The 72089-nt window shown below is 38.0% G+C and overlaps 1 protein-coding gene and 1 long non-coding RNA gene across 2 annotated transcripts; one reads left to right on the plus strand and one right to left on the minus strand.

Annotated features, from left to right (window-relative positions):
* The first annotated feature begins 10127 nt into the window (after positions 1-10127).
* On the plus strand, positions 10128-12228 carry LOC140229840 (uncharacterized). The gene is made up of 3 exons (XR_011901316.1): positions 10128-10295; positions 11398-11519; positions 12051-12228. It is a non-coding gene; the product is annotated as an uncharacterized lncRNA (long non-coding RNA).
* A 17330-nt stretch (positions 12229-29558) lies between these two features.
* On the minus strand, positions 29559-50393 carry LOC140229717 (uncharacterized). The gene is made up of 13 exons (XM_072309956.1): positions 50072-50393; positions 49313-49615; positions 48024-48121; positions 46493-46615; positions 44601-44703; positions 43357-43523; positions 42640-42741; positions 37411-37491; positions 34939-35080; positions 32850-32959; positions 31669-31851; positions 30851-30935; positions 29559-30099 (listed from the first exon to the last, which is right to left on the minus strand). The coding sequence occupies exons 1-13, from the start codon at positions 50391-50393 to the stop codon at positions 29978-29980; spliced, it is 1941 nt and encodes a 646-aa protein (XP_072166057.1). The 3' UTR covers positions 29559-29977.
* Positions 50394-72089: the final 21696 nt, after the last annotated feature.

The raw sequence follows: 72089 nt of genomic DNA on the forward strand, positions 1-72089 counted from the left end.
AGAATTGGACACTGAATTCAAAATGGCTGTTACTGCACAGGACAGTATACGACTTATTTACGATAGAGATTTTCTTCTACACCTGAATCCTCATAGCAGAGAGGTTGACATACTCATGCAGGCACCTGTTAATCTTCTCTTGAAATCAAAACACAGTGCTGGTCATCAGAGAAGATGCAGGAAGCATCGTGGCAAGCGTGGTGGAAGGCGAAAACAGAGACAGATTCGTGTATACACGGCATCGAATCTCACCGATAGGATTTGGCGCTATGAGGTACGTAATGACAATGGCAGAAATCTGAGTAACATTGTGAATGTACCTCAGGAACATGATTGTAAACTGAATGTTCAATTATGGAACTGCAATTCGGTGAGGAACAAGACTAACCTCCTGCTTGAACATGTTATTGATAGCAATGTGGATATCATGTTCCTTACGGAAACCTGGTTGCATAGTGTTGATCCGGTTGTCATTGATGAGTGCACACCAGCGGGTTATACATTCTTAAATGTGGCCCGTGGTAGGAATGACCCTCATGGTGGGATAGCAGTCATCTACAAAACTGCATTGAACTTGTCCACTGCAAACATCAACATCCTGTCTTCCCACGACACCTTTGAACTAGCTGCTGTTACCAACCCCTCACGGTCAATATGTTATGTTGTCATCTACAGACCCCCACCCTCCATGAGGAATGGTTTTAAAACACAGGAGTTTCTTCAGGAGTTTGAGGAACTTGTTTGTGAGCTGACTACTTATTCCTGGAAGCTTCTTATCTTGGGTGATTTCAACATGCACGTAGATACCCCTCGTAAGCCGGATGTAGCATGTTTCTTGGAAATCATTGAGGAAGCAGGTCTGCAGCAGCATGTCACTACTGCAACACACAAATTAGGCCACACTCTTGATCTCGTAATCTCCAGGCTGGATGAGTCACCTGTGGTCGATTGTCGAGCTTGTGATAAACTGTACTCGGATCATTTCATCATTAGCTGTACTGTTGATGCAGCTAAACCTAAGCAACGTGATGCAACATCGCATTGCAGAAACTTTCGAAACTTAGACAAGGGTTCCTTCATCACGGACATCAATGAAGCGTTTCATGACTTTCCTTTCGACGGTGATGTTGATGATCAGATTGCATTCTACCACAGTACCATTCTGGATGTGCTCAACAAACATTGTCCGTCCACCAAGCGTGTTCATTGCTTTTGCCGTCATCCACCTTGGTATACGAATGAAATTCACCAAGCAAGACGCTCACGGCGAAAACTCGAAAGGCGCTGGAGAAAGTTACAAACACCAGAGAGCCGCCATCAGTACCTAACTCAGATTCATGCCGTCTGTCGTCTCATTCACAAGGAGAAATCAAAGTATTACAGAGAAAAGTTGAAAAGTGCAGATGTGAAGAACGTGTTTCGTGTCCTGAACACACTCTTGAATAGGTCACCAGCAATCCTACCTGCAGACATGCCATCTACATGTACATCATTGCCTGACAGATTTGCCACATTCTTTGTAAAGAAAGTGGAAAAGATCAGAGAAAATCTCCAACTTAGGAACGAGGAATCGCATACTGACGTCTGTTCAAGTGGATCGATTGTGGATACATCTGGAGCCGAGCTGGCAGATTTTGATGCCATCACGGCCCAGGAGGTGTACAAATTAATTCACTCTGCGCCTAATAAGTCATGTTTGCTAGACCCACTGCCTACGTGGCTGCTGAAGGAGACCATCAACACTTTTCTCCCCTACATTGCGTCAATTGTTGACACATCACTCAGTAGTGGTGTCTTCCCATCGTCGTTGAAGGAAGCTGTGGTGACTCCTCTGATCAAGAAACCAAACCTAAATCGTGATAACTTGAAAAACTACAGACCAGTCTCCAATCTCTCATTTCTTTCAAAGATAATTGAGAAAGCTGCTTTGTCTCAAGTCTCCAACTATCTGGATACGAATGATCTCTGTGTTGAGAACCAGTCAGCTTACCGACGTTGGCATAGTACTGAGACTGCTCTCTTGAAGGTACAAGACGACATCCTCAGAGCACTGGACAACAAGCTCGTTACCTTCATCGTCTTCTTAGACCTGTCTGCCGCATTTGACTGTGTTGACCATGATATTATGCTGGCTCGCTTAACGAGCCACTTTGGCATCTCCGGGAGTGTGAAAGCTTGGTTCACCTCTTACCTCTCCGACCGCAGCTTCAGGTTGAAGGTTAGAGGTGAGCTTTCGGAACCAATGTCTCTTGCTTTCGGAGTTCCTCAAGGTTCCGTACTAGGCCCGCAACTTTTCAGTCTATATACTCAACCCATGGCTGACATCATCAAACACCATGAGGGCATACAGCATCATAGCTATGCTGACGACGTGCAACTCTACACCTCTGTAGACCCGAAGGACAGTCAGGCAGTTGAACTTGCTCTCACCACATTATCTGCATGTGTCAGGGACCTACAGCTGTGGATGGAGGGTAATCTGTTGAAACTGAACTGTGACAAAACTGAATTCCTTGCTGTTGCTAATCCGCGGTTCCATCCCTTGATATCTGATGTCACCCTGACTGTTGGTAATGTCGTCATTCATCCATCAAGTTCAGTTAGAAGCCTGGGTGTCGAAATTGACTCCTCCATGAAGCTGAATCACCACGTTTCTTCTCTAAGCAGTTCGCTTCATTTTCATCTCTCAAATATTGCACGTATCAGGCCTTTCCTCGATCAGAAAGCTTGTGAGCATGCTGTGAGAGCTCTCGTTACCTCAAGAATAGACTATGCAAACTCCATGCTGTCAGGTACTTCTTCAAGTAATGTCCAGCGCCTTCAACGTGCTCAAAACCGTGCTGCAAAGCTGGTTTTTCTAGCCAAGAAGCGTGACCATGCCTCTCCTCTTCTTCAGCAATTACACTGGCTCCCTGTGCAAAAGCGAATCATCTACAAAATCCTGTCAATCACGTACAAATGTCTTCAGAATTGTGCTCCATCTTACCTTATGAGTCTACTTTCACGTCACCAATCTAAAAGACAAGGAATGCGGTCAGGCCAAGACCCAACCCGGCTGTCTGTCCCTAGGACTCTCACTCGGACAGGAGACAGATCCTTCTCAGCAGCTGCCCCACGCCTATGGAATCAGCTCCCTCAAAGTATCAGGGAATCACCATCTCTGTCAGTTTTCCAGAAGTCGTTGAAGACTTTCCTTTTCAATAACTGATTGATTCATTATGTACTTTTTTTTCTTTCTCTCCTTGTTTGTTGTATTTTTTTTCCTATCTTTCTTTTCTCCTACCTCCCGAGTGAAAGATGGATTTGTGAAGCGCTGTGATACATATGTACTATTTGAAGAGTTTGTTTGCAAAAACCGATAAGTCCATATTTGCCAAACGGAGATATTTGCGATTAAAGGTCAAGAAAAATAAAAAGAATAATAAGAAAATTTTTGCTTCTTTTGACCATAGCTTCAAAAATGTACCTTTATTTGTAGTGACCAATATATCATTTAAAAGGTATTATTTTGTACTTTATGACAGAAACCGTACTTCAAAATCTTCAAAAATGGACTTATCGGTTTTTGCAAACAAACTCTTCATTTGTAAGAGCGCTATAGAAATACTAATATTGTATTGTATTGTATTTATGATTCATATCCAACAGCTCACGTTAATTGGAAACAAATCACATGTCGGGAAGCGTAAGTGTAGATGTCGACTTTCCTGTCGGCGTCGCTAAAAATAATCTGCTCTACGACTAACACGAGTGATTGCGGCCAGGCCCTACCTACCTGCTGCGCACGCACAGACTGAAGTTAGCCATTTAATATCATGAGACAAATTTTTCAAGTGATCTGGGGCAATAAATAAATTTACAAATTATTTGTGGTAAGTTACCTGAAAAATGTAGTTCCTATATCACACAAGTCGCAAAAATCATTACACTTTTGAGTTTAGTTCTCGCGTAAATTCCTCGTTCGCACAGTACTAGTCGGCTATCTTCAGTTCTAGATTGTGCATCTTGCGTTCGCCAAGTCAATTTAAGATCTCTCGCGAAGAGTGAGTTTTTTTTTTTTTGAGTGACGACTTGAAAGTCGACGTCAATATTGATACTTCTCGATTACTGATTTCGTTCAAATATAAGAGAATACTTTGAAATATGCTATGAAGTATATCCTGTAATTTTGGTGCAATTTGGTTTAGTGAAATTTGAGATATCTACATGGATAGAACAGTACACAAGCGCCGCCTGCTAGCTAAATTGGGCCTAAGCGTCGTCTGCTACTCGATACGAATTAACGCATGCGTATGCGAGCACTTGTAATCAGTAATAGTGAGAGCACCTGTGACATCATAACATCCGGGCTCGTCAGCTCATTAGCATAATTTTCACCTAAAAAGTTCCAGTTTTAACATTAAATTACGGACTTAATCGTTATAAAATTTTGATTCTGTTTGCACCGCTGGGTCTTTTAGAATTGAAAGAACAACATATAAAGAAAATAAAAAACCGGTAAAATGCCCTGTTAAGTGTCCGGAAACCCAACCCCCCATTATACTGTATGTGCGGGACTTCCGCAAGTGCGACGTGCGTAAATGTTTGGGACGAACATCTTCGGACGTCTTGACCCACAAAGGTACATGAAAAACGCTGAAAAATGATGTTAGTTTTCGAATTTTCGACCCATTTTATAAAACAAATGATGCACAGGATTATTTCGTGGCGTTAGTGGAGGCGTAGCTCACTCTCGGGTATTTACAATGTAGTGCAACATGCACTCGGCTTCGCCTCGTGCATGTTTCACAATTGTAAATACCCTCGAGTGCACCACGCCTACACTAACACACTCTATCCTGTGTATCATTTGTATAATATTACTGGTGATGCATAAGTGTCTACCAGCCGTCTGCTGCTGCGTGCATGGTATTTCATTGGCACTCTCCTGCCGCCGCTGTGGTGGTGGGTTTGCATAGGCGCAGGCAGGCAGCACAGGGCTACATATAGCCGCGGCGCGTGCCGCGGTTCAATAGTGCAGTGCTAGTATGTGTATACGTTTACGCGCGCGTACGCATATCTGATCGAGCGCTAAAATTGGATTGTGGCAGCTGTCAGTTGGCACGCAGCCAAGAGAAGTCGTTAGTCTACGATAAAATCAATAAGTACTTTTTTATTATCACAGCAGTAGAAACACGTACAATATTTTTGTACCAATACCACAGTTTTGGTGATTCTTACATCTGGCATTTGAATATACAGCAAGGGGAAAAATATATATGTATATGGAGATTGGGGTAGAAGGTATGCTACAGTATAGTGATCAACCAGGCTAGCGCACGCAGACATGAGTGAAAACTCAATGAGATAAAGTTGGCAGGCTATACCTGGAGGACCATCAGGGAGAATCGGTATAAAGACATGTTGTCTCCTCATGCTATTGGTGGCTTGGATGCCCAATAAGGTAGAGGAAGCTACTGCAATTGCAAGTGCCATTTAATCACACTGATCTAAATGATGGGTATCTCATCTTCCCATGGCACCATGAGGTAGCTCCTTTGCTCATTTAGTTTTCTGCTCGGCTTGTGTTGCCACTTTACAGTTGTTCCATGTCTGGCAGGTGGGCATTTTACGCATCTCCACGAACCTGAAGTTACTTCATTATAATGCTGCTGGTCATCTTGATCAAGTGAAGGTTATGGCAAGTTTGAAGTTAGGTTCTAAAGATTTCCTGAAATATGTATCTTATTGTGTAATTCTCGGTGCATGTCGTGTTAAGAGTTTACTGAACGCCTATGGCTTAAAGTATTGTGAACAAGAAAAAAATGTCGGTATTCATAAACAAAGTGATTTATATATTTCTGCAAAGCTTAAGTCTCTAGGAATATGAATAGTTAACTTTCAGAAGGTGAAAATGTCTTTAGAACGATTGAGAGATGGTGTTTTGAGGCCCTTTTTAGACCACCTGAACCCGATCTGATGGCGAAATTTTGGTGACCAAAATTATGACGTCATGACATGGACGAATCAGCCCTGCGCTCGCTGATGTGATACGCTACCGCTAGCTAACTTTGCACCCAAGCTACGCTCTGTATCACGCCACCGCGGGCGATGGCCTGAGTGCACCGAGGTATCTGTACGTGTCTTGTTTACTCTATAAAGCAAAAGTGAGTTATAATTTCACTTATTGAATCCATCTTCCTTCGAATTACCATGAAGTATACCTTTTTAAATTTCTACTTGCGCTTTCGCGCCTCAGTCTCTACTCTTAAACGGCTTATAGTAACCGTTTAATAGGCCTAGTTAGTACAGTAGTAGAGCCTAACGTTACGGTAGAACAAGAACTCTGACCTAGCTAACGTAAGGATCTACGTTGTGGAGTAGCCTATGTAGGGTTGGACCTACTACTCATCGACCGCCTAATGTTTATTTGCTTGATAAGAATATCTAACACTGAAATTCACGTAAAAAACTCCAACTTGACCTACGTGATTGAGAAAATCCAGCTCTATCAAATGCCGTTGTTCCCTTTTCGATTCGAAGTTTCAGTGCAAAAATGTCGCCGACGAACTAGCGTGGGCTCGTTTCAGCTCCCCGCGGTAAATCGCGTTATCAGGATCGACCGCTGTTTTTTGCATTGACAATGCACGCAAACCGAGTTGTATTGAACACCGTGTTGTAGAAAACGTCAACGAAGCTTTTTAGGAACTTCCATAGACATTACATTGTGCTGTTATTACGATTCGGTGAAAGTATTCATTCGAAATTTTGTCCTTGATTAAAACCATCAATGAACAGTGAATTATCGCGTTTTCCCACACCATCCTCATCTACATTCAAAGCCAATCCATTTTTATGTGCTTTGCGCGCAGACGAAGTGCGTACTCATTTTAAATGTTCAGTGCGCGAATTATACGCGGTCGGATATGTAGTGGCAGGGGCTACCATACACACCAAACTAGCTCTCCGGCGGGGACTCGGCGGTTCGCTACTGACGTTGCTTCAGACTATATCATTAGTATTATTATGGCTATTATTTATTTATTTATTTATTTATTTATTTATTCATTCATCTCTTCTTCTTTTTTTAAATAATGGTACATTTTACCCTGCTGTTTCTGCCGATAAAGCAGATGCGACTAAAGACAGGCAAGGTACAGTATTGTATTGCATCCGCTCACAAAGAACTATAGGTACGTGCTTTATGAATGGCGGACTCGATGTAGAGCTAGCTAGCGCTGCACACTCGATCGTAAAGGGTACGTTCGTCCATGTCATGACGTCATATTTTAGGGCCCCGAAAAGACGGCCGTTCTGGAGCGAAAATCGGTGAAGTAAATCAGTCAGTTTTAACTCGCGATTTTTCAGTGGTACGAATATATTTAAAAAGTCACATAAAAAATCTGTTTTAACAGACATTTCCCTCTGCTTTGACACCTTCTTTTGTATGATTTTCTTGATTTTAATGTCTCGTTCACCATCCTTTAATTCACATGAAATTGATAAATGAAGAAACATCGTCGGCATGCAGTTTTTTTTTTTTTTTTGTCAGTTGTTCATATTGCCCCCTGGTCGCCGCTGGATCCGAGATTTGACCCACATACTTCTTAATTCTGATTCTTGCAACATCTTATTTTCTTCTCTTTTCCCATTTTTGCAAAACGTTCGTATTTATGCGAATGCTGTTTCTAGGACAGCTAAATGCTGGAGAACTGGAGATACCAGCAAAGGATTTCACCTCCCCACCATATCATGTTTGAACAGCAGGCAATTAGTGGAATAAGAAGCAGAAGGCTATGCTGAAGTAGCTCTGCAGTTTCATGAATTTGTGCATACGCCCGCGGTACGCATCTTCCCGCAACCGTAAGCAACTCTACGCGCGGCCTGTACGCCCGACCTACGTTTATATACGCAACTCTACGCCCGCTACACGCCGAATAAGCTAGATTGATACGCGCTTCCTACGCAACCATACGTAACCCTACGCCGGGACTACGCAAATCCTGCGCGGATCATCACAATTATTTTTCATGAGTACGCAGCCGATTTCGGCGTAGTCGCTACGCAACTCTACGCAACTCTACGCAAAGCTTGGTGTGAAACCCCCTTAAGGATAACATTATGTCCTGTAATACGATTTCGCAACGTTGAAACACGTCATTTTTCAACTTATCTAGCATAAGACGATGTGGTGTCAAAGTGGTAGCCCATACACGTGTTGATTTGGCGAAGCCTGGAATGATGGATGGGAAAGTTCACTTCAATAGGGCCTACAATGTACATACACTGTGTTATATTAAGCTGAAAAAGGCTTGAGTATTAAAATAAAACGTTTCTTTTGTAGAACGCTATTTTTGGTATTTGCTGCTATGCTGTATAGCGATCCTTACTGTTATTATCGTTATTATTTTCATAACGGCTAAAAAACTAATTGATATGAAGAGTTTTACCATAAAATGAGCTAATTCAATTCTTGTTGACATATTTCTGAATAAAATTGCAAAAAAATAATAATAATGAACAAAAAAGCAGTCATTAGATCCCCTACAAATTTCATCTTAACTTCTATACAATGTTCCTTCTTATGTATGTCGCAAGTGAGGTATTACTCGAAAGGTTTAATTTTGCTCTACCTTAACATGGGCTCACTTTGAAAGGTTTAAAAATGACGCTTAGCTCATTTCGGAATAAAACTCTTCACATTACGGATATTACCTGTGAAAATTGACCAACGATAAGAAACAGTTTACATTATAACGTGGGCTCCTGAAAACTTTCCTTTAAAGTCAGTTATTGCAACTACTAATCAAAATTTATTTTTGAAATACTCTGTGTAAAACTAACACGATAACAGCTACTGTATAGATATCAGTACAACTTCACTAGATAGTACTGACGAAGACGACAGCAAGAGCACAAGAAAGGCCTATACCCTGCTCTAGGCTACAAATACATTTTGTAGTTGTTGTTGTTGTTTTTTTTTTTCAGGCTGAGTACTAGGTTTATTTCTTCCTCTCATTCTCTCTCTCTCTCTCTCTCTCTCAATTTTTATAATCATATATGAGTAAGCATGCACTGATGAGCAGAAGACTTTGTTAGTCACTTTCTTTTTGTAAAAGCTGATTCTCCAGTCATTGATTATGTCAGAGTTAAATTTCATCACATTTTGAATAGTCACTCTAAATTTATTTGTGATTTCGTCAGTCCTGGGCCCCGTTTGATATCAAAAGATATACTAGTAATACAGTGCACATTATAAACTTCTTCCTTAACACACAGGATGCCGTAGACTTATGATAGAAATCAGCTATATTATAATGAATTATAAAGCTCCATAAAACAGGACCAAAAAGTAGTTTTATTAAGTAAATTGGGGAGATACATATTAGGACCTTAAAGGATACCTAAAACTTCATAGTTCATGATGTCTTTATATTTGCATTTGCGCGATACTCTGTAAATGTAAGCGAGCTAAATTTTCACTCTTTTTCTCGACCTAAATGTGATTAGCTCGAAAAAGACTGTAAAATCAGTCTTTTTAGACGGTATGTATACCTTCTCGCCCCCACCACCGAGGGAAACTTTTCTTCCGATTTCGAGCGAAACGTGTACGAGTGATATTCCACACTTTTTGGAGCTAATAACGGGTCCCTGGGGTCTTCCACGAGCTGATTTGTACCATGAAATTCTTTTCGCTCTTTGTAAAGGAGCTGTTTGTTGTGACGCTTGTCTGATGAGAATTCTCATTTCACTCGGTCTGGAGAGTGAATCTGTGTATTTATTTTGTATTACATTTTATGACTTGTATTTTCAAATTTTTTAACAGTATGAATTGAATCATTTGTGCATTTATTTCGTATTATGTTTTATGACTTTACTTATATTTTCAATTTGTTCAACAGTATGAATTGACAAAATACTCTGTATGATGTGTTACTTTTTGTTTGATGAAAATAAAGTATAATTGGAATTGAAAATGAAGGAGGAATAATGCAAACTCCTAGACAAAACACCCATTTTCCCTAAAATTGTCTCACTGACTGAATCCGTATTGCTGATTGAAACCATTTGACAGCCCACTTCATTTAGGGTAGTGATGTACACTAAAGATTACATTCTCATGTTTCACCTCAGCTTTGATTTCATACAGGTCTACTGATGTGCCGCTACACAGATCAGTATGGAGTTTGAATTGATCAATCCCGGAAACGACTCAAATTTCCTTTCAAGCTGGGGATCTGACATTGCTGAAGAATCCTTCCCAGCAGGTAGCCCAGTCTAAGGGCCTCATCTCGCTGATTATGCCATGGATCTAGGTGAGTGTAGCCTCATAGCAAATTAAAATGATATGATTTAGTCACTAACATCACAACAAAAACAACTAAGATATTGAACCACTTTCACTTAAAGGGAACATAAACCCCAAGAGCAATGTGGATTGAGTGAAAGCAGCAACATTAGTAGAACACATCAGTGAAAGTTTGAAGAAAATCGGACAATCGATGCAAAAGTTATGAATTTTTAAAGTTTTGGTGATGAAACCGCTGGATGAGGAGACTACTAGAAGTTATGACGTATGAGTGGACAACAATACCAAGAAAACATAAAGAAAATTCTACAAAAATCCATTTTTCATGAAAATTACAATTTCCATCAACTTGATATTGACATATGTCAAGGGTAGCAATTATTCCCCCTGCTTTCTGAAAGAGGTTGGTCCATTGCTCTTTCATAACTCTAGAAAAGTGAATTTTTGTTGAATTTCCTTTATATTTTCCTTGTATTGTTGTCCACTCATACGTCATATCCTCTAGTAGTCTCCTCATCCAGCGGTTCCAACACCAAAACTTTAAAAATTCATAACTTTTGCATCGATTGTTCGATTTTCCTCAAACTTTCACTGATGTGTTCTACTAATGTTGCTGCTTTCACTCAATCCACATTGCTCTTTGGGTTTACCTTCCCTTTAATAAGAGAAAGAGGATTCTGAAAATCAGTTTCCCACCCTTACCCATATACAAGATTCTACTTGTTCTTCTCTTGCAGAATGTGACGTGAGTTGTTCAACTTCTATTTATTTTGTTGGATAAAACACATAATATGTATCTGGGTTCATGTACATGGAAAATGCACTTTAAAAAAAATTGCGCAAAAACAGAGAATAGCCCCACATGCGTTATGATTTAATTACAAGGAACACTGTACACTCACCCTGTTGCCTAACTGTCCTCTCTACTGTACTAATTATGTTCATGTGCAGATTAGTAATTTCCTCAATTGGCCATGTTAATGATCTTATGAATGCCTTTCTTTCTATCTCGCTCTCTCAAATTATTGTGCCTCCGAGATTGACTGTTGCCCATTACAATAGAATGTTTGACAGGTTTTGAAAGCATATGAATTTTATGCGAATTTTAGGAGACAAAGGAGCCTCGGTGCTGTTGACAAAACTTCTGCCAACATCCTGCATCAAGACAGGAAGGAAAGAGTAAGGAGCCAACAACTGACAGTGCTCTCTGCATCTCTTTGAAGAAAGATCTGTGAGTTCATTTTATACTATCTTCCATGTGACAGTAATACCTGTTGAATTTAACCTGTTGATTTAAGTTACAAGAAACGTATGGTTCTTAAACAATATCCAATTACTTTTACAGATGTTTTGAAGTATACTGTCTCCAAGGCACATTTATGACTTTACACCGTTAGCACATTCTATATTTTTACAATTATGTTCTAGTCACACCTTTCCATGCCTTGAAATCATGGCATCATACGTCAGAATGTAAATGCATCCTTATTTATACACATTTTTTTTTTTTTTGGTGGTGATAGAGACGATTATAATATTTAAAGTTTGTTTACAAGATATGGGAATATGTCCATTAAATTTCCCAGACTGTGTTTCAAATTTAGATTACACAAGTTAATATCATCCAACAATGTGCAATTTCTTGTGATAATCCACTGTCATACACTTAGACGAGAAAGAGAAAAAAAAATTCAGAACTCTGGAGTTGCATATTTACATGTTTCATTTGTATTGTTGTACTCTATTCTTTACTCTGGGACAGATAATGATGCAGCAGCACAAGAAGAAGACCAAGAGTTTAGGCAGCCCTTCTTGCTGTTTTTTTGCTGGTGGGCGGGAGCAACAACGGTATTTAATTTTTGTTGATGATACGACCCTTCTTGGAGAGGAAGACGTCTTTCAGGCTTTGGATCACCTGTTCACTTTCAATATGGAATTCCCAACAACATTTTTATTTCCTTCATCTATGGATCCCCGCTGATATCAAGCCACCGGTGAGAACGTGCCTCTGCTAGATCGTCCAGAAAATGGAGGTCAACAAAGGCACGTAATCATAATCATGTATGTCTTGTGACTTTGTTACTTGGATTTTCTCTTTTCCAGTTGTCTTGACAATTCACAAAATGTGTGATGACAAACATGTATTTGAATGTATCTGAATATGTATTCTGAAAGTGGTTTTCAATCTTGATCACTGAATGTTTGGGTAGATGATCTCATTGCTTTACAAAATGTACAGTTGTGATACACTTGTGCAGTATGCTGTTGTATTTTTGTACACATGAATTTTAGGATATTGCATTCTTTGAATAATGTTCACATAGATTTATATGTTATTAGCAATTTAAAATCTAACATTTCCTTCATATAACCTACGCAGACATTCAGATTTCCCTTGCAAATTCCAGCAAATTGGCAAAGTTCTTCAAGTAGGATGATATGATTGACTTATAAAGGCAAATGATTTTTGTATACAAGGGAGAAAAATAAGAGTATTCATGTACTTTTTGCCGTAGGATAATCATACAAAATAATGGTTCAATGAATTTTGACAGTTACTGGTAACTTCCTAGACAAGAACTAATGAAATTTTCTTCAATTCTGTATTTCCCACTAAGCTAAATAAAATAATGATAATAAAATGGATAAATAAAAATAAAATAAAACTGTTTAAAAAGTTAAAAAACCTGTACAATGTGTACATGAATTATTCTAATTGCTATGGTCAAAGATGACATAGCCCTATGCTTCAGTGGAGGAATGGTGGCAATTTGACGCGTCACTGTTGCTGTAAAATTAATTGTCTTGTTTGTGAATGTGCATATTATGTAATTCAGTCTTGTCTATCAGAGAGATAGTATGATCCCAAACATACACATATTTCAGCTCTTTCAAATCAGGGGTTGCATAAGGCTTTTGAAACACCCGCCAAATTTTAGTGTCTGTACACCACCACCCATGATAATTAGAGTTTTTGCTATTAAAGTATTGTATCATTGTCAGGAACAAATTTACCCATGTCTCTTCTACAGTTGTCTTTATTACTCAGCGACTCATTCATTTGTACATGCACTTGCATTCCAAGTTGGGTTTTCAATACTGCACATGTAAAGACAAATGATCTGCTTCTAAGTGTGTTCATAGATATACCCGCATCCTATTTGCATTTCAGGTTTTAATGTCATCAGATCTGATTTGTTATTCTCTTAGTTTGGAATTGCCCTCAAAGACAGAATGTTATTAAATTTGTTAAATATTGTACAATATTTCACATGTTCAATTGTCTAATATTTGGCGAAATTAGATGAAATACATGTAGTTACATATTTGTTCAAAAGGCCACTTTTGGAAATATTTTCACATTGTTTATGGATGTTTTATTTCCAGGAACTTATAGGAACTTTAAATGCTTGAAGCCACTCTGCATAATACATAATTAGCATTTGTTGTGAACAATATCCCTGACATACCTGACATACCTTACCTTCAGCCGTAAAAAAATTGTTCTTCATCAGACTCCTTTAAAAGCAGTCTAAAAACTCACTTGTTTAAAGCCTCAATTTGACTACTCATTACATGTACTTGATATTTGTATGTCCTTTATCTCCTTCACTTTCTCTTCCTTCCGCGCCTAGAGCATTCTGCAGAGTGGATTTGGCGCTATATAAATCATATCAATTATTATTATTATTATACCAACAAGTTGTCCTACAAGCATCAGACAAGCTTTAACTATATCAGTTTGTCAAGATCAAACTTTGTTAAAATGATATGCATAGAATCCTGAATATTAAAAGAACAACAACAACACTCGAAATAATGCAAACGAAATAGTACATGCAGTGTATTATTCATGTAAATGTGTTAGTGACAGAGTGATTTGCATGTACCTGTACGTTGGAATATGTATATGCATATGTGTGTGTGTGTGAATGCGTGTATGTGTGTGTGTGTGTGCATGTGTGTGTGTGTGTGTGTGTGTGCACGCTTGGACGTGTGTAAATACCAGTGCAACAAATAAAAACAAAAATACCCTGGAACTAAGACTAGCATCCCTCTTTCAAAGAGCGAAAATTCACTCTGAAAAGTGTGAGGATTTCCCCTGTAAATCAAAATGATTTCCCTACCCCTGGAACCAAGACTAGCACCCGTCGCTTGAAGAGCTAAAATTCACTCTGAAAAGAGTGAAGATTTCCACTGTAAATCAGAATCATTTCACTCGAATGAGGAGCTAAAAGTCACTCTTAAAAGATGTAGATTTCGCTCTTAAAAGATGAAATATTTTCACTCTTTGGTAGAGTGAAAATTTTTCGCTCCAAATTTCACTCCAAATGGACAGGTCCCTAATCACGCTCCATAAGGAGCGGGAAAAAGAGCTAAAATTAGCTCCGTAGCATTTACAGAGTATGAAGATAGTTGCAGCAGCAATGCGCCAAAATAGTCGATTATGATTGTGTTTTGCAAGTAAAGGGAAGCGGGGGATCAACTCTACAGAGAATTAATATTTGCACTGTATTTAAGGGTATATGCGCAATGACTAACAAAAATGCATTGCCAATAGCAGGACACATTGCAACATGACTCGTCCACTCAGCACAGCACACTCCCTTTCATGATAACACGCTTGTCCACTTACCCAGACAAAATATGAAGGCTACTGCTGTGGCAGCTATAAGTAGGTGTTCCATTTTTGTAGACTCCATATCTTAGGGGGAGATAAGAATTCCAGAGTACACAGTCATCAGCAATGCGATTTTACCAGATGGATGGTGGGAACAAGATCAGTTTGTTTGCTAAACAGCGGCCTACAGTAGCGTCACAGCTTCGTAGTCGTAAAAGGCCATTATACTCGTAACGGTATGGAGAAGGTAACATAACAAGCTATAACAAAGGTCATGATGCATGCGCACAAACTGCCGGGATGGGGATTTCCCGCCAAGAGAACTCGGTCTGTTGTTGAGAAGTGTGTTGAGCAGTCCAAATGCAAATTGAAGTGTGTCAATACACTGATTGACATTTTTGCAGCAAATGAAGTTTATAGATATGTCCCATGTTCCTTTGTATGTATGCGAGTAACAATTTTCGCTAGTTTTTCTTCAAGGTATTATACCGTATCCTTAGAAACAGATATTAAAAAAAACAAGAAATTACTTATTTCATATTATGCATGCAGAGCTACCAAGTCTCACGCATTCTGCGTGAGACTCAAGCATTTAGGTGCCGTCTCACGATCTCACGCATGGCACCCATTTTTCTCACGCATCGGGCGAAGTGTGCAACTTGGACCTATAATAAGAGCATAGCTCAAAATATTAAAGTGATAGTTGCAATTGAAGGTATATCTTCCTTTTGTATTTCAAAATAAGTAAAGATAGTCACTTAAGTACGCACCTGATCGTATCATTAAGAGCTAAAAACTGAAAAAAGCTCCCTATCGTGGGAGGCCACAGGGGAGAAAACCCCTCCCACACCCTCGCTCGCGCGCACATTCGCCAACTGAGATGCCGAGTCATGAAAATCTCACTCATATTTTTTTTTTTTTTTTGAACTTGACATCCCTGTGCATGCATGTGTATGTCAATTGTATCAGAAAACATCCTTCCATGATAAAACATTGCAATAAAGCCAAAAATATAAGGAACAACACATGCTGTCGTTTTTTTTCTGCATAAACCCCAATTTTATACGTTTTGATCAAGATACACATTAACTATTTTCACATTTTGTTTAATATAGGCCTGCTGATGAACATTTTTAGATCGGTTGTTTATATCCATCAGTCATATTTTGAAATTACATGTATTTTGAAACAATTAAGCTGAATTTTTGTTTCATCTGCATATTTTAATGGTGAATTACGTATTTGAGATAGATAGGCGAACTCGGATCCACTAACACACACACACACACACACTAGATGCACTAAGCCTAAAAAGTAATATATATAATATTATATTATATTATATATATATATATATATATATATATATATATATATATACATACATATTCGTTCACTGCAATTGTATATCGATAAGATTAACAAAATACAGTAGACCGAATGCACCTTTTCCTAGGCTAAGAACAGCTACCAGATTTTCCAGCAGTGTCTTTTGTGACTGAGTTTGTTCAAAAGGAATTTGGAACGCACCATTCCCTGAACTGAGCATAACTTGCATATATATTGTGTTTTGGTAGGACTGCGGAATATTTACGTGAGTGCGTGTCATTTGTCGTGGAGAGGGTGGGGGGGGGGTGATCATAGGCCCCATGGGAGGGCAGTCAAGTTTAGTGCTCGTGGCTGGGTTGAGGGTCATCGCCCTACGCTTTGGGTGAACGAACCTTCGGAAAGTCATGGGTTTGAATCATATTGCATATCTTTTATAATATTTTTTTTTCCTTTTAAAGCCGATAGTATGAGGGCTCTAGCCCATATCATTAACATTATTTAACATAAATTACACGACACACACATGTAAATATTTTTGTAATAATTTGGTGATATTTTTCTTCAGATTTCTTTGATCCTTTATCCCCCCAAAAAAAGAATAATCATCATCTGAACAAACATATTGATTATGTTCGATAATACCAAACATTTGTAAATCAGTGCTATTCGTACTTTACATGAGTAAGAAAAGATATTGGAATGCTCCTTCCCCTAGACGGAGCACACCTACCATTCAGGGGCGGATCCACAGAAATTCCATAAAGGGTAGCGCCCTTAGAAAATTAAAGGGGGCACGAATCCCCCCCCCCATTTTTTTTTCTTTTGGTTTTAACAAAAATGATGAGGGGGCGTTTTAGGTGGTGATAAAAATTAATATTTTGTTGCAATATGTATGGTTTGCATACAAAGTGTATAAAACTATTACGTTTAGAAGAATCTGGATAACATTAATGTAAAATAGAAAAAAAGAAAGAAAAGTAAGAGACCCTGTCGTGGACCATTGCATTCAAAGGATCCAGAAGAGCGAAATGTTACAACACTGTAAAAACATCGGTGTTAGATTTAACACCATGGGTGTTAAATCTAACACCGCTCAATCTTCAATAGAGGACCACACCCACAGGTGTAGAAAATGTATTGCGACGGTGTTAAAAAGTGTTCACCTGGCACTTCGTGGTGTTAATTTGACACTGTAGCTGGTGATATTTTTGACACTGCGCTAGAGTTAATTCATTAATGACACCGCATGGTGTTGATTTGATATTGGTGGTGTTAATTTCAATGGTATAACACCCGTCCAGCTTCAATAGGAGACCACACCAACTGGTGCTACTGTGGTGTAAATGTGTTTACACATTTTTTCAAAAATCAAGTACTTTATCGGAAAATTCTTCATCGTCTTGTTGAAGTTCAAAATTAACAAGAAGTTCAGTAACTAAGAAACTGTCAAAAAAAAAACAACAATTTTATATTTTGAAATGACACCCGGAGGTGTTAATCTAACACCATGAATGAGCAACGGAAATTTAACACCAGCTCGGTGTTTCATATTTAACACCGGACTTTTTGCAGTGAACTATTTTCTGGCGCAGGGTCCTCCAGTAGAGCAGTGGTAACACTGAAGAGGCTACCCTGGATAAAGAAGGCCTGTTTAATATTATCATTGTTGTTAGTAGATAAACAATTACTCATCCTATTAACATAAAGGATGGTGCTATACACCACAGAAGATATAGTATCGCATTAGTCTATTTATGAAATTGACATAACGGATGGTGTCAAATGCCTTTGATAAATCCACTCACGCACACACAAACTCACACAAACACACACACACACACACACACACGCACACACACACATACAAACACAGACAAACACTCAACCAGCGATGTTAGTTTGTCGCCTCATTCAAGAAGTGGACAATCCAATCAGCAGCATGTTGCTGTTGATTTTTTTTTCTCTAAAATCACCTTTGTTATATAGGGACAAACAAAAATTTGATATTTAGTAAAGTATGTACCCTTTGTGTGAAGGTTAACGTCTGCTCCTTTTTTTACTTAAGTTATGAATCTCATCTTAAAAACATTTCAAATCCTCCATAACATTTCCATAAATTCGAAACCAAGTTACTCTGTGCCCAGTCTAAGGAATCTATTCATGTTCAAATACCAGAGTCTGCATACATTGTGAATGTCTCCTTTAAAAACATACTTCAAATGCATAATTATCTAGCTTTGATTTTAAGGGTTATAAATAGGGTTTTGTGTTGTTTCTTTGTTGTTGTTGTTGTTGTTTTTTTTTGGGGGGGGGGGGTGTCGCTCTCTCTCTCTCTCCCTCTCTCTTTCTCTCTCTCCCTCTCTCTTTCTCTCTCTCTCTCTCTCTCTCTCTCTATATATATATATATATTACATATCTATATCAATCCAATGTCTTTGACATCTGATATAATAATGTATAATAATTATAACAACAGGAAGAACGAAAATGTCATGCCTTCATCAGATAAGTGCAATTTACAAAAAACAAACACACGAAAGGGTCGCGTTATAATAACGGCATTTTTTGTTCATTAGTGTGTGGTTATCATGTAGGGCCTATGTATGTCTGTCTGTCTTTGTTTGTGTGTACTTAAATATAGTGATTAGCAATGTGCCATTATGTTTATGGAAGGTGCGATAAGTTGTATGCGTTACAGGAAAAAAAAAAAAATGTTTTTCTTAAAGATGTATTTTGTAGGCCCGACGTTAGTTTTTCTTTCAAGGCTTTTATGTATCACATTTCATAAATGCATTCTACTGCGTAACTACTGCGTATGTGGCTACCCGCAGTAGATATAGCCGGTCTAAACCTCCACAGCAGCTGCCAGCAGTCCCCTGGGCCCTGTGTACTTCAGTAGTCGCTCTATGTGCTATAGGGCTCACACGGGTAAATAATTTCCCATAGAGACGTGTGTTAAAATTCAAATTTCAAAAAATTCTGTAAAATAGCTGGGAGAAATGAGGTGTTTCAGCTTCACTAACCTGGATAAGTGAGATATACCCTTTCATCCATCAAATTTCCAAGGTGGGTTCTTCGGCTCAAATTCTGTCCAAGGGTCCGCAAAGCCAGACTAAGAGTTCTTGTCACTCAAAAAAAAATCACCTATTTGCTCTGTCTTTCTCAATTTTCCAGCACTCAGCGTAGTTGTAAGCTCTTCACTACCTCTTTCCTCTTCCTTCTGAGGTACCACAGTATTTGGGTGGGTAGGCCCAACCTCCACTTTTTTTTTTTTTTTCGCAGAACGTACAAATATGTTTGTATATGAAATGCCCCTTCCTGTAATGATCACAGACATGAACACATGTCAATCTTTGCCGTTAGGTGTATCATTCCATAAAATGCGTGTCAAAATTCTTTTAACGTACATTCTGTTGAAAGAACGTGAAGCTAAAGATTAAATTTAACTGAATTGAATTGAATTTGGTTAAGGAAATCAAATTTTACATTAGTCATTAGGTGCTGCACACATGAGCAATGCACTCACACACACACACACACACACACACACACGACACGTTTAGGTCAATTACGTAAATTTGTGATGAGAAATTCATTTCAATACAATTCAATTTCAATTGCAATAGCTTATTATTTCCATCATCAAAAAAGAAAGAAAGAACAACATGATTCAAAGGGGTACAAGTCGATTTGTCTTCCATTCGTCTAATAAGGGCATTCTTTTTTTTTCAAATACAATATAAAGTATATGCACGAATGATATCATAAAAAAAGAAACAATGCACTTTGTCATGGCAAAAAGAAAGTAAATAATCATAACAATGAAAAAACATCGTTCCACTAAAAAGCCAAGCTTGCAAGACGTGGAACATTCTAACAAAACAACGACAGCACAAATTTGTTATACCCATAAAATACATTCATATCAAATTCTTCTGTATATATTTGTACATTATACTCATTGATATATGATGCTGATACTATAAACAATACTTACTATGATTTTAGAATGCAAACATATAAACTATATAACATATCATATTTATGGCACAGACACTATTAGGCCAGGTACGCCAGGAAAATTGACCAAAAAGGAAGATATACACGCGGCCACACAAAACATAACGACAACGACAACAACAACAACAATACCAACACAAAACAAAGAAATAACAGAAATGGAGAAAATGCACACACACAGCTACTTGACAACTAAGAACGAGGAAAGAGGAGCAAGGAAGAATGGAGAAGGAAAAAGAAAAGGAAAGGAATGGAAAAGGTCTGTGGACACGCTACAAAATCTCAAGGACAAGTGAAACATAACGAATTTTTTTCATTAAACGGAATTAACTGGTATGTATGGAAAACAAATATATATTTTTTTAGGTTTATACTTAAATGTAATTAACTTAACAGATTATTTTAAATCATTATCTAAGCTATTCCAAAATCTGGGTCCGGTATAAGCAAATGTATTATGAGTGTGTACAATTCTCACTAAGGGAAGATGAAATTCTTTAGATTGTCTCGTGGGATAGTTACGTACGTGGCTGTTACGGTGAAATAAAGAGTGAAATATTTTGGGTAGGTGGTTGCAGTTGTAATTCAACATAAATTGACCAAGATGAAATAAATACAACTCTTTTATTTTCATAATTTTTTGTTCATGCAATTTCTGTATTGCATGATCGAGATACATTCGTTTCAGATATCGATTTGAAACCTACAATCCAGAACTTATCCTTGATGCAAACATGAGCTATATGCACATAAAACTTTGCGTGATATAGGCCGGGTCATGCATGTACATAGACATACAGTCATTGTATATTATGCACATAATATTGTAGTACGGTCTCACGACAAAAAGATTTTACACATCTGCACGCTTGGAATGGACTTTGTCCCCTTGATGAATAGAACCACAAAGACATCTCCTGACGGATATTAGCACCGGGGAGGTAGAAAAAGAATCTTCTTACTATAGTGTTTCTCATCTTTCAGTTTCTATTTCTATACACGAAGATGTAAAACCCTGCATGTCGGAGACTAACTTGTCAATATAACAATATTATTATCATATTTTTTTTTTTCTATGTCAAAACGTTTATGTTCTATGATGTGCTGTACCTTGTCTGTTTGTTGGGCGGTAGGCTGCATAACTATACGAACAAGCTAGCGTGCGCTCCACACACACACACACACACACAAATAAACAACGAAAGAATGCCAGTAAATAAAATAAGCAAATAGGCCTACATTGTAAACATGTTCGTGTATATAACCAATTAAAGCATTATAATCATCATCATTATTGTTATTATTATTATTATTGTTATTATTATTATTATTATTATTATTATTATTATTATTATTATTATTATTATCATCATCATCATCATCATCATCATCATGTGGCTTCACAGTTCCCTTTGCACTTCCGTAGTCGCTTTATGCGCGCCCATTGTCCTGCTATATGGTTAATCGTCTCTGCAGGCTTTGAGCTTTTTGATGTATGCATTCATACAGGCTTTTTTTCCCCTTGAACTGTCTCATCTCGATCCCCTTTTTTTCTGGTTTTTTTTTCTCACTTGTTCTTTTCTTTTTTTTTTTTTTTTTTTGGTGGGGGGGGGGGGGGTTGGTTGTTTGCTCTCTCTTTCTCCATTTTCCAGCACTCTGTGTAGTTGTTAGCTCTTCACCACCTCTTTCCCCTTCCTTCTGAGGTACCACAGTATTTTTGTAGGTAGGCCCCATATACCTCCATTTCTGTTTTCCGCAGAACATAAGGACATTATAATTTAATATGTTTGTGTATATTACGCCCTTTCATGTACTGATCATACATGAACACGTTGTTATTCTTTGCCGTATGTGTAACATTCCATAAAATACGTGTCAAAATTATTTTGGGTATATATGTAATTATGTGCATTCTGTATGAGAGAAAGTGAAAATAAAGATTTTTTTTTCTGAATTGAATTGGATATGGTTACGGAAATTAAATTCTACATTAGTAGACATTAGTGCTGCATACATGAGCAATATACTCACACACACACGCACACGCACACACACACACACACACGACACTGCGTGTAGGCCAATTACTTAAATCTGTGATGAGAAATTCATTTCTGTATATTTTCATGGTCCAGATTAATTTGTTTCAGATATCAATTTGAAACCAGGGGCCCGTTGCATAAAAGTTACAACTATGGTAACTTTGCCATCCAATGGTAACTTCCATGGATTTCTTGATTTTGATTGGCTGTTGAGTATTGTTGCCATGGTAGTTACCATTGGATGGCAAAGTTACCATAATTGTAACTTTTATGCAACGGGCCCCAGTAATCCAGAACTTGTCCTCTATGCAAACATGAGCTACTACGATACACATGAAACCTGGCAAGATGTAGGCCGGGTCATACATGGATAGACACATAGCAATGTGCACATACAGTCTCACAGCAAACGGATTATACACGTTTGCACGCTTGGGATGGACTTTGTCCCCTCGATATGAATAGAACCACGAAGACATCTCGTGACGTACACCACCGGGGAGGTAGAAGAAGAGTGTTCTTAAAGGGGATGGTTAGTAACTGATCAGTGGGAATCAGTGAGAATGCTGGGAGATGTTTGTTCCAGTCATTATGGGATTCATTTAAGAGTACATTATATAATTGTTGTGTGAAAATTATTTGCTTCAGAATGGTCTCATATTTAAGTACTGTGCAGTTTAATGTTTCCAGGTTAGCATGCCTGTACAGTGACGGGGCGATCGTTAACGGGCCGTTAAACAATCGCCCCGTCACTGTACAGGCATGTCTCCTCGTATCCTGTACTCGTATTCCAAGTAATAATTCGAAAGTTGATAATATTATTTTGTTATTATGTTTTTATGTGATCAGCCCTCCATATATCATTTGATTTGAAGCAGCTGCAGACTGATTTTGGTCTATTCTCTGATGAAGCGATGAATCATCTTAGAATTCATCTTAAATTTATGTCCATGGTTACTTAAAACACGCTTGCTCTATGAGTATAACTACACAATTTGCACACGGGTGCGCATACACGTGACACCACAACTATACGTAGCCTACACATGTACACAGGTATGTATCAATCACTCAAACACACACGTGCAACACACACACTTACCCACACATAACACACACACACACACGTACACCATAACACACACACACACACACACATCACCAGAGACTCCAACCCAAAGCACCTTCTGATCTGGAGATTCTCCCGCCTGAAACCCCTAGCAAACGGGAGATTCCAAGTTGATGTGTGCGAAGCGCGAAATTCCCAGGGTTCTAGATGCTCTCTGGTGCTATCTAAGGCTTATTTTTTCAACATACGATAGAAATAAGTGAGAAATCCTTTCCAACGGGAGACAAAGAGCCAGGGCGGGAGAAATTAAATCTCAAGCGGGAGAACGGGAGATTTTGCAAAAATGGATTTTCGGCGGGAGATCTCCCGTCGAAAACGGGAGAGTTGGAGTCTCTGTATCACACACACACGCATACACACAAACAAATAAATGAATACCATGAGTACATAGAATAAGCAAAAAGGACTATACATTGAAAACATGTTCGTGTATAATATAACGAAAGCATTATCATTTTATATAACTACTACTAGTCCTACTACTACTACTACTACTACTACTACTACTACTACTACTATCATTAATATCATCGTTATTATCATCATCATCATCATTATTATATTTGTGGTTGGTTTAATCATATCTTTATTGGTAAACAAAAACAGAAAACAAAGAACATGTTCACATAGTTCACCACTATCACCAGTTCCCTGGTCCTGTTATGGCAGGTATATGACACACCTTTAATAATATATGTATAGGTAATGGCCTTCATAGTTAACAAGTTATAATGATTATGTTACAGCAAGTAATACAGTAAGTACACATACAATGGTGATTGCCAAAACTATCAGACAACAATCTGATTTTAATCATTATACATTTCACCAGTAGGCCTATATATACGTTGTACATTTCTAAGTGTTTAAAGTGTAAATCCAACTATACTAAATTAGAAGAGAGGGAGAGAGAAGAAGAGAGAGAGGGAGGGAGAGAGGCTTCAGCCTAATTGTTTAACCCTTTTAGCCCCACACTGTTCTTCACATTGTCCAAAGTTATTGGCTCTTTATATTAATTGAAATCAAGAAGAGTGCAAGCACGATCGATTTAACATGAATCAGCTTGACCCTGGCGTGCCGCATGTTTTGTTTGCGACGAAATGTTTTCAATTTGCGTGCTGTGGATGTGACTTGCTGGTAATAATGCACTAACACCAGTAGCGGTCTCTGCAGCAACGTATGACAGTGCAAGGTTTATGCAATGATCTTATCTGTAATTCATGTATGTTAGCGGATACTACACAGTGTATAAATTATTATGTTTATGTCTTTTGGTTATCTTATTAGTAATTCAAAAATATAGGGACCTACGTTTCTTTTTTTCTTCCTGATTAATTATATTGACCTTCTCCATGGGGCCAACATCGACCGAAAAGCACTGTCTCTTCAGTCACGTCCTCAATTTTCTCACATATTGCATATTAAGTAATTTACCTTGCTTTTGTACTTATCCATCTTTCTTTTTTCTTTTTTACAATATCCATCACAATGTACCATGACCACTGTATAAAGTTCCACTATTGTATACTCATATCACATTGGGTGTCTTTCCTTATTCTCTGTTATGAAATAAAGTGATCCATGTATGTATAATGTTTTCGGTCAAAAACAGAGGAAATGTCCTTGTAAATTTGAATTGAATCGGATCTCGAAGTCAGCAGACCCTCATTCTTTTCTGCTGCTATCACTGCAGAGTAGATGCGATATTCTAGTCGGCCAATCAATTCATTTCAATTTAATTCAATTCAAAATTGAATTCAAATTGAATTGAAAAAAAAAAAAATCAATTCAAAATCCCTCACAGAGACAGCACGCACTCCAGATGTCGAGTATGAGTGTGTGTGACATTATTTTTCACTTCTCTCCCTCCCCCACTCTCCTCTCTCTCTCTTTTTTTTTTTTTTTTTTTTTTTTTTTTTTGTATTTATGTCAAAGATACCTACACAGCATACTATGGGCAACAAGCTATCATAACAGCAATATCAAAGGGCGCCCCCATATGGCACAGACACAGAAACATAATCATTAGGCAAGACAAGATATACCAGAGCACACTAGAAATGCAGAGAATTTATTGCCATACCATTGCAAGCCCGATGAATCTGTAAACCAAAGAAATTAAACGTAATAGAAATTGATGCATATGCAGCAGGCTGTTTCCTTCATACCAGAATAAACGTATTTGTTAAAAAATTTTAAGTGTTGATAAACTGAGTCTGAGTGTTGTAGATGCCTATTAAACTGTAATGAAAAAATACAATTGCTTTACACTACCAGGACTACACAGTGCATCCATGTGTATTCATGTCGTAACAATTCCATTGTTGTTACAATTACTACGACACGAACTACATAGAACAGAACTACAATCTACGTTGAATTGCCATTTCCACTATTAGAAAAAAAAAAAAAAAAAAAACCAAAACTAAACACAACTGTTGGGTACATACATGATGGTTATAATGCATAACAATGCAGCTCTTTATCTTTCATCCATTTACACAGAAGTAAATATAACATGCACCTTAAGAAACCTAAAAAAAAAAAAATAATAACACAAACACCATCAAAAAGGAATATATCTGGCAAGCTCTCCACACTTCTCTTCATTCATATATTCTCCACTCTAGGGTTTTTCCTTCACTGGCATAAAGCCCTGAGGAGAGCACTTTCCTTTAGCTTGATTGCTAACAACTAGAACAATCATTTTAATCTCATATTTAACTAGCTGCGATTACACATCCATAACATAGAGAGTAACAAATGATATTTATAACACATCCTGGAAAACATAATACATAATATTTTTGTGGCATGAAAGTTTTGTGAATTGGAGCCAACAGAGTAAACAGCATTTTACATAGACAATGGCTGAAAAAAGGAAGATATTTGGATAATGATAGAGAACTTTGCACAAGACTTAAAACATAATATGTGATGCTTCATCACAAAAGCCATATAACGTATTCATATTTTTTTTTCATCTTTTATTTCTTTATTTTTGAATTTATTATTAATTTTTTAGGGGGGGGGGGGTTGGCAGAAATAAACTGTCAGATGCTTAGCTAAAATTGATAATATGATTTGCTACACTGTACACAGAAAATATTTAAAAAATGAGTGAAAAGTTTGATAACTATAAAGGTCTTTTTTCCACAGTTGACGTAACATTATTCCTCCCCCCCCCCCTTTTTAAGATCTCCAACTTTTATACCGGTAATGTATTGACGCATCACATACATACATGAAGATCGCACATGCTGTACCAAACCAGTGCAGAATATCTGTACCTTGTGATTTGTTAAGTACAATCGCTTAATATTCAACAAAACATCATGCCTCACCCCTTATACAGTGTATCTGTAGTGGGATATTACATAATAATGTAAAAATAAGGATTTACCTATACTTTCTATTTACATTTTTTTTTACCAACAAGGATACACACCTATCATTGCATATTTCCCTTTAAAAAAAATCATTCAATAACAATGTGAAGAAATATAGTAAAACTGGAAAAGATGTTTTCTCATACATTAAAGCTTTAAAAGCAATCCACAGCAAACTTTTTGATGAAAGTTGTTAAAAAGAAGCACACTTGAGTGAGCAAAAGGATCAATATGAAAGCAGCATCTCAAATAACATACTATCTGAAAATAAATAAAAAAAAAACATAAAAATCCTCACATTTCTTTGAAAATTTATAACAGAATACATTTTTCATTTCCCATGCTGATTTTTTTCCCCCCCAACACACATACTTGTGCAACAGATAGAAATGATATAACATTCATTGTTGAATGAAGAGTGACTTGATAGACAATGTATTGAGACTAGGTACTACAGAGTGCATGGCTAATGATACACAGAATTTATGATACAGTCAACCTTAGCTGCCGGAGTCAACCTTACACAAGTCTGAAAATTGGCAAAGTTCAAAAAAGTGTACTATGTCAAAATTTACGCGAGTCAAAGGATTTTCTCCAGTTGATTTGGATTAGACGACTTCAGTGAGGCTGACCATACAGTACTTTGAAACTCTGCACAACTGAGACATCTCTGGCCTGCCAGCAGCTGCAATGCCACAACTACATATATAATGTAACTTTCAGTCAAACTGTCTCAGTGGCAAGCCATCTAAATGGGCCAACTGCAGGGCCCTGTTGCACAAAAAGATGTAGTCAAACATAAGTCATCAAATCAAGACTTCAGCCAGGCATCAGTCAATGAGAATTCATTACGTATTCAGAGACTTTAATACATGTACATGTATGTTTAAATTTTAGACTGAAGTTAGATCTGAACATTTATGTACCAGGGCCCTTGTCAACTTGACCTCGATAAATTATATTAAATGGGTTAGTCAAATACCGGTTAGTGATTGGCTAAACACAGTCACGTGATGGAGGTACATTCGTTATGTTTGCCCATGGGTGAACATTCTTGTTATGTTCTCCCATGTTCTCCGATCGAGTGCTTTGTGTGCGTGCTGGACCTTTACGCTAAGCGTACCATGGACGCCCGGGCCGGTGTACGGTTTGATGCGCCACTTTCAGAGCATGAAATCAATTGATGATGATGGTATTTGACTAACCCATATAATATAACAGATGATGACTTTTGTTGTCGGGAACATACCAAACATTCGACCCTCAGGGTTTGAAATGCTATTTCGGGAGGCTATAAGTCCCTCGACCTCGTCTCGGGACTTTTAACCTCCCTCAATAGCATTTCAAACCCTTCGGGTGGAACATTTGGTATGTTCCCTTCCCCGCCAGTCATCATCTATATAATGTATCAAAGACCTTGCATACAGTGGTCACCTGTGTAACCTGGCCAATGATAAACTAATTTGTCTCCTGTGGACAACATTTTACCCTACATACACCAGCCATTGATTGCTGACTGAGCCGTCTTTTGGCACACTAATTAATCATATTCTTTCTGCTAGACCTACAAGCGTTGTACTGCAAATCACATAATGGCCTTAATAATGAAAACAGAACTATTACCTCTAGTGTAAAATACATTCAAAACAGGCATTGCTAGTTGCACTCAATACTTTTTAGTTAAACAAATTTATTCCACATTTACTCCTTTCAAAAGCAAATTTCAATGCAAGAATTTAGAACATATGACATGTCTATTAGAGATATCCAGGTGATCAAATCAAATTGGTAGCCAATTTGTAAAGAGCGCTACCTGTCCAGAAAAGCAATCCTTTGCTTAACAGTAGTGCTCACTGTTGACAGCTTAAGTTGAAGTTGTTAAGTTTGGAGTCATTTATTTGTGTAAACAAAATAGTATGACTATATCAATATCATTACTTGGCGAGCTTTTTTTCTGTGAGATTCTACAAAGAGTAGTACTTGTCACTCTACATTTTGCAATGGCCTGAATTCAGTATACTTCATAGGTAGAAAGAAACTGGGTTCTGAAACTAGATACATGTACATGTATTCACACCAATATACGTGCATTCTTTTTCTCTCTGCACTCATTTGTACTTGATTCAGAACCCTTTTAACAACAGTGATCCACATCTACAAACTAAGAAACAATAAATTTTACTAGAGAAGAATGGAATTTTTGTCATCTATTACATGTATGTACAGTGTAGAAAGTTCATGTGGAGAAAAAAAAATACCCAACCCCCCCCCCCAAAAAAAAAAAAAAAAAAAAAAAAAAAAAACATATTGGTACAGTACAAGCAAGAAAATTTGAAATCTTGGAAGGAAAGGGAAAAAATAATTTTTCTGGGAATATAAGAAGCTACAATTCATGTACATGACAATCAAGCTACATTAGATTCAATGTGAAAGACAGTGAAAAAAAAATAGCAAAAACTCAACTATTGTTTAAACTGACGACTTGCAGGCTATTAAAGCAAACTATGATCATACATCAAGGATGCAACAAAAGTGAACATGAAAATTCTGTGCATTCATATTAAGGAAAATAAGGATGTCTCCTGCTGCATAGAAACAAACAAACAAACAAACAAACAAAAAACATACAAATAGGCAAAAAAAAAAAGAAAGAAAAAAAAAAAAAGTACCAGTATGCAGATCTCAAGGCATGACTGTAACATGACTCGATATATAATTAGACTCACTGTTCTTTGTGAACATGAAAATTCTGTGCATTCATATTAAGGAAAGTGAGGATGTCTCCTGCATAGAAACGATTTATAATTGGACTCACTGTTCTTTAAATACATGTAATTTTCTATAAAAAACTTCATATGAACTAGTGGGTGTGTTTGTGGAAGCATGGAAACGAATACTTGGAAATATTGCTTAAACTGTATTCTTAATATTATTCTCTCAATGGTGTTAATTGCAGCTTGAAGACTGGGAGATATTGCATATACTGTACTCTCAATATTATTCTCTTGATGGTGATAATTGCAGCTTGAAGACTTGGAGACATGGCATATTGTACTCTTATCATAACTGTCTCTGTGGTGAGAAATGCAGCTTGAAATTAAATGCATACACTTGTATTAAGCTGACAGGTATATTGGGTGGGAAGGTGCGTTGAGCTCCTTAACTCTGGACACCATAAGGGACAGGGGGAGCCATGACTCGCCGGATGTAGAAAACCGCGGCGATGGTTGCCAGAGCCACACCTAGCAACAACATCCCGATAGCCAAGCCAGCCGCTGCACCTGTGGTGTGACATAGAAACAGAGTTGGTGAATGTGTGGAGGGTTGACTAAATCACATTGTAATAAGAATTTTACACGATCAAACCACTGTTTCCTTAATAATCATACCTGAAAAGATTTTATTTTTCATTTTTTGTAATAGTCCACACATATATGTACATAATATGCCTGACGTGTTTATGCTAATCACACACATAAATGTCTACTGCAGTATATAATGAAAGATATAATCTCCAATGTGTTATATAACTTTATTTTCATTTTCAATTTGAGTACTGTATATTAAGTGGTTATTTTCGCAAATTTCGCGAATCACAGTTGAATCGCGAATTAAACAACACACGAAAATGTCGCCATGCACTAGAGTAACAATACCTGCAAGATAGCGGTGTTATCAAAATGTGAACTCAACATTCTCGCGAAAATGTCTGTCACCTTCTAATTCGCGAAAATATCTGTACGCGAAAATAACAGCTTGTACAGTATATTCAGAAACATAAGGAAATATAACGCATAAGTCACTGAGTAGAAGATAACCCAAGGTTTGGCCTTTTTTTCCCAATCATTAATTCATTGGACGGTGAGTCCCGAGAATACTCGGGCATGTGTCTATGGGAACTGCGTGTTATAGCAAAATCAGTCTGTCCTCAACAGGTTGTGTTCATTCCAAACTTTTCCTTGGCATATACAGCAAAAAGCACTTTGATTCATTAACTAGGTCTCCCATTACAACAAAATCCTAATCACTTACCAACGCTGAGGCCCTCGTGTGTGTCTCGTTCTCCACGATGGAAGTCAAATCTCAGAGAGGCTGGAGAGACGGCCAGGGTTACTTCCTACATAGCAGAGAGAGAGACAGAGAGATAGAGAGAGCATTAGTATGTAACCCTGCATCACAAAACCGACAAAAAGTCACCAGTCATGGATTTCAGTTAAGAGCTGATTCCGAAAGAGCAGACTTTTAAAGCTTTAAAATAATGTACAGTTCAATTCTAAACACTGGAAAGAAAGCACATTAATTCTGGAAAAGTGTGTACTCAGAAAAAAGACTACGAAGTATAGGGTCTAGTTGACCACTTAATCTTCTAACGAGCCCTGCTTGCAGCAGTTCAGTTGTATCACAAAACATCCTACCGTACAAAGATTTTTGCTCTAAAGCTGCAAAAATATATGGAAATAACACTATTTTCTCAATAAACTGTTATAGTAGACCTTTTAATCTAGAAAGGGTTTTTAATAAATCTTCTGCCGACATTTTGTATGTATCATTGATTGTATTGATTAGCATGCTCATGTTGGCTATTTTTATCTCTAACCCACATTTTAGAAGTACATTGTACGTTGAAACATTATAATTGTTTTTCTTGTATTTTGAATTTTTCTTTGTTTTTTGTTTTTTTGGTTACTTTTATTTTTCCACTTTTCAAAAATATAAATCTGCAAATGTCAGCCTGTGGCTTTTGAGTCCATCTGCCGGGCAGGTGACAAATCAACCTGCCAGTCTCAAACTAGCTACACAGCCATGGTGAGGTAGAAAGTAACCTATCGTAGATGATGACTGATTCTCACCTTGCCATCCTTGGTGAACTGGATGGCGAGGAGGTTGGAGGCATCAAGAACACGCTCCTCCAGCTTGGCTACAGCATCACCTAGGCTGGGTTGCTTAGTAACGTTGACCGCGTTGCCCTGCACCTTAGGCAAGCCAAGCATCTCAAAGTAGATGGTGAGGATGTCTTCATCACCCTCCACTGCCTGTATGTGTCATAAAACAATTACCAGTTATACCCAAGAATATATGACAATACAGTGGACTCCCGTTTTAATGAAGTCAGGCTGTTCTCTTTCATTATAGCAAAATTTCATTATAACCAAACAAATAAACAATAAAAATACATAAATGTGGATAATGTTGCGGCCTGAATTTTTATTTCCCATGTAACTGGAATTTTGTTAGAACTGTGTTCGTTATAACGGGAGTGCACTGTACTTCCTTTTTACTAAGATGCCTAATCAGTATTAGGTTAGTCCAAGTACATCTCTATGTTTTTTTTTTTATTTTTTTTTCCAAATCCCTTTATGGACACATAGTGAAGTGTACAATTGTGATGATTCTGAAATCATTATTCCATCAAGTAATGTATCTTTAATGTTAAGAACATAACTCTATAATAAATTTGGAAAGCACATATTATAAGCATCTATTACAAATGTTCCTGTTGTGTATAAAATCACTACAATTTTCCTGACCACTCTAATAAGAGAGAAAGATACGTCTTTGAGTACCATTCTAAGATTCCCTGTAACATATCACAGATATCTTCTCTCTCTTTTGTCATCTCACAAGAGTACTAAGGATATATCACACTGTGTATGACGTAATCTTTGTATGCATAAATATCAGAACTGCATCTTGCTGAACAATGTAAAGGATGACTCTTTGCAATGATGCTAATTATGCAAATATCTCTTGATTATAAAAATCTATGAAAATACACAAACACATGAGAACTGTCGCATTCAGTACATTGTATCTGTGTGAGCATGCATGCTTTGTCATATGGAAATTTTCAATAAATGGAGAAAAGTAGCAAAGGAAGCTATTATTGTTCAAATCACAGTTTCAATGAATTAAAGGGTGGCCATTTGGTAAATCAGACTTTGAAGAGTAAGCTACAGCATGGACTATTCAATAACTTTGATGAAAAAGATAAAAGAATGAATTGAATACCTACAATGAAAAATTTACTCACATAGAGGTTTGCAATGCGGCTGGCTGGAAGACCTGAGGCATTGGCCAAGGCATGTTGGGCAGCACTGTAGAACGTATGTGAGTTGTTCACCACATAGTTTTCATAGTTGTCTGAAGAAGAGAGAGAGAAAAAAAAAATGAATGGTTAACACATTGAGGACGATTCCCGAGTATACTAGGGCAAGCGTCTATGGAAAATGCGTCTTGTAGAAAAACCAAACCATCCTCAACGGGTTAACAGCACAATATCTGAGACAAATACATGATTGTACAAACAAATGATGTATGTAAACATATGCATAATATGGAAATTTTAAATTACCATAACAACAACAACACAAAAATCATCAGGAAAAGATAATAATAATGTCCAGGTCTGATCCTGAAACAAGAGTTTTCAGTATCAAAAATGACACATGTATGTTACTCATCAAAATAGGAAGGCCTTAATAAACCACAAACTGAAATCTAAACTCCTCCATCTACCAAAATTACTTCTGAAAAGTGCTTTGACACTGAATGACGGTCTTTTAACCCTAACTAGGCCGGGGGGGGGGGGGGGGGCCTCCGAGGCCCCCCCCCCCCCCTCGACGTTCCGCGAGACGTATCGCAATCGCAAAAAGCTATCGCCGCGACGTTTCATGACTTTTTTCTTTCAAGTCTCCCTCATCTTTTGACACCAAATTTGCGACGCCCAGGCGCGCGGTTCCGAAGTTACGCATAAATATGTACATGCATGTCAGACCAAAAATTGCTCACAAAACGTGAATTCGTGTACAATTTCAATGCAAACTGTGCTTGCAGGCAAATTTCATAAAAGCATGATTATTTTGGAGTTTTATTGATTAAAATCAATGAATAACATATTTTCTTGTTCGGAGCAATGTCAAGAACAAATTCCATCGAAAAAACAATGAAAAACATAAAGTCGAAAAAACAAAGAAATACATAAGAAATTCAAAAAAACAATAAAATACTTAAGAATTTTTTCTGATATCACAATTTTTTTTTACTACATTTGCTAAGGACACTGAAAAGAATATTTACACAAAAAATGTGCCTGTTTTGAGCTTTATTTTGTGATTTATACCAAATAGTCTGATTTCATGCATCATTATGCATAAATTAGCATAATTTAGCGTAAATGATAATTTTTTTTAAAAATTAACTTCATGGTATTTTAGATTACATCATAGGCAATGTGTGTGCCAATTTTCGTCGCGGTCGTGTGGTCGACGGCCGAGATCTGGAGGGGGGGCCTGGGAGGCCCCCCCCCCCCCCCCCCCCCCCCCCCCCCCGGCTCTATCAACTACCTAAATAGCCCGGCCTAGTTAGGGCATTCCCAAACTGTGTCCACCCAAAAGGAGATCTCCATTTCCATAACTACACCATCAGATTTTCCTGAATTTTGACTGTTGAACCTCAAGAGCACAGTATTCATGATTACCTCAAAGTAACATAAGCCATAAGCTTATCAGTCATTTCTAGCTGCTGTCAAAGTAACTGTCATTACAGCAAAATCCTAGAATAGAGGCACTAAAATTGACATCTCTCTATAAATCATTGCTTGGAAACACATGAGACAAATTTGATAATATAATTTTGTAATACAGTGGACTCCCATTAAAACAAAGTCCTTGGGATTGAAAGTTTTCTTTCGTTGTGTCACATTTTTGTCATTACCGAACAAATAAACAAAAAAAAAAAAAAAAAAAAAAAACATAGAGCAGATAATGTTGCAGCCTTTTTGTTTGCTTGTTTTTTTTTTTTTTGTTTTTTGTTTTGTTTTGTTTTTTTTTTTTACTACGTTATAACCAGAATTTTGTTATAACCATGTTCTTTATAAGGGATTGCACTCTAGTAGTAAACTGTCATAATGGCAGTACACTGCAACTATACAATCAATCTCATAGCTCTGGACTGCAGTCAGAGCAAACGATAATCATTGCAGCTTATAATTATATCTACTACAAAGGTAATCCTTTCACCACATAGACCTCTTGCATCCCAAACTTCTTGAAACAACAATTGCTGCTGTTTTTTTTTTTTTGTGTGTGTTTTTTTTTTCCCTCACTACGAGGCCTTCCTACCTTGGCCAAGAATGTCCACAGATGCATACTTGCTGTCCGACTCGTCAAAACAAGTGTGGACGTCAAAGGCAAACCCAGGAATGAAGTAGGAAAAGTGGAACATACTCTGATGCATTTCCCAGTGGTGCTCTACTCCATTTTCCTTCAGGGAAAATAACGATATGAAAGAAAATTACAGTAAAACTTAAATATTAGCAGGATTGTAACTAACAAAACAACAGATATCACCAATACAAAACAACAGATATCACCAAAACAATTTGACAAGATTGTTATGAAATACACAGTATGGCATATACACGTATAACATGTTAGTTAAAGTAATTGATTTTTAGAAAAAACCCTCATCCACAATGAAACAACTTCAAAAACATATATGCATGAATTTCACACTGCCTGGACATACTGGTAAAACTAAAGTATTTGTAGTCATGCACTGCATATATGTCTTCCTTGGACCAACAAGAATCACATGATGCATTAAACATTTCTGGGAGATAAGACAACCGCAGTATTCTTCTTCTGGGGTACGACATACAGAATGCCAATACGTAGCCCTTATACTGCACTTTGTTCAATGATTGGCACATATGCTAAAATGTTGTTGTTTGTTTTTTGTGCTGTTTGTTTGTTTGTTTTTTCTTTCATTTTTTTTGTCCAGATTGGCACAGATGTCTTGGAATGAACTGTCAATGAATAGAAATTACCTAATTCTCTTATCCCTTTGTGTTGTCACGGTCATGTTGGACTGAGACACATTTCTGTGTGTACATTTGAGTGAGCTTCCTAATATACAACAAGCTGAAGTTTGGATGGCTTTGTACAATACTGAATGGTGATGAAAAAGTTTGGCAAGTTGAGCTTAGTGCCTGGGCACATGAAAAGTTAATGTATAACAAGGAATGTGGGCAGCAAATATTCGCAAAATTAATATGGAAGCAAAAGTTCTCATCTACACTATGCATCGAAGGTAGGCCATCAGCTTCAATATTTGAACATTTCATGCTGTGAAAATATAGTGCTTTACAGTATAGGCAGCATGATTGAAACACTCCCAAGAATAGAGGGAATATCATGGAAACATACACAGAATGACGGCAATGCACATAGAGAACAAACACAACAACAAAAAACAAACAAACAGACAAAAACAACCATGGCATATCTAGAGCGGTGACACGATATTTGCTCCTGCAAGAATTGCTCCGATCTCAATTTCTCCAAGGACTATTTAGGGTTAGGGTAATGGTTGTGATGGGTTTTACGTTTTATAGTTTTATGTGAAAACTTGTGAGTAGACATTATGTTCAGCTGAGCTTGAAGATATCTCATGGGGGTAATTGTCGCAGGAGCAAATGTCATGGAACCATCAAGTGCTTGCTTACCCACACATAATGCATTCAATATTTAAGGGATGGTATAGTTTTGGTTGTGGTTTTTATATTGGGACCACTTCGTTTGGGATACCTCGGCAATGTCAAAGCCAATTTTCATATAATAAACATTGAATTTCGCTTACAATTGTATGCTCTTATATATTTCCTAAGTAGTTTCTTATTATCAAACACAAACCTGAAGCCCCATCTCAGCAAACAAATCCATCCTTTTAACCCTATTCTAACTGGGGGGGGGGGGTCAAATTGACCCCCCCCCCTCGACGTTTCGCGCCACGATTCCGCAACGCGCAAAGATTTTGCCGCGTCGTTTCATGACTTTTTTCATTGAAGTCTCCCGCATATTTTGAGACCAAATTTGTGACGTCCGGGTACACCGTTCTGAAGTCATGCAATGTTTTGCATATGCATGTCAACCGGAAAACCGCTCAAATTTATGATTTCGTGTGCAAATCCAATGCAAACTGTGTTTTTTTGTTTAATTGATATAAATTAGATTTTTCTAAAAAAATCAATTCTAATGTAGATAAGCTTGAAAAAGTGCCTCCAACAAATTTTGGCAAAAAAACAATAGAAAACAAAAGATCGAAAAAACAATAAAATACATAAGAAATTAACAAAACAATAAAAAACAAAAGAAAATGATTTTGATTGCACTATTTTTTTAAGAGAAAATTGTTTGATGTGTCTTGAGGAACTCTGACACAAAAATTTAATAATCCTTCAGTCTTTTTGATGGAGTTATAGGTGAAAATATGATTTCATGCATTAATTTGCATAATTAATTTATTAAAAGATATGAAATCAACATTTTTCTATTGTATGACCATGTAATCTTGTAGTTGACATCTGGCTCTATGTTCAGGTAAAATTTTGCGGCGATAGCGCGATCGGCGGCCGAGATCTGAAGGGGGGGGGGTCAATTTGACCCCCCCCCCCCCCCCCCCCCCCCCCCCCCCCCCCCGTAAAAACTTGGTCTCAAATAGCCCAGCAGTTAGAATACGGTTAAGATGAGGATATCAAAAAAAAAAAAAAAAAAGGAAAAACAAAGAGAAAAACAGCACAAAATGTGTCTTACCATCCACTTGCCTTGGTAGTTCAATTTCAGTGGCATCTGATGGACTCTATTACCATGAAAGTTATCACCAGACCAGTTACCCTGCAGAGTGACACAAAATCAATTCTTACTTCTCTGGCATCAGCAAACAACACAAAAACATCACAAAATGGTTTTACCTCAAGTTTAACCCTAACTAGGCCGGGGGGGGGGGGGGGGGGGCCTCCGAGGCCCCCCCCCTCGACGTTCCGCGCGATGTATCGCTAACGTGAAAAGCTATCGCCGCGACGTTTCATGACTTTTTTCTTTCAAATCTCCCGCATCTTTTGACACCAAATTTGCGATGCCCGGGTGCGCGGTTTCGAAGTTGCGCATAAATATGTATGTGCATGTCAGACCAAAAATTGCTCAAAAACGTGAATTTGTGTACAATTTCAATGCAAACTGTGCTTACAGGCAAATTTCACAAAAGCATGATTATTTGGGGGTTTTATTGATTAAAATCAATTATTAATATATTTTCTTGTTCGGAACAATGTCGCAAACAAGTTTCATCGAAAAAACAATGAAAAACATAAAGTTGAAAAACAAAGAAATACATAAGAAATTCAAAAAACAATAAAATACTTTAGAAATTTTTTCTGATGGCACAATTTTTTTTCTCTTATATTTGCTCAGGACACTAAAAAGAATATTTACACAAAAAAATGTGCCAATTTTGAGCCTTATTTAGTGATTTATACCAAATTGTCTGATTTCATGCATCATCACGCATAAATTAGCATAATTTAGCATAAATGATAATTTTTTTTTAAATTTAACTTCATGGTACTTTAGATTACATCATAGGCAATGTGTGTGCCAATTTTCGTCGCGATCGCGCGGTCGACGGCCGAGATCTGGAGGGGGGCCTGGGAGGCCCCCCCCCCCCCCCCATGATCTTCCTAAATAGCCCGGCCTAGTTAGGGTTAACAAGTTCAACAAACTGCTTGAAAGACAATCAGTCTACTGAAATGAATAGTTTGCAATAAATACTTAAGTCAACTACCCCTACATACTTACATCCATGCTGGTACATGTACATTTGTAATTCATTTTCTTTCTTTTTTTTCCCTACCATTTTTCATTCCTTCATCTTTTTCCCCTCCCTTTTTCTATGTTTAATTATCATTTCTGGTAAAACAGGTATGAATAAAATTATTTTAAAAGTAGACACATCTTAAATCTATTTATGAGCAATAAATCATAAAAAAAAAACAACAAACAAACATGGTTATCAATAGACCAATGGCCACCCCCATACACAGGAACAATGTATAGGCCATAGGCCTATATATCATACTGAGTTAGGTTAAATTGCGTGGATTTGTCAGTGTACAAATGTATACCAAAGACAGGTATTTAGAAGATTTTGAACATTTAGATATATACAATAGAGAAATGTTCACAATCATATTGAGATGATGCAGAAGAGAATAGATATCAAATACTGTACCAAGAAAGAGTGAAGTGCCTTGCAGAAGTGCAGGTGAGATAGTCCCACATCATGTTGGAGTCAGTGTGCAAGGAGAGATTAGAGCTAGTGACATACACTGCACCATTAGAGAGAAGAGGTGAGGCAGAAAAAAGTTGTCAAAAGTGCACAGCGAACTACAGGATCTGTACTACTTACCTATAAAACCAGAAATTTTTGCAAGCATTAATAATTTTGTGAATTTCATTAGAGCCACAATTTGCAAAATCAAAATGCATGCAAAAGTTTGTGTGTACACTACAGTGCACTCCCATTTCAATGTACACAGTTGTAATGAAATTCTCGTTACAATGTAATCACAACTCAAAATGACCATCTACCTTACATACAGGACCCATGTCTCTCAGTACATTTTGTTATATACTGTTCAGTTTTTAACCCGTTGAGGATGGACTGATTTTGCTATAACACTCATTTCCTATAGACACCTGCCGGAGTATTCTCGAGACTCGTCTTCAATGGGTTAAAGAAATTTCAAAAGGAACTGCCAGTCCAGAGGATTTTGTTATAATGGGAGTGCACTATTCATGCACTGAACGCCTGTGGCAATTCACAAAAATGTAAAGTCTTGAATATTTCTGGTTAACAGTATGCAAGACAGCTATGCCAATTGCAAACTTCCATTGGATAGATTTGGCATTAGTGCTTCCTGGGTATACCTTGTACAATACTGCTGACATAATATCTATGACATTAATCAATTTTTGTACACTGAGGGAAGAGAAATAACACCGAATGGAAGAGAAAGAATCTTGGATGAATGCAAGATGATGATAGAAAAGAAAAAGTGTGAAACATTGTAACAATCTGATACTTCATAAGGCATTGCAATTAGTTTACTGCTAGGTTACCACATGAGACATTCACGTTATAATACTGTACTAATGCTGTGCCAATATGTAGTCATATAAATGCCATCTTTGATCTCACAATAACTCCCAAGGTTAGGTTCCAATGCAGTGGATAAACTCAATGCTCAATAAGCTACAAATGTACATTGACTCCCTTGATGCCTCAAAAAACAACAACAACAACAACAACAAAACAAAAAACAAAAAAGCAGCATTTTTAGCCGTGTTGTGAGTAATATAACCAGAATAAGCAAAGAGAGAGCAAAGAATTTGGACACATACAGATGTGCAATTATGATACTAAATAATAATAAATAATAACAAATTATAATAGTGACAAAAAATAAACACCTTAAAAATACAAAAAAAAAATAGGAATAGATGATATCATAGAGCACAAAACACCATATAATCTGTATATGTTTTCAACAGAAGAACAAAAACTCTAAAATTGATATAGACCCCGTTTACAGTGTAAGGCTCAGCCGCGGCTCGGCCGCGGCCCAGCCCACCTTCATTTCAGTGTAAACGCGCAAAAGGCCAAATGCGAGGCCAAAATTGGCCTCGCATTTGGCCTCGCTCTGGAGGTGGTCTCGGCCGCAGCTGAGCCGCAGCAGAGCCCGGCCTTTTCTCAGTGTAAACGCAAACTGGGCCAAATGCGCGGCCAATTTTAGTCTGGCTTCCAAACCCTCTGCCTGTATCTTTCGCTATTCAGGATATTAACCCCCTCAACGTCGAAAACTAGTATAGTCTAAGGTGGTTTTGTCCTGCAAAGGATTTTTTACTTCGGCAAAGGCCTTTGCCAGAACGGCGACTTTTTCGCCACGGAATTCAGTCGGCAAAGGGTCTGAAAACCAGACAATACCAAATTGCGTTTGTTTACAAGCAGAGCGCCACTACGACAAAATATTGAAAGGTTCGAATCAAAAGCGCGCCCGAGCCCTGCAGTGTAAACGGACAAAATTGCGAGGCTCAGCCTCGCAATTGAGGCTGGGTTCGGCCGCGGCTCAGCCCAGCCCCGCACTCTAAACGGGGTCTTAGTTCACGAAAAGTGATGCATGTTTAATAGTAGTCAAGGAGGTTGTTAATAATAACTACATGTATATGTGTTTACTCTGCTGTGCTTGTTCATGCTATTCATATTTCTGCACATTTTTAACATGTTTAAGAAATAAAAATGACTAAGGTGTTTAACAGAAAACTATGTGAGGGATTTAGGCTACATGTCACACAGTAAATGTATTACCCCACTGACACACTGTCATCAATCCCCGCAGAGTGAACCCACAAAAAGAGGTCAAACGTATACAATGACTTGTATAGAGCATAAACTAATAATATGTGACCGTGCACCTCAAAACGAACATAAAGTCGCACACACTGATTTTGCGTGAGGACTGAAAATAAGTGAAATGGGTCAACCTAGTCGAACTTGACTTTTCCATATTTTCTGAAAGAGCGGGTCTTCTTTTACATTATGCTAAAATTTGGTATCATAAAACTGGCAGGAAAGTGTGTTTTTTTAGCAGTTTATCTCGAACATTTTGGTAGAATAGTGTGATTAGGTGTGTCTTTGGAATCCCTTTTTCATTTCTGAAAAACCTTGTCCGCACTCTTCACTTTCAACTCTAATAACTTTTGAAAGGATAGTGCTGCTGCTTTGAAAGTTGCTATTAATTATAGACAGAATGTGTAATTGAGGCATGCTTAATTTCAGTTTAATCTGATAATCCCTTCATTGTTGTTACTCTGGCGGTTTACTTCCTGTTTTTTGTCCCATTCATCGCACAGCCAGCAAGGTTTGGTAAAGATTAAGCGCTTGAATAGACACTGTACTTCAGAGCCTCTTTTCTCAGTTCACACTTTTCCTGAGTTTGTGCTTTCTTTCCAATATTTAGATAGGTTAGGAGAGTCCATTTGATTTGAGTTATACATTATTTTAAAGCTTAAAGTCTGTTCTTTCAGAATATGGTCTTAATTACAAATTCATGTCTAGCGACTTTTTGTTTGTTTTGAGGTGCAGGGTCACATATAGATGTATTGTAAGCTATAAGCACGAATACTTATTGGAGCATGCCAGGACAGAAATACCCTTGTACCATACACCAATGAACATTCAAGCGAAGACACTGATGAACAGCTGTGTATGTTATGTTTATTACAGTGTGTATTAGTAGCATTGTTCACACGAGGAAGGAGAGGTCATCAACTTGAAAAAGAACACAGAGAATAATATGCAATACATCAGGGCATATAATATTATTTCATCCACTACCCAACTAGGTTTCAGGCAGGGGCCCAATACTTTCAGGTAAACGCTTTATATTCATTAACTTTTTGTTTCATAAGACAAGAGGGAAAATATTGTAGCTAGTGGGCCTCTATCACCCTCATGCAATGGTAGTATTGATGTTATAAGTTTCAAAATATCACAATCTCTTCAGAGTTACAATGAACACTCATTTTCTCGAATGATCTTTGGAACAATATTGAATACAGCTCCATTCAAGAATCTAGATCATATTTTGAATTTGACAATATTTAGGAGTTAATATAGCGTCTGAGGGTAACCCAATACGGATATGATTCGTGCTAGGCCTTTCACAAAGTAAGATCTTTTTTTTTTTTTTTTTCCTCACCATCTCAGAAAATCAATGTGGCACTGACCATCAAAAAAATCCTCAAAGAAAATCAAACAGAAAAGTAAGGAAATATTCTGTGCATGCTTCTTGAATATTTTCATTGTGGTACACACAACTGGAAAACAAAGACACAATCCTACAGCAGTAAAAGCAAGAAGTATAGATTTGCAGCAGCATATTAAAAGACAGAAATAAATCTGTCTGGGAACAATATTTGACTGACCCTTGCAAAAAAGTATTCCATGGTGCCGTTCCAGGAGTGGGTGCCATTGGAATGTGAGCTCTGAGTGATCCAGGCCTCGGCTTCAATGTCGCGAATTGTGGTCTTTGGAGTAGGAGAGAAAACAAACAAACAAACAAACAAACAAATTACACATTTCCTTCAATTGCCAAATTTAGCTTAAACAAAGGCCCGAATTCACAGAGGTGGTACAATTGAAACCATGGTTTAAACTATGGTTTATGCAATTTCTTTTTGCGTTAATATGTGTACGATTGACAGATTGCGTACATCAACAGACATCCAGAAGGAAGCGAGCATTGCTTCACCTATTTCACGCTTATTTTAGACCATGGCACAAGGTTTGGGTTAAAACTAGCTTCGTGAATTCAGGCCAAAATGTTTTTAAAATTCACACAGTTACACAGAAACAGATAACTATTCAAAGTACATAAATTAATGTTTTGATCTGTTTGACACAGGGCTCTAGTCATCATTTAGTTAAATTCTACGCACATGCTGTGGCTAAATTCATGTGCTTTACAAGCGTTTCTTTACAATTGATTGACAAATTGTCCGACATCGAAACATCTGTATGGAAGAATTTCATGAATTTCAAAGCATTTCTTTGAGTAAAAAGCCTGCTGGCTTCAGTCATGACAGAAGCCACAGAGAGAACTTGTCGACGACCAGAAACGCAGTCATTTCTACATTGCGTACATTGCCTTCGTAGATCCAGTTGGAGTTGTTGTGCAGGATGAAGCTGTAGGGTGATCGGAGAGAGACATGTTTGTCATCCAGGGACTCGGCATCCCGGAAGAAAGAATGCACAGGAATCGGCCCAACGCTGCACTTCTCCGTGTCATAGTTAATTTTGTATGACAATCCTGCAAATACAGATATCAAAGTAAAGGTTATTCACCAAGTCAATTTATCTCTCTTATTTCTCTTCAGTACAGTACCTGAATACCCTTTAAGTGTATGATGATGTATGACAGTCCTAAAATAGGTATATTTAAGTAAAGGTTATTCAACAAGATGATTTATCTCTCCTTTTTTTAATACCTGTATACCCTCTATTTGTATGATGGTGTATGAGAGTCCTGCAATAGATACATCACAGTAAAGTGTATTCACCAAGGCAATCACATATCTCTTTTCAATACCTGTGTATCATCTAGCAAGGGTTGCACCATTATTGGGTTAAGTACATCAATAGTCCCTGCAGACTGTAACAGACCCACGGACATACAGTGCAATTATAAGACTACACAATGTTAAAAGTGTTTGCACATTTGTGCAAAACCAAAACATTTTTGTATATTATGTGGATTAATGTGAAAGCAGAAATGATAGAACATAACAGTGTAGTTCAAGGAAAATCAGTCAATCTGTAAAAAGACATAGGCATATAAGTTATGTACAGTTCTAGTGGCGCCGGTGCTGGATGAGGAGACTACATACAATGTAGGCCTACAGATAACATAAAGAGAACTTAACACATACAACTGTATTTTCTAGCATGGTAAGAAATTCCTCTTTCAGAAAACAAGGGAAATTGCATCAACCACAGTATATATCAGTATGTTTACTTTTCATAAAATATGAAATTTTATGTCAACCATCTGTTCTTTTTCAATCTGCTGTCACAAACTCACTCATCCTGATATGACACTGAACAATGCAGTCATACCGTTAATATAATCATGATTATGCAGACATGGGTGATACTGACATCTTATAATTGATAGACAGGTGTATAATAAACCAAGTTTGGCTGCCAACATGCATGCAATGTTCACCTGTATGTAAAGATATCCCCTTCTGTTTTGATGGATTGTACTCTGTTATTAAAGCTCAAGGTAAAGACCCCCCCCCCCCCCCCCACCCGACATGAAGGATCTCTCTTGGCTTTGAGTTTTATTACTTTTTTGTTTTGTTTTGTTGTTCTTTCAAGTACAAACCTGCATTAAAGTCGTGCACCTCTCTGATCGTCGTTCCATTCTGATCCTTTCCCCATGGCTGATACATGTAGGCCACCAGCTTGGCTTTGTAGCTGTAATGCTCCTATATACCAACAACAAAACACACAACAATTCAACAAAACAAGATAAGATGCAAAAATAAAAACAACTCAATATTTACCCTGGTATGAGGATGATACCCGAAGTGTCAACCTTTTTGTTATATCTACACACATTTTAATAACTTGAACAACACATGACAGTCTGTCATTAAGAAGGCATTTAAAATGACATACATGTACATGTATTGTACAACTATGTAAGTGTAAGGCACACATAATCTGACTCTCACCAAGATCTAAAGGGACAGACAGCATGGATAATATCTTTGCTACGAACTGAAACTATATCTGGACGTTGCGATACAATGGTCCCGATAACACATGGTATCTCATGTTGGAGAATTACATAAGTAAGAATAAGATTTTCACCTTTCACGTACATAATGATTATATTTTCATAACCAAGCTTAGCTTCTTAAAGCCTCACTGTGCACAGCAAGACATGCGTTTTTAATAAATTGGTTATTTCATCATAACGGCACCATATATATAATTTTGATTCCTTTCTATATAACTGATTTATTGTCTGAAAATAACATGCAAAAGATTGATAAACATTTGATTATTCATATCATTATGTTCTTCCATGGCTTAACACCTGACCCCTCTTCTTTTTGGCTCCTTTTTCTTTTTCTTTTTCTTTCTTCTTTTTACGAGGTACATAAAAGAATAAACCCTCCTTGAGGTCTACTTTTTCATAATTGCAGTTAGCCCAGATGTCCTTACACAAACAGACAATAAGTGCAGATCACCTATCTCCTTTAATCCCCCTCTGTATAACAATAGCATTCATGAGAGGCCATCACATTGTATACAAACAAGACTAAGTGGATTTGTCTAGAACTCACAATACAGCCAAGTTTTGAAGAAACCTTCAAACAGAAAAAATGTGCTAATAATAGACCCAAATAGGGTTATACAGCTATAATGTAATACCTTGTTATTCCTAAACAGTCTATCATTCAGTTGCTCAACCTATCATTACGAATGTACTATACAGTGACCGTGCATCACAAAACGAACAAAAAGTTGCACACACTGATTTTGTGTGAGGACTGAAAATAGGTGAAATGGGTCAACCTAGTCGATCTTGTCTTTTTCATATTTTCTGAAATAACAAGTCTTCGTCTACATTATGCTAAAAGTTGGGATCATAAAACGGGCAGGAAAGTGTGTTTTTAGCAGTTTGATTAGGTGTGTCTTTACAGTCCCCTTTTCATTTCTTAAAAACCTTGTACACACTCTTCAATTTCAAATGTAATAACTTTTGCAAGGATGATGCTACTGCTTTGAAAGTTGGCATTAATTAAGGACAGAATGTGTTAATAAGGCATGCTCAATTTCAGTTTAATCTGATAAGCCCTTCACTGTTGTTACTCTGGTGGTTTACATCCTGTTTTTTGTTCAATTCATCGCACAGCCAGCACGGCTTGATAAAATTTAGCGCTTGAATAGATACTGTACTTCAGAGCCTCTTTTCTCAGTTCACACTCTTCCCAAGTGTGTGCTTTCTTTCCAATATGATTTGAGTAATCAATCATTTTAAAGCTTAAAGTCTGCTTTTTCAGAATATTCTCTTAACTTAAATTTCATGTCTGGAGACTTGGTGTTCGTTTTGTGATGCAGTGTCATGCATATCATGTCACATGAGTCCAACATCGCGTGGCTTTGGGACAATTTTAGAATCTAAGAGATTGCCTGAGCCAAATGACAGACTAATGCAATGATCATGTTCCTAGCAATAAATTGAAAAATCAGTAATATACACACCCTTGTAAAGTGAGTCACATGGTACTTTGGAATCACAGACTCCACATCCACAGAGAAGACGTCCGGGAAGTCTGGGAAAGCCTTCACACGCTTGTAACCAGGGCACACGACACCGAGTGGGGGCTGTGGGGATGTAAAGTTTGATAGAACAGAGACATAATCGTGAAACAAAAGCTGCTCTGTCACGACCTACACTAATACAGCCGATGAGGCAGACAAAATGTAGTGGATATTTGTAGTGATAATCATAACTCCACTATAAACATGTGCAGTGAGTTTCTAGATCTGAATTCATACTTGGAAACATGAACTTTCATAATTTTACAAAATATCCATTGGTCAACTCTCTTCCACAACTGCCTGTAGACACATATGTCAGTGCATTCTACATATTATATACCAGTTGCAAAATTCATTTACCATAGACTTATTCGTAAGACACTGTGATTAGTTTCTATTAATAGCTTCATAAACTAATGCCTAGTATCACATCATCATCTACCTAACATTTCCGCTTTTCAGTTTGGATATTTTTTTTTTTTTTGCCATGGAGACTTTTAAAAGGGCTACATTACATATAACAGAGTTGCTTGTTTAATCTGTTGTAGAATTCCACATGAGTGAACATCAAAATAACACACACTAATCAACTTCTAATGGATATAAATATGTCATAGTATCTCATTTGGGAGAAAGACTTGCAATATAATGTATTCACAGTTTGACATCATGCATACATGACAAATGTAAGAAATCACCACAGACATGAAATCCTTTAATAGTACTGCAGACAAAATAGTTTATGAGCATATTCTGTCAATCACATCTGGCAAGCCAGTTTCTCAAGTGGTCAAATTTGCAATCGAAACTACATCCTGTGAATAAGAAATATTTCAAAGTACCGTGGTATGTGGGAATTTTCCTACTTGGAAGATGGCAAATGTTTCATTCGTGCCACAGGAAACCATGTTTTGGCATAGTACAATGTATGTCATTGTACACTTTCCCCCCACCATTAGACTTGTGAAATTTATGCAGAGAAAAACACCTTCATATGGCATACAGAATTTTCGTTGTACCATGGGGAAAATAGCACAGTAGTATAATAGCACTGTCTTTTCTGGACTCTGCATTTATCCACATACATTTATACAACATACACCTGTTGCAGCATGGTTCATCAACCACATGTGGTGAAGATGCAAATGAGTGTACTCCTAACTCTTACTTCCATCAAGACCTTTGCTACTAGGGGATCTTATTATCCCAGGGGGGTGACCTGAGCGGCTTTGGCACAATCGATGCAGTGATTCTTGCAAGTCTATTAAATATAGTGGTAACTCGTCATGATGAGGTCGGATACACAGAGATACTTGATATAACAATATGATTTTGCAGCAACCTGTTCCCATTCCTTTTACATTCTTTTATTTTTAGCCCTCATATAACAAGATACCCAATATAAAAAGCATATTTCAGTGGTCTCAAGCGGTGTGTTATGAGGTTCCTCTGTTACATGTACAATCTGTACCTCAAATATTCTTTCGTAGTCGAGAGGTCCCGGCTTCATGTCGAAAATCTCGTAGTTGTGGGAGAAGGTATGCCTCTCATCACTTGTTCCATTGTACCCTGACAAAACAAACAGCAAACAGTGGTTTAGCAATGTGTGGCAGCCATCATCTTCCCAGCACCACATTGGAGAAAAAAAAAAAGAAGAAGAAAGGACGAAGCTCCTTTGACAGGGCATTCAGGCAGCATGTTGTAATATTAGGGAGCTTTAGATTTTAGACACGCGGACGTTCAAAGGAAAAAAAATGTTCTGAGCGTGCGCAGTAGCGCGCGTAAAGTCAATCTATTTTTAGCTTGCGTCGCCTGAGTTTTTCACTACGCGTACTGGGCTATTTTCACGTCCGCACAGTTTGCGACGTAGAGAGCTTCTTCATGCACTGATCATATGGGGGCGCGATTTTATGTTTTATACGTTGTGTCCCAGCGGAATCTAAAGCTACTTTTCCACACGACGCAGGGAGAGGAGAACATTCAGCGCAAGCGTCGGCTCAAACGTCTGCGCGTCAAAATCTAGAGCTCCCTATTGTACTTTTGTCCAAACTCATACACTCAGATTGAATGTTTTAGAAATATATGCATATATGAATTTACAAACAAACCCATAAAAAAACAAATAAGAAATAACTCATTTTTTTGTAATACAATGTACAAAAAACTTTCCATTTTATGGGTAATAACAAAGTCAGCGAAGAGTCATACAAATATCAAACAATCTGAATGAATATCCTGCTTTTTGACAAAGTTGGCATTGAGTTCCAAAGTTGAGTATTCAAATATATTGCAACATTCTTTGTTCTCATCAAAAGAACACTTCACATATAAAATTCAAGCTCCTTTCTTACTGCTATGACTTTCTATAGCATTAACTTGTCAAGCTTTTTGGTCTTTTGATTTCAAATTCTAAATAATGTATGACTGTCGGTGCAAGGCAATATCATAAATCCCTTTTAAAAACATGCTCAAGTTACGATATAGTGGGCTTTTAACCCGTTGAGGACGAGTCCCGAGTATACTCGGGCAGGTGTCTATGGGAAATGCGTGTTGTAGCAAAATCAAACCGTCCTCAACGGGTTAAAAATGAGTATAATGTACAGTGTACAGTGTACATGTATACGTACATGTGTATTATCTCTTTATTGTTTCAATGAATGGGTACTATGTACATGTATATAAAGGGAAATGCATTCATGAAAGAAAACTCCCACTTGGAAAGCTATATTATTTATGAGTGAAAGTCGCCAGATTTCTTACTTGAGCCATTGATCATTGCCCTCATTGGGATTTCAGAAGCGCCGTAGGGCATCTTGTAACCTGGAGCAGAGAAGAAGTAGTCCAGCAGGTACGTGGTGTTGGACCCTTCGTGGTACACACATCGTTGCCAGTGGTTTGCGGCCACTCCCCGGACCGACTCCATGCCGACGTAGGTCTCGTTGAACTCTGAGCCGAACTGGAAGACGGCGTCAGTGCCGTTGATGTGTCCCGTGCCATTTTCAACATGGAAGCCGTAGATACTGAACCCCTTGGAAAGATCCCCAACGGTGCAGTTCACAGGCTCTGTGTCATGTTCAAAAGCACAGTACTTCATCTCAAAAGTCAAAATTCCTACAGACAATATAATCACATTTCTGAAATGAAATACAGAACAAAGCTCTACAAAAGATTTGCCAGTCACTTTCTCTTCACCTTTATACTGAGAATAGATTGAGCACATAGCACAACTGGTTTACCTTAGCAATAAATTATGCACGGCAAGTTTGTATTTGTTTGATTTGTATTCATCTAAAAAAAAAAAAAAAAAATGTCATACTTTAATACAAAATGAATGTTTCGTTTTTGCATACAGTATATTGTGTTTCTGAGCTGCTTCTAAAACTGAAAAATTGCATTTGCCGATCTATAACCTTCAACAATTTAGTCAAGATAATGTTATTTAATCTTGTAAACATCATTCACAGAGTATCTGAACTTCAATCAAGTACAAACTTATGAAAAAGTCTGCTCTGAGCTCACCAAAATCTTCGTTAAGCTGGGTGCGGACAGTTTGATTGAGCCTGTAGTCGTATGCCGTGAAGTAAGTCAGGTTTCCATACACAGAGTACGAAGACCCCCGGTTATTGATCTCATCGTAATACTCATCCAGCAAGATGGAGTAACCACGGTTACCGATGTTGGCCTCTACTTTGAGACGGTATTGATTGGGAAGCTTCGGGATTGGTGGTCCATCATAGGGGAAGATATAGTTGGTGGGATTGCACACAGTCAGATCAGGTTGTGCCACAGCTCCAATTGCTGTCCCCACAACAAGTAGAACTAGGAGTACGGGAGAAACCATCTTGCGCAAATCTGGAGCAGGAAATCATATCATGATTTTATTTACCATATAAACGATATTAAAAGCAAATGGAAAGAACACATATAAGGTTAACTGTAAAACAATCTTTATTTTGTATAGAATTTCACTTTCCTTTGAATCATTCATGTCTAAATTCTCTGTATGTATTGCGGGTAACATATGAACAGTCAAAGTTACATTATATGTGAACATTAGTTTTCCAGAGACGAGATTCCATGATTATGTCAAAAGACACACTGAAAGAGGGGCAAAAATCAAAGTAAGCAGACAGCCTCTAGCTATATAGCTCTAGAGCGCATTAGGCAAACAGTATACCTGATTGCAGCCATGGCTTGATGATGCCATTGCATTGTAACCAATGTATATTCAACCATTTATTTTATTTCTTTTTTAATAAAGAGAGAACAGTAAAGCCAACTAGTAATTCTTTGTACGGCATGTGCCTGGTTGATACATTTTTCTGACTAAGTTAAATAGATTGTGTTGCTAGTCACCTCGGGGAAACCATTATTATTATCATTATTGAATCACATGGGGTTTGCATTATTCCCTTGCTTTCCTTGGGTGGGTGCATGCGGACGTGGACCTTTTCATCAGGCTTTTGCCACGGTCGCCCTTTGCAATGAAAGCATGAATTGGGATCCTTTTTCTTTTGTGTGGGTGAATCACAACAAATGCACACACAGGTCATCAAATTAGCCTACTTTCTTTTCAGACCTGGATAGAGCCTACTTTGGACTGGGAGGCAGACATGCGTGGGCCGGGGGGGGGGGGGGGGGGGGGGGGGTACTGGTACCAAGTGAGGGAATAGATATAAATGTAGGAATTACTAGGATGAGGTCATGGGAAACCAGACAGAAGTGAACTATTCTTAGTTTGTAGCCTAGATTTAATAACAGTACCGTTAGACTCTATACCTACATTGTATCCCAGCAGCAGCGCACACTTTTTTTTCTTTTTCTTTTTCTTTTTTTTTTTTTGGGGGGGGGGATATTAAACAGGAGAAAATCCACTCATATTCTCCAACAAGAAATAAATTTACATGTTTTATAATTCAGCTCTTTATTTACATATCAAAGGAATAATGTTTACAGAAACATACATGTACTATCATCTACTAGAGTCTCTATAGAGTTTGTCTAGAACTTAAGCATACGAATATGATCTAGATTCGTACGGTTGTAGACATCAGGTAAAGTAATATAAGGTTTAGGCCTAATTAAATAAATGTATTTGTATGAAACAAAAGCCAGTTGGGCCTGGTCCTCCAGTTCGTGCTGGTTACTGACTGATTAAAAAAAAAAAAAAAAATGACAAAGAAAGAAAAAAATAAACTTTTTCTATTTGCCTGTATCCCGGGCGCCCACCTTTTTCTGTGCATACCGTGGAGTGTCATCATGCATTAGTCTATAGTCCAAGTACAGTAGCCTAACACAGTGTAGGACCTAACTTCAGAGATTGAACGTTACATCTGCTTGATTAAATTGTTAACTTTGGAAACACCATATTTGCGACGGCAAGTCACGAGAGTCACATCAATACAAACAGGGTATTAACAAGTAGATTCTAGGGCCCAACGTGAACAAGTTATGGGCATGTATGTAAACATAAAGTAAATGCGACTTCTTTCACTTTTTGCGTAGAACTACTAGGCCTAACAAACTTTGTTAGAAATATTTGCAATTTTCCACAGAACAGACTTGTTAGAAGAGTGAGACTATTACAAGATCTACATAAAATTGTAGTGACTAGAAATGGAAACACTGTCATTCATGGAAATTTGTCTCTGACTAACAAATCGGTCAAAAGTAGGACAATCCCTTGGAACAAGTGAAGTAGAATCTAACGTTAGGTAAATATGGATGAGCGATCCGCCATTCACATGATGCAACTCAACTGGCGCATCAGCAAACCGGGGCAGCAAACCCACTTCTGAAGTTCTGTGTCCTACAGCAACAGAGCTGTGCATGGTTTCAACAAATCCCTGCTAAACCAATTGCAAATCATTGTAGGGTTTGCACAACACTGACATACCTTTCATCCTTTGATTTTTCAGATGGCTTATAACAAGACGCGAAGTCAGGTTTATCGTGTTTATAGCTTTATCAGACGTGCCTGGCCCTGGGAGGAACGACGACGTTAATTGCCCGGCCTGTTGCTGGAGCTTCCGGGCTAGCTATCATGTGCATCCTCATGTGTGTCGACCGGTAAACGTACACGGTGGTGGTACCGTGTACCAGCTGCCAAGTCATGTGACTTCATGCAGGCACAGTACAGTACAGTGACCTTATCATATGCAGCTCGCTCCTCCTGATATCTACCAGTCTCAAACATGTAGATTGCGAAATGGCGCCGCGCGCGCTAGTTACGTAAAATTGAACAAGTGCATTGTTGAGCATCAATTGGTATTGGCGGTAATCAGAGATGCGTTTAAACGCAGTTTCTTATAGTTTCCTACAAAAACCGCAAGTCTTCTGTGGCAGCGCTCTTCCGTTGAAATACAGCGTTTCGTGTGATTTGATCGACTTGCATTTATTTTGATTTTTCAGAGTTGCGTTTAAACGCAATTGAGTTTGAAAAAAAAGTTCAAATTTTCCCGAATTTTCTATTTTCGAATGATTATCAAACGCAAGTCTTTTCAGCGTTCCGTGTGATTTAATGGACTTGCATAATATTTTCAGAGTTGCGCTTAATTTTTAATTTTGCGTACGAAATAAAAAACAATGCAAGTCTTTTCAAGAATAATGCACTTCCGTAGATGTTCAGAGATGGTTTTAAACGCAGTTTCGTATGAAAACCGCAGATCTTCTTTGCAACGCTCTTGCGTTTGAATACAGCAATTTTTATTTATTTATTTTTTTTTTTTAGAGTTGTGTTTAAAGATCCTGTTTACCTTTGGGAACAGTGATTTAAATTTTTTTTCAAGATATCACCTTTGATGCATATGTGTACATCTGTAGTATCACAAAACATCCTAAAATATAAAATTTTTGCAATAAATCCTAAAATTTAAGGATATATCAGTATTTTTCTCAATAAACCATAACTGTAGACGGTTTAGTCTGGAAGCATTCTTAATTATTATAACTGTTGTTCACATTTTGTGTATTTAACAAATCTTAACATCGATTATATGGATTCAAATTTTTACAGTGGTTGTTTCTATCCCTAACTCACATTTTAGAACTATTTCAAAGCACTAATGCTGGGTTTTAGTTTCATCTGCAAATGGTAAATTATGCCTTTAAAGGCAAATGAGTTTCAGGTTCGTACAATTATTTTCTAGTTTCATATGATTATGAAACGAAAGTCTGCTCAGCAACGCACTGCATGCGTTTAAATGCAAAGTTGCGTGTGATTATACATCTGCATTTGATTTTGGATTTGCATTTAATTACATAGTTGCATTTTGATTAATTTTCTAGTCAAATCATGAAAAAAAGGACAAAATTTCACTTGACAAATATGTAATCATGTGAAATAATACGTGAAGTATACAGTCAAGTGGGGGAAACCGTTATCAATAAAATCGTTCGCTTTGGACAACGGCCTCTCAACATTATGCCTTAATTGTAACATTTTTTTTTTTAAACTAGAGGAACGGAACACACCTAGAACACAATAATGATTGCATAACATAAATTCTGTTTTGTGCACAAACTGCATCGGAAATTATGAGGGTGTATTATAACTAAATAAATGATATAATAAATGAATAAGAAATAAATGAAGAAATAGAACAGCTGAATCGACCCACATGAAAGCCTTTTTATTCAAAGTAGTTTTCAATTTATTCAAAAATGTAATAGCATTTACAAAAATCAACCATAAAAATTGCATCAGAGTAAAGGGAAAATACGGAAAATGCATTTAACTGACATAATACTACACCTATAGCAATGACATTGATCATCATCATCATTATCATCATCATAAATCAATATAAATACCACGACGCACGCACCCGCCCTGTGCTTGCATGCCTCGGATGATTAAAGACGGGCCCACCGAATACTAATTGTTCATAGGGTAATTGAAACATTTGTCTTTCCTTTTGTTCTGCTAAAAATAATATATTAGGCTACTTGTTTTCATCACATTATTCAGTGTAGTAAATGGATTCTGGCGGTAATTGAGTTTTTTTTCTCTCTCTCTCTCTCTCCCTCCCTCTCTCCTCTCTCTCTCTCCTCTCTCTCTCTCTCTCTCTCATTCTTTCACTCAAAGAGGAATCCGGTACAATGCTCTAAACGTGTAAAGAAGAAGGAGAAGAAAAGGAAAGGAAGTCACAAACTATGTAAACAAAAATTGGTAGAACATAGAAAAGGAAAATGACAAGAAAAATTATTGACGAGAGGGAATTCGAACTTCAAGATAATCACTAAAAAAAGCAAAAACAACAACAACAACAACAAAACAATTATTTGTCCGATAAATCCAAACAAGATAAACCTTGTGGAAATTGTCCCCACTGCCAGTTTATTATAACGCAACGGGTTCCCCGTGGAGGGGGGCAGTGGCGTATCTAGGGAAAACGCCCGGGGCAAGCACGAAAATTGCGCCCCTAATTTCTGAAAAAAGTGTTCAACCCCAACCCCATCCCGGTATGGACTTTAAACAAAGTCCACATGATGCTTTTTCAAGCACTTAAAAGGGATCTTTTGAGGGAGTGATTTAAATATAATGAATTTTGATAGATTTTGGCGAGCGAGCGCAGCGAGCGAGCCGAAAATTTTTGTATTTCAGCTTACAAAACATGGAATTCTTGCCATTTTTTGCTTACCAAATCTCACAATTCTAATCAAGATATAGTGACAGCCTTATAGATATCGATTTATACCAAAAAAACTGAGGACTTTAAAAAATACTCTAGATTAGTGCGCGCGAGTGAGCTGAAATTTGTAAATGTCCTCGTCATCATCACGTATTGTTCTTATCTTTTTTTTATATAAATTTTGTCACCATCGCGTTTTGTTCTTACCTTCTTTTTCATATAAATTTTGGCGAGCGAGCGCAGCGAGCGAGCCGAAAATTTTTGTATTTCAGCTTACAAAACATGGAATTCTTGTCATTTTTTTGCTCATTGAATTTCACAATTATAGTGACGACCTTATAGATAACGATTTATACCAACAAACTGAGGACTTGAAAAAATACTCTAAATTAGTACGAGCGAGTGAGCCGAAATTTGTATATTTCCGCATCATCATTACGTTTTGTTCTTATCTTGTTTGATTTGTTGTTGTTTTTTTGCGCCCCCCCCCCGTATGTTCGAAACCGTTGACGCCCTCTTTTGATCCAATTGGCGATCGCTTCAGAACGAAAGAAATTGCAGTCGCTGCTCCGTGAAACATTTTGCCTGCTAAATATAAAATGACATGTGTGAACACAATAGACACTGTCATTTTGTCACCATCACGTTTTGTTCTTACCTTCTTTTTTATATAAATTTTGGCTAGCGAGCGCAGCGAGCGAGCCGAAAATTTTTGTATTTCAGCTCACAGAACATGGAATTTTTGTGTGAACACAATAAACATTGTCATTTTGTCCGCGTCGTCATCATGTTTTGTTTTTATCTTGTTTGATTTGGTTTTCTGCCCCCCCCCCCCCCCCACCATTCTCCCTCCCCCTTCCGGGCGAGTTTTTTTTTTTTTCTTCTTCTTCTTCTTCTTTTTCTTCTTCTTCTTCTTTTTCTTCTTCTTTTCTTTTTTTTTTCTTCTTCTTCTTCGTTTTTTCCTTTTTTTTTTCTTCTTCTTCTTCGTTTTTTTTTTCGTTTTTTTTTGCGCCCCCAAGGAGTGGCGCCCGAGGCACGTGCCCCCCTTGCCCCCCCCCCCCCCCCAGATACGCCACTGGAGGGGGGACTACTGTATATCACGAGTATACTGTAAAGGGTTGGAATAAACCCCACCTCACGAGCATAACAGAGGGAGGAGCTATGGTCGTGAAATCGTCCCCACCACCGTGTAATTCGCAGAGAGTTTCCCATAGAGTGGGGACTACTCCGTATATGATGCATCACGCGTTACCCTGGGGTACCGTAGTACCCCGGGTAACCGCATTGTGTAGCGCCACCTCACGTCCACTCGAGGACAGCCAGAGAAAAATGCATGCACTGTGTGTGCGTGTACCTAGCATTCCCATGCCACTGCATGTTATACTATGTGTGCATGGAAGCTACGATACCACTAGCGTGTGCTTTAGTGCAGTGCAGTGCAGTGGCTAGCGCGCACTAGCTCCAGCACCAAAATAATTTCCTCTTTTTGGCACCCAGGGTACAACCTTTTTAAAAAAATAAATAATTCAACAAAATGGCTGATTTTTATTTGTTACCCCGGGATACCATTTATGTCATCATATCACGACCGTAGGAGATGTACACGGAGATAATAGAGAGTGTGAAGACCAAAGACTGCGTGCGCGTTGAAGTGACCAATCGCAATCAAGACGAGAGGAAGCGCATATAGCGCGCAGCACAGGAATACGAATACATCACAGTTGTGTGCAAGATAGCTGTCGGGATTCTATGTACTAGTATAGTCCCCACCGGTGACGTTATACCAAGCAGGTACTAGTACTAGGCTAGTACCTCCTTGGTTATACCCGAGGTGGGGACTATATTATCACGAATCGGCATTCACAACCGTTTACGGAACTTGCCGTCCTGCAAGTGCTAGTAGTAGTATGTAGTATACTGTAATAGTATGCGGAAAAGCTGGCGCCTGATCTCCGATACGTGTATTGGAATTGTCATTCGGGGCGGCGCCTGCAGCTTTCGCTGGCCCGTCATGGAATTTGTGTCGGAGAGGTCCAGAGAAGAACATCACAGCCATTGAGAAATGTACTGTGCAAATGAATGAACATTTTAAATGATATGATAAACAAAAAAACATCTAAGGCAACTGCACACAAAAGTATGACATGCCACTATACAATACTGGTCTGCCAACCTATACAGGTCGGGGCTGGCATAGGGCTTCACGGTCACATAATTTTGCAAGGTTAATTAGTCGATGTGCACAATATCTAGTGATAACATTGACAAATAACATAAACAAAAACTATAATAGGGAACTGACAACATCAAACAACATGATGCATGGCCTATGGGTCTTGTATAGGTCTAATAGCCCCCCACACACTCACATTGATTTTATTTCCTTCTTTTTTTTTTTCTTTGCACCCAACGGTACATGGGAATACATGGCCCAAATTCACGAGGGTGGCACGATCTTTGCCCATGGTTTATCAAGAATGGGTCCCACTCTTAGGATTGCTGTGTTTTTTTTTTTTTTTTTTTGTGTGTGTGTCTCAGTCATTTTAAAACAAATTTGGATCAAATAGACGTCGAACTCCTCCTCGAATTACACGCTTTCACAATCATGTGATTTCTCGTTATCTTAAGAAAAAAAAAAAGAAGAAAAAAAAAAACAAACATATGTTGGAAACCTGAATTTACGTCCCAACCAAAACTATGATTTAGCATCTGCAGATGAAACAAAACCCAAATTTATCATTCTGCATTAAAATAGTTCTAAAATCTGATGTAGGGAGAAACAACGAATGTAAAAGTGTTAATCAGTAAAAACAATGTTAAGTATTGTTTAGCACACGAAATGTGAACAATAATAAAGATAGCATTGCTGCTAAACCGTCTACAGTTAAATTATAGTGATATTTCCCTTTATTTTAGGCTCTGTGATACAACTGAACTACTATATGCATCACATTGTGATAACTCGAACATTTTAAATCTCTGCTTCCAATGGTGAACAAAATACCCGTATAAATAAGGAAATAGATTTACAGCGCAGGCATTTAAAAACGATCTTGGCATACGAGGAAGTAACAACATTATTATTTTCAGCCTCCAGCTTTTGCTGGGCATGCATGCTCTCTACACACCTCTCTTCTCAACTGAAACCACCCATTGTGTATAAACAGGTATATTGTGTGGTAGTGACGTACCAACATGAATTACAGTATTGTGAAGCTTCGATTTTTTTTATTTTTTTTTTTTTGACGAGTCTAGGCGCCCTTTAGGTCTAAAGGTTAGCATTTTTTTTTTCGGCGTCGTATATTCCATACTGCTTTGTGTTCTACACAAAAAGGCTGCAGAAAATAGAGCACGCCACACACTGCCACGAGAAGGCTAAATGTAAAGATTTTTTTTTTTTTTTTTTTTTTTTTTAAGAGGAAGGACATGCATTACATATTTGTTCTCTCTCCCTCTCTCTCTCATCATGTTCATAATGGAATACGATTCCCACCAATGTGTTACAAATACAAACGGTATTTCACTTACGACGGATCAGTACAGCAGCTATACTACGACAATGGGGTATGCCTTGTGAAAATGGCGTTTTTAAGTTCATGCATGCCTTCTCTCAGCTTTACTTACCTTCAATTGTGTGTGTGTGTGTGTGTGTTGTGTGTGTGTGCGCGCGTGTCCAATTCATTCAACGTAAACTATCTAATTTTGGTGAACTAGCGTATGCATATGTCAAAGTATAAAGAGGGCGCTATTGCCTTGAGTTATTCGAACATAATAGTACATGTACTCCCCTGAATTGGCCTACCATCACACTGCAGTCTGGAAGGTCCTAAACTGCAAAAGATCAGTCTTCAGACTGTCCGGACCCACAGCATACAAAAGGGGTCATCTTTGGAAATAACAAGGGACATAATGCCTCACCTTTATCCGCATTATCAAAACAATGCAGATACGTACAGTCAGATATTAACAAAATCAGTCTGAAACGTGTAAATCGTCTGGAATGTCCTTTGAAAGCAACAATTTGTGAGACTGCTCGTCCTCCCTCCCCCCCCCCCCATCACCATCAACACACGCCTAAAAAAAGACAATAATGTTTTACCTATAAAATTATTTATTACTTGATTTGATGACACATGTACAGGCCATCCAAGGGAGACAGACAACAGTGGCCATAATAGACAGGGGCGCTATTATAGACAAGGTCGTTGACATAACTTTCCAAGGGGGGGGGGGGGGATTGATTCTACTGACCGTTTGCGGACGTTAGCCTCTGTAAACAGATGGCCGCAAGGCAGATTTGACTGTGCTTCAATTAATTACTGCCAAAGACTTAAATGAGACAAGCGGTTCCCGTTTTCCAAAATGAGTTAACCATTGTGTGTATAAGTGTGTATGTGTGTTACACATAGACTATAATTGTAATGAGATGTGTTTTAAGTGTATAAGTAAAATTAATATGGGGAAGAACAGTATGAAACGGGAAGGATTGAGTAATGAGAGTTTTCTGTTCTCATAGGCGGCATTTTAAAATCTATCTTTTCCCATTTCTTTTTTTTTTTGTAGGGGGGGGAGGGGGAGGGGGTGGGAGTTTACAGAGTTAGCTGTCATGCATCTAGATTGAAAACCATTTACCTGTCAGATTACAATCTATGAACATAGCATCTGAATGATATAGATTTTGTTTTACGATCACATCTTTTTTTTCCCCTGTAAATTGGATTTAAAATTACAACAAACAAATGACAAATATACGCAATGTTTCTGTGTCTATCATTTCATTAAGTCATTCCCATTTTGTCACCATCACCACCATCACTTTCATCTTCATTATCACATTTTTGTTGTCATCATTACCCTGCCGTCGTCGTCATCATCATCATCATCACAAGTCACTTTATTTCTATTCGTCTCTATGGCACAGGAGAATATAAAACAATGCATTTACAGTGTATTATATTTTGTAGTATTTTCCCATTCCGCAAACAATATGTGTATAGATCCCTGGGCTGCCACGTGTTCCAGATTATGCTTATAGTGGCAGTCCTTCTTCTGCATAATTTGTCAGGTAATTATTTGGAAATTTGGTAATAAGATATATATTTTGTTAATGGAACTGATTTACACATTTATGTTCCTTCTTTGAATCATGTACATTGTAATCTGCTTACTAACATTTCATGTGGTATTACTGAAAAGAATTTTATTTTATGTATGACATTGAGTTGGAAGGAAAATAAATCAAACAATCAAATCAAACAGACTTTCATATTTCATGTTAGATATCTCAATATCCAAGAATGCAGTACTGTTGTGAATCGAATTAACTCCCTTGAATCAGAGTAAAGCCGTCATGGCTTCCTCTTTTTTCATAGTTTTGACGAAGGAAATTTCCACGTACATTTCCAGACTTTGGCTGCCACTTTGGCAATCATGGTCATTTCGAATATTGAAAAAAAAAATCAAGGGTGCAAACGTTGCTTTGTCCAGTTTCGGATTCAGCACCCCTCTAAAAAATCTAAAACTACACTGTAAAAAATTTGTTTAGTTTCTAAACACCTAACTAAACACTTTTCTGTGACAGTTTAAAAACACTGCGACGCGTTTATTTATTAAACATGTTTAGGAACTAAACACATCCTGTGTTTATTTTCAGCACACCCGAGGTGTTTATCACACACACATGTTTATGTTTTAAACGGTTCTGATGTTTAAAAACTAAACACCTGCTCTGTTTATAGCCTAAACACCAAACGTTTACACCATAATCACTCACAGTGTTTAAATACTAAACACCGCACAGTCACATAATCACCCACAATGTTTAAGATCTAAACACTGAACCAAAAAATAAACATGACGCACTGTTTACAATGTAAACACTGCGACATGTTTATTCGCTGTGACAGATTAAAAACACTGCGACATGTTTATTTGCCATTTTAGTGTTTATTCTCAGAACACATGTCTGATTTTTAGATCGATCACAAAATTGCATACACTAAACATGTGACATGTTTACATATTAAACATCGCAATTTCTCAGCGTTTATATGATACATGTTTACACCTTATACATGCTGAGTGTTTATATGAGACATGTTTACACATCATACATGGTAATTTCCACGTGTTTATATGAGACATGTTTACACATTATACATTCATGCATGCTAATTTCTACGTGTTGAAATGAGGCATATTATCGTGCATGTTAATTCCCATGTATTTATTAATGTAAAGTGAATTGTTTCCACTTTTTTTTTTTTTGCATGGAATGAGATAAACGCATAACATTATATAGAATTAAATTTACTCAGTATGTACCAAATCATCAGCACACTTACATCGCATAATACCAGGGAAGACCTGGGTTAGCTTTCACAAACATTTTGGCTACAAGAGTCAAAGGCAATTCTCTGAATGCAAGTTATCAAAACATGAGTCAAAGCTTGGGCAATATCTGATGAATAATAAGTTAAAATCCTTTAAAGGGGAAATCGAGTCCAATAAATAAGATAGTCTGATAAAAAAAGAGCAAAATCTTACAAGTTTAACAGTAAAAATTCTAATGAAATTGGATGAAAAATAAGGAAGTTATAAAATTTTGAAGTTTTGTTAATTTCTGCGAAGCAGTTAAAAGTGGATATGAATATGCAAATGAGTGAGTTGACTATGCCATAACCTCACAATTTTCCGTTGATCGTGTACAAAAAATGATGAAATGCAATGTTTATGTTAATGAAATGTGAAACATTATGGTATTGCTGATTGAATAACTTCAGAAAAGTGATCAGTTAGATATATCAGGACTTGAGCCTCGGGAATAATTGCGTTGAATGAAAAACTTGAAATTAAGTAAGTTCTGAGGGAATGACATGCCCACGTTGCCATTTGCATATTCATATCAACCATTCAAGAACTGTTTCCTCAAAAATTAGCGAAACTTCAAAATGTCATAACTTCCTTATTTTACATCCGATTTCGATCAAAATTTTACCAATGAATTCTTAATATTTTACTCTTTCTTATCAGACTAACTTGTATTTGGACTGGATTTCCCCTTTAAATATTGCCATGTTTTGCTATACGACACAATACTGAGTTAAATGCAAGATACCTGGGAGTCACTGGCCTGTACACGAAGACGTGAATGAAATTCTCTCCTATACACACAGTAAAGTTTGTATATGCAGGAAATGGCACACAACTCATTTTGGAGAAAAAAAAAATATTGCATTTAACAATTAATTTTCAGTCACATGTAATTCTTGGCCTACTTTCAAGAATTCTTTCTTTCTACTATATTCAGAACTAATTCTTAATAGTATTGTAAAACAAACTAATAAACTTGTTGATTGTGAATTGCAACTCAACGCTTCGGAAGCTTGACATGTATGTAACACCTCCAGGAACATAACTGCAGTCTGTGAACAAATCCATGCCGACCTTGAAGATTGCATCAATTATTGGCAAAGTGCTTTGGGGTGTACCCGAACCAGATTAACTCACGGCAAATTATACCATGCACAACACTATGGTCGTATTGGTACTGATCAGGGAGTGTAGATGATGCACTCCATCATAAGGAGACAAAAAAAAAAACAACAAAAAAAAACAAAAAAAAAACATGTTTTCACTGTATTTAGCCTGTGGTGAACATCTGCACTCCCTGATCAGTACCAATAATGGAACTTAAATATATACATGATATTGTTCTTTTCACTGCGACGATCACTGAAAGTACATGTATGCTAACAGTACTGTATGGATTTTTCACTTTTGCTATTTTGAGAGAAATATTAGAATGTTAGCGGATTTCAAGGTGAGTGAGAAAAGACGTCTACCTTGCTAGAACCTTGGAGAAAGAAGTCAAACTCAATGGGTATACATGAATAGTCTATTAGAGTCTAATCAGTCTCATCATACTCCACATAATCATGGTATGGAGGGCTACTTTCAATCTCGACACAGCAGAGTTTTTGGCAAAGACAAGAGGATATGAACAAAGAAAAAATAATGCATTGCTACTGGAGGCGGGAGGATATGCAAGGCTGTCATGAACACGCGATGTGATCAGGAAGACTCCTCCCTTGTCAATTTGTCAGTCAGTTGGAAGACTCCTCCCTATTCTCCATACATGTTGTAATACATTTCTAATACCTCTCTCAATGTGACCGATTTCAAGAATATCTCAGAAAGAAAATATTAACTACCGAATACTGCATTTCCTATCAGGTCTACAAAAAAATTGCAAAGAATTCCAAACAAATGCAACTACTGGCCTCTTATTTGCGTCCAATATCTGCTGATTGGTTGGAAGCACTTGAGGGAAAAAAAATGAAATGGCTGATATTTTGATTTGATTTGTTTTGATTTCTATATTCCTGTTTGCACTAGAATATAACAGAAAGCCAATCGAACAAAGTTCTTGAGTAATACCTTAACAGTGAATTACAAGGACATTGGTTGATGAATAAAATGAAGTGAATAAAATTGTTTTTCTTAATAGTGCAAAACGATTTCGAGCAAGTATCTTTACATGTTAGATAAAATTACAATTTTATGTACCAGCTGTTAAAAAAGACAATTACACATATCTATGAGCAATAAGAATGCAGGTGACCATTATCGTAAGCACAGAGGACAATAGAATCGCTTTGTTTTGGATATCCCTGCCATTTCAAAACCAATTTTCATCAAAATAAGCATTGAATTCCTCTTCGAATTATATCCAGGCCCCCTACCTTCATATTTCTTTAGAGGTTCGTCATTATGTAATACACACACGCATACACACACACGGAGAACTGAAGCCCCATCGCATACAAAACCCTATCATCCCCCATATGATTTACTTTATTCTAGTATACAGGTTTAGATGCACACTGTCAGTGAAGACAAAAAAAAAAAAAAAAACAATAGAAAGGTTACTCTAACAGGTGGGATGCCTCCTAATAGGTCTGTAGTGCATCATGACGATGTGCGATGAGACATCACATGGCTAGCGGGAAAAAGATTAGTAACATTCAAAATTATTATCCATGGTTCATTTCCTTCATATGGCATGTAGGCCTATAGATATACTGTATATCAGTATATCTTGTGATGTCCTTGTAATCCTCAGATGTTTGCACTTTTAGACGGGTTGTATAGAAGTAAGCGCATGCATCTTTCATTCTAATCCAGACAGGTTTGGCGTGATCCCTGATCAATTCTTCCATGACGTACTGGTGCTGGTAAAAAGAAATGATTACACAAGGAGAACAAATCAGTTGGCTTTCCAATACAATGGACTTACTGCTCCCATAGATTCTGAAAATGAATGGATAGCAAAGAAGTTGACTGAATCCATAAGCAAGTTCAAATTAAAAGGAATGACAGAATCCCTTCATCACATTAGCACTTAGTATCTTGCGTCAGTTTTTACTTACTTTGATGAATTTCCTGGAAATAATTCAAGTCTTTTTTGTTGTTGTTGTTGCTTCTTTCTTATTCATCATCATTATCAAGCAGAGTTATGACCATTACTGTATCCTTTGTCTCTTGGGTGAAGATTTTCACATCTGTAATTTACACTTTCAACAATATTTGCAATAAATCAAATTTTCATATTTATTTTAGCTAATGGAATGGATTCGGGAGTCCAGAGTAGGTAATCCCCCCAAAAAACAAACAAACAAACAAACAAACAAACAGAAGAACTTAAAGCATCTAAAATCTGCATTTTATAGAAACTCATTTACATGCCCTTTAAGTATATAATATTCATTGATTTGGCTCTGCAATTTTGAGTACATGTACTTACTTGATTTCCACTTTCCACATGGGTAGTATACAATGATGTACTATCCCCAGTTGATTTACTCTGCTGACTGCACCATTCCTCGTTCTCTGCCAGCAGAGGTAATGTCTTGCAGAATTTAAACAGTCGTCAGGACATCATCGTCACCACTTTGGTGCCATCGGCATCCCTTTCCAAGACATCCTAATGGGCTTTACATTCAATTTTCACCACCTGTTGAGTTATGAAGAATTTACAGGGAATAAAACTGAATTTCACTCAAAATGTAGTCAATAACCCATCGTCATTCACATGAAAGATACTTCATAACTTCGTAAAATTAAAGTCAATAAAGATACAGTGAGTTTACCCGCTAGGCCAAGTTTACCCATAACTACGGTACCGGTAATCTGTAGAGTGTAGCATTGTGAAACTTCGTGGACATAAGGATTGCGCGAGCGGTGCGCACACGCGCGGATTAGCTATAACGTGTAATTTCTCGCATCAAAAAACGTATCTTGATGCTATATCGTCTGTTGAGAATGAGAAGGGCGTTAAGTTGCCTCGAACACTATGGGTTTAGTGGCAACTTAACGCCCTTATCATTCTCAACCAACGATATGTTGAAATATGTCATATTTCTTGTTGACGGCACGGAAGGGGGCGAAGCGATTTGAAAAGAAGACAAAATTTACTTTCTTTTCATGTTATGATTTTTTCCAGAGAGTATTTATCTTCGCTGCTTTTTAAGTTTTAATTTGGCTAAGCATATGTTCACTTTTTGTAAAAAGTCTATGGAGAATGAAGAAATTTCCACGATTTCGTACGTACCCGCTGGTTTTCAACATCGATCAAATCAGAACCATATATCGTATCAACTTGGGGCGAAGTGTTTTGGATAGAGCAGGCTGTAATCTACATGACTATATAAAACTCATTGCTATTGGTTATTTAACTCCGCTGCTTTCTTAGGCTAAAACTACTGATCAATTGGGAAAACTGTCTCAAAAGTAGAAAACCTAGCGATGACGTAATGGGCGATACTATTCATCGCAAAGGGAGATGACCGGATGTACGTGATATTGTACGTACGTACAATCCATTGTCACTCACGCGAGAAGCCCGAATGTGACAACGGTGATCTTTCCCAAGGTATTTTAAAGAGGAATCCTCCTGTTTTGTCCGAAAAAAACTTATTACAACGGCCATGAAGGTGGTTAAAATGATCAAGTATGCTTTAAGATTGGTGGAAGCGTACATAATTTCATGAAAAAAATGTCTACATAGCCAGAAAATGAGGTAATGAATGAGGTCCTTAGGCAGCCAAACAATGAACGATCGGTTCGTTGCAATGAGTCCCACATGTACAAAGTTGCGTATGGTTAATTACAGTACTGTACGTATACTGGCTTCCATCAGGGAGGTGGGGAGTCCCTGCTTTCATGCTCGAGCTGTGGCTGTCTATATGTAATCCTAAGGCATTTCAGGAAGCATTTTTGTCCGACAAAGCTGTCAGACAAATTTTCTCTCAAGCAATCAGATGCAAGGATTTCTGTAGCTTGTAACAGTGTGTCAAAAATTATGCTTCATCAAATGCCTCCATGCAATGCAGCGAACCCCTATTTTGATAATGGAAACGCCCCGTCTCTTTGCTATCTCAGTTCAAGCGTGAGATGAGTAAACAACGTGACCCGGTGACCTGAACGTGCACACACGTTGTTGCTCGGAAGGCTTGTGTCCAAAATTGGGGGAAAGTTTTCATAATGGTAGGAATATTGTAACGTTAACAACACTAACACGTTACAGTTAGAGCGTTCCCCGTTCTAACGTTAGATTTAGAAATAGAAAACTAAAACAAACGAGCAAAATCTTTCAGGGCGTAGCCTATTTCTACGCCTACTACAGTTTTACATTAAACGAGGGCAATTTTGCAATAAATCTTGTTATTCACCGACTTAGCAGACTTAGCAGACTTACCGCTTTCATGCAGGCCGGCCAGGCTAGAACTTTATCGCTTCGACGCCATCTTAGCTGGATCCGCTCCAGTTTAGTAGTATACAAATGATGCACAGGGTAGAGTGCATTAGTGTAGGCGTAGTGCACTCGAGGGTATTTACAATTGTGAAACATGCACGAGGCGAAGCCGAGTGCATGTTGCACTACATTGTAAATACCCGAGAGTGAGCTACGCCTACACTAACGCCACGAAATAATCCTGTGCATCATTTGTTTTATAAAATGGGTCGAAAATTCGAAAACTAACATCATTTTTCAGCGTTTTTCACGTACCTTTGTGGGTCAAGACGTCCGAAGATGTTCGTCCCAAACTTTTACGCACGTCGCACTCGCGGAAGTCCCGCACATACAGTATAAGTATAATGGGGGGTTGGGTTTCCGGACACCCGCATGAAAACTTACTTATTTTACATAGAATATGCACCCTTTACCTTAAAGACTTGATATAGACTCCTCATATAGGCCTACTAGACAACATACTCTGAAAACGGCGTGAGAATTAACCTGCTAAATCGTTGGATTTGCTCTTCAAAGTGACTCCATGTACGCGTCCGGTCCCATAACGCTTGGTCTACTGTACTGTACAAAGTGTACGTATATGTATAGTATAGTACAGTATACGTACGTACGCCACATATGTTATGCACAAGGGAAGACAGGCCGGCCGGCCGGCAGCCCGAACTAGAAGTTGTTTACAGTATTGACAGCGCGTACGCGTATGCATGCAATCCATCAAAGGAGCCGCCGCGCGCACAGACGATCGGCAATCTACCATAGGATTACAGGCAGTGCAATAGTACTGAAGTAAAGGAAGGAGGTGTGTCTCATTTCAGAGCTTCCTATTGGCTACATTCTTGAACCCATTTTATAATGCAGTATAGTACGACAGTACAGTCAGTGCACTGCAGCGCAGTCGATCGAGTCGTAAGGACAGTGTAGTGGACGATACCAAGCCAGCCTCGAACGAATGCGCACGTACTGTAGGCCTACGCACATCACGCTGCCAGGGCAGCGTCAGCCAGGACGTACGCGCACATCTCCTTTCCCGCCAATTGTGCATTGATTATGGTCATAATTATGCATAGCACGAGTGTGCGCTAGAAGCGCACGCACAGGGCACTTGACTGCGTGCGTTGTGGCCGCGGCCGTCATGTCACATGCGCTGCTGACTTGTAGAGTACTGAGTAGCACAGTGTTTATGTTAAACACGTGCGGTGTTTAGAACGTGTTTACGAGGCGTTCTAAATGTAAACGCGTCTGTTTACCCTGACAGTAGAAGTGTTTAGGCCTAACCAACAAACATTTGGGTAATGCCCTAAACCATGAACGAAATTATTAACAAAGGCAACTCCCATTTTTTTTTAGCAGTTAAAATATAGAACTGTACATGCGAAACCAAAATATAAATTTATTGCAGTTGTATTACATACTTTTAGGTTATCCTTTTTCCTTATTGATTAGGCATTTCCATGAAAGGCCTAAAACATGAATTATTTCATAGTGCATCTTGATGTCATAACAGTTTCCACTTTCTCGTGATAAAAGGAAACTAGAAACTGCAATTTACACACCATTTCCAACACTTCTTCATATATATGGACATAGCCAGAATAAACACTCCAACTAAACACTCCAAGCTAAACACTTTAACTCTCACTACTTTACACGTGCTATACACACCGGGTGTTTAGATGTTAAACAGAGTGTTTAGATTTTCAACACTGTGTTTAGTTCATAAACATGTCGCATGTCGCATTTTTTACAGTGTATATCGAGATTCTTTTTCCCAAATTTCAGCCATCGATGAATTATGAAAATGTGAAAAGGAATTTTAGATTTTGGCGGCCATTGTGCATATCTACAAACCCTCATGTACGCTATCAAAGTATTGCATCATTCAGACTTGGAGTAAGCACCCTCGAAATTAGGTAAACAAAAATCTGACTCCCGATAAAACACACTTTTTTTTAATGGCAGATGTATGGGCCCAAATTTAGATTTTGGCATCCACACTAACACCGTTATAAACATGGAGTTTTCATGTGGCAATCGGCACTCAGAGCTCCTAAAGGGTTAACAATGCATTACGCAATGTGTCAAAATGTATTGCAAATGAAGAGAAAAGAAATTAAGATCGAAGTTTATCAGTAATGGAGCAGACAGTTGTAAAAGCGCTCTTGATTCTGACATCAGTGAGGGTAATGAAGCAATAATGAAGAAAGAAGAGACGGGACAACGAAGTTGTTGGAACAAAGACGAAGTTTAAATCTGTTACACAAGGAGTGATTTCGTACATAATTTTATGATCAATGACCATTTGCCAAACATGCTATGGATATTACATCCATTAGCTTGACACAAACTCAGGGACACACACATACACACACACGCACACGGGAATTGACACCCAATGAATCAAATGCGGTATAGACAAAAAATACGGGCCTTCATTAGCAAACCTTTTCTTGCCAGAGAGAAAGAGAGAGAGAGAGAGTTATGAACCTTGATTGCGTGTTCTCTCATCCTGATAAAATTCGACAGTGATTTTCTAGTCCTCCACCGTGGTTCCGGCATGCTTAATTATTGCTATTGATTTCTGGACGATTGATCGCTATTTTTGTAAGCCCCTTTCAATAATGGATTTCTACGAAAGGATTAACGCCTAATGGAACAAATTATTCACGCTGAAGAAGCTAGAAGCCAGCAATATTCGTCCGAAAGTGCCGAGTCATGAATTATGTAAGGTGTGTGGCGTCAGGCAAGAAAGCCTTCTGCTATTGGGTAAAAATCAAGAGCATGCTACAGCTCTCCTCTCCACTGGGGGTGATATTTGAGGGCTTGTCTCATTTTAACCTGTATAGTAGGAAACAACTGTTGTCCAAAACTTAAGATGGAGTCAAGTGTCACCAACAAGTCGGAAAGTCGGACAGTTTTGATACCAATTTGGCGGGAAATAGCGGGACCTCTCATCTTGGCCATGAAAATCTTCGGGCTCTACCACGACTTGTCGATATCACCGGGTGCTACCTCGACTGTCCATCCTGAGGCTTTTGCAGCAGGTAATGGGGATACAACCATCAGAAAACGCGTCCCAAAGTCTCTCGTTTGCCGCTTTTTCCAAATCTACCACGGAGCTGTTGTTCTTGCTCTGTGGTTTTACGCCATCAGACTTACGGCGTCCATTTTCGTCAGCGTGTTTAGTGATGGTCAATTCCTGTACGACCAAATCGCCTACGCTGTTTGGTTTGCGGACGTGGCTGTCAGTAACACCATCATGTTTGCCGTGTGCACCAAGAAGAATGGAATAAGAGCTTTCCAAGAGCACTGGAATTCGGTGATATCAACGGAGCCGGCATCAAAGCACGGCAGAAGTCCACCGGACAGCAAGCCTCTTGTCAGACGGCATCGAGGCTTCGTCATCAAAGGCGTGATTCTTTGTTGCCTGCTTCACGTCGCTAATGCCGGCCTTTTACTCTTCTTGACCTTCGGGTTTGGCACTGCGTCAGTCTACGCACAGACAGTATGCGCTCCCTTCACCACCCCCATTGCCTGCTCATTGATGTTCGTCATCTGTCTCTTTCTAACCCCTGTCTGGACTTTATCGCTCCTATTCTTCTCTTTAATATGCCATGTGCTGAGCCAAGAAATGACCGAGGTAACCAAAGACTTTTGCAGTCGAAGCTCCGCTGAGACGCCACTAGACTGGGAAGAGTTGGACCATCTGCGCAGGCGCCATGCAGCTCTTCGTCGATCTCTAGAGCTTGCCGACAATATCCTTTCGCCTCTAGCTGCCATCACCTACGGCACATGCATACCGATCATCATTTTCATCTTGTATCAATTATCCTTCCAGTCATATGATGTGTTCTATCTCGTCATCAGCCTCTTCTGGGTTATCGTCGCTCTCTCTGGCACGGCCGTGTTGTCTTACTTCGCTGTAAACGTACATGAAAGTGTAAGTGTTCATTATGTAACTACCTCAAAGTTGTAAACTGATGGCACGCATTGTATATAACGGTACAGAGAACTCGTACAAAGTTGTAATTGTTGTGGAAGACTGCCAGGTGTGGAAGTTCCCCAGAGGGCTTGAAGAACTTGCTCAAAGGCAAGACAGTCATTCTGTCCGGAACTGGATCCGCAGCAGCTGCTTATATAGATTTTAACCTATATGGCTGTAACCTCACCTATCCCTTAATATACGACAGGAGACGATGGAGAAGAGACTTAGTCAATGAAGCAGCTTGAAGATAAATAGATCATTTACGCAGAAGACTTGCATGATATTCAATATTAACTGCATAAAGCTCAGGTTTAGGCAATGGAAGCGACTTGAGGTGTGATGTGCGAATTCATGAATGTATGAGTGTGTATTAATAATTGGCAGGTGTGGATGCATGTTAATTATTGCGTGCGTGTGTCTGTGTGCTGGTATGCGTATATTTTTGATATCTGCCGGAATCCAGGGTGCCTATGCAGAAAATCTAAATGCCCTGGTGATCTTCATTGAGAGGATAATACAACTATTTGAAATAAGTCCCATAACGGTTTGACGGCTCTCTATAAATTGTTTAGTTGGCTCTTTAATTGCCGGTTATCTATCTTTCATTGTTTTTTATGCTCTTGATATGATTGACTATTCTGCCCTACTTTGGCAAAAGGAAGCAAACGACATACCGTCCGAATTTGAGTTATTGATGTTTTCATAATTCACATAATGAGTTTTTCTTTGAGGCCAAATTTCATGCAGAAACACTCATCCTACTAAGAGATATGTTAGATAAGACATCATGATAGTCCATTGACGTCAGTGTAAATGACAGACACATTTTGCTCTTTAACGAGAAATGTCACTTTTGTCACTTGCTTCCTTTTGCCAAAGTAGGGCAGTATTAAGAGAAGACATTCTATAGCCCTATCTATGTCACTTTGTTAATTATACAGGAAGAGAAAATGAATAAGATACACTGCAACGGTATATTGATAGAAAACTTGATTATGTGATGTGGAAGTTGTGGTATTTTACCAGATTACATTATCATTCACTATGATTATCATCTTTGAAAATGTATATAACACTATAGGGAAACGCGATTCATAATTATCATGC

The sequence above is a fragment of the Diadema setosum genome, chromosome 6, assembly GCF_964275005.1.
Source record: "Diadema setosum chromosome 6, eeDiaSeto1, whole genome shotgun sequence".
NCBI classification, from domain to species: domain Eukaryota; kingdom Metazoa; phylum Echinodermata; class Echinoidea; order Diadematoida; family Diadematidae; genus Diadema; species Diadema setosum.

Excerpts from the sequence above, each read along its gene's own strand:
- LOC140229717 (XM_072309956.1), bottom strand. The coding sequence starts at position 50,393 with ATGGTTTCTCCCGTACTCCTAGTTCTACTTGTTGTGGGGACAGCAATT. Across the intron at positions 35,081-37,410 it reads ACTACCAAGGCAAGTGGATG|GAAAATGGAGTAGAGCACCA; the intron begins GTAAGACACATT and ends TTTTCCCTGAAG. Across the intron at positions 32,960-34,938 it reads TGTGGACATTCTTGGCCAAG|ACAACTATGAAAACTATGTG; the intron begins GTAGGAAGGCCT and ends TCTCTTCTTCAG.